General features: G+C 46.1%; 2 protein-coding genes and 1 pseudogene across 2 annotated transcripts; all 3 read left to right on the top strand.

Annotated features, from left to right (window-relative positions):
- Nucleotides 1-13959: 13959 nt before the first annotated feature.
- Nucleotides 13960-15667, top strand: LOC136483389 (uncharacterized). Its single transcript, XM_066480440.1, has 3 exons — nucleotides 13960-14425; nucleotides 15210-15259; nucleotides 15364-15667. Exons 1-3 carry the CDS (start codon nucleotides 14267-14269, stop codon nucleotides 15572-15574), a joined length of 420 nt encoding a protein of 139 aa, XP_066336537.1. The 5' UTR covers nucleotides 13960-14266; the 3' UTR covers nucleotides 15575-15667.
- A 150-nt stretch (nucleotides 15668-15817) lies between these two features.
- On the top strand, nucleotides 15818-20816 carry LOC136483387 (clathrin heavy chain 1-like; annotated as a pseudogene).
- A 247-nt stretch (nucleotides 20817-21063) lies between these two features.
- On the top strand, nucleotides 21064-23544 carry LOC136483174 (uncharacterized). Its single transcript, XM_066480253.1, has 3 exons — nucleotides 21064-21160; nucleotides 22633-22778; nucleotides 23173-23544. The coding sequence occupies exons 1-3, from the start codon at nucleotides 21110-21112 to the stop codon at nucleotides 23474-23476; spliced, it is 501 nt and encodes a 166-aa protein (XP_066336350.1). The 5' UTR covers nucleotides 21064-21109; the 3' UTR covers nucleotides 23477-23544.
- Nucleotides 23545-51454: the final 27910 nt, after the last annotated feature.

Below are 51454 nucleotides of genomic sequence, written 5' to 3'. Positions count from 1 at the left end.
CGGTCCGCAGACGACTCCGCGCCACGTCGGACCCTAGCACTGTCCTATTTGATAGATACTTGTACTTGCCTTAGTTTGGATATAGATAATCCAGTGTCCAATCAGATCATTTCCTTGTGGATTTCATCGGACTGGACTTACTCGATCGCGGGTTTGCATGTGCTTAGTGTGCAAACTAAGTTTGGATATTGGATTACGATTGCGGGTTTGCATGCGCAGCTCAAGCACATGCGATTACGTGACTTCGACCGCCAGGTCACGATCTACTCCTGACTCCGGCAGTCCGGCGGTAGTCACGTAATCGCATGTGCTTGAGCTGCGCATGCAGCGTTGGTTTTCGGGAAAAGTCCAACTTACCTCTCTCTATTACAGATGTTGTCCGATTTTGTTCCTGAACTACAAAACCAGTTATTTACCCTCTCAATGTTAAAAACTACTGTTTTAGCACCTTGGGTAGTTTGGATGGTGATTTTGCCAATGTGCCATCATGGTAAATCGGACTAACTTGAAAATTTAGCGAGATAAATTGATCTGCAAAAATATTTTTTTAAAAAAATATCTGAAAAATTCTAAAATACATTTTCAAAAATCTGTCCAAATTTTTTTATATGGAAAAAATTATTTAATTAAAAATCCTAAAACATGTTATCATCATAAAAAAAAATAAGATTCAGATGGTGGTTTAAAATCCTAAAATTCACAAAAATTTTACGTCCTCTTGTCCTCTTGAAACACGCCGAAACAATGGAAGTCCAAAGGAGTAAGCTCAAGCAAGAGGAGGAGGTGACACCTGAGGCATCCTCAAGCCCTTGAGAGGCTTTGCTGGTTATACTACTCCTTCAAGACTTTTTGGTTTGGATAAAGATCGTGAACTGCTGGTGTTGTGGGGAAATGAATTTGTGCGGTTTGCTTGTTAGCCACAACATTTTACACTTCCCCAGGATGTTGATTCCTTCAGTGGTGCCAGTTGATGGAATGTGTGATCACTGTTTGACAAATGGAGAAGGTCTTTAGGATTGGACGCCCCTGTCAATGAACAAGATATATACCAGAAAACAGAGAGAAATGTATAGAGTTTGTAGTATGTGTGTGTGTGTGTGTTTTTAAGGTTAGACATGTAAAGAAGCAGAAGTGTCCGTGGTGTGCAGGTGGCTGTCATCTAGTCTAGCAGTCAAAAGAAGAGCAGCGAACCAGACTGGTAGGAGGAAAGCAGAGTTGGGTTAGTTGCAGATAACATTCAATTCAGAGCTGAGACTGAATTTTAAATGTACTGGTTCGTTGGTTGGTTGTTGATGAAGTATCTTAACTATTGCTGGATACTCTGCTGGTTGATGATGGATCGTAAACGTAAGGCTGTCATCTTGTTTTTGAAACGAAGAATTTCTGTCATCCTGGATCATAATGTAATTCATTTTAGACTTCACCGCTTACCGCTAAACGCAAGCCACCAGACGTGACCTCGTCGAAATCCGTTGAAGGTACGGGGAGCTCGGCCGGACATGCTCGCGACCGGGCTTCTCCCCCGTTCTGGTACCGAATTTTTTACTATTTGGCTTTTTTTTCGAAAGTTTCTCTCAAATAGATCCCTGATAGAAAGAATTCCAGAAATGGACCCTTGTCTCGGTGCCAGAGTGAGTGGCGTCGAGCTCGGCGCCACGGTCACTGGCGCCGAGGTCCCGGGCACGGGGAAATGGCCTGCCAGGGGCTCGGCGCCAGAGTGACTGGCGCCGAGCCGCCTAAATATCTACCGGCCAGTCTCCTTCCCCATCTCGCCCTAGCCGTCCCTGCCCGCGCCGTCGCCGCTCCACCGCTGCGCCCGCGCCCACGCCCGCCCGCGCCCGCACGCGCCCGCCCGCGCCGAGCCCGCGTCGCGTCGCGCCGCGCCTGCCGCCCCGCCCGTGCCGCTGCTGCTCCGCCTTGCCCCCTCCACCGCCCGTTGGTTGGCTACAGCGCCGAGCCGCCACGCCCTCCACCGCCGTCCTCGCCTTTGTCTCCACCGGCGGCCTCGGCCTCGCCCCGCCTTGCCCCCTCCACCGCCGGCCTTGCCCCGCCTTGCCGACGTCCACCGCCGCCCTCGCCTCGCCCCGCTTCCCGCGCTCGTCGAGCCGGTCTCGCCGCGCGGAGCGCCGGGCACTCCGCGACCGCCGCGCGCCACCTCTGTCGTTGGCCGCGCCACCGCAGGCCCGGATCTTCGCCTTGACCTAGGCCCATCGTCCGTCGACCCAAAAAGGTAAAAAATATGAATATACAATGTACCTATTTAGTTGGTGTTTGTTATTTACTAGTTATACTGTGATGACTTAGTTAGTTGATTTAGTGAGATATATATGTAGATAGGTAGAAACATAGATACATTAGTAAATAGATATAGTTAGATAGCTACTTAGATATGTAGTTATATTTGTAGTTAACTACATATGATTTTGCTATTTAGTGAGTACACTATAAATATATACGTAGTTATTATCATGATTACTTAGTTTGTAGTTAGAAAGTACTTGTTAGGTACTATCTATCGTCTAATTTGGACTAAAGGACATGTGTTTCGTTACGTTTTTGAAATAGATGGACAACCTAATGACCATATATTATGGAGACACGGTTGAAAGCGATCGTTATGGATATGTTGAGTTTCTTGACATGCAAAGCGTGCCTGTGCTATTCAATGATAGGCCTTCATTTAGTGATATGGTTGCAAGGACTCGGGAGGAGCTGCATTGCTTTGGAGATGATGATATTGCAGTTGATGGTGTACTGCACCTAGGTTGTCCTCCGAACATCTTCAGGCGAATGATCTCAATTGGTTGTGCGGATCAGTGGGACAACTATGTGAGATCGGCTATGAAGAGCCAGCTGCAATGTTTGGACGTGGTTGTTCGTCAGGTGTTAGTTGATCCAATCCCTCATGGGTTTACCCCAGCAATGGATCATCCGGCACACATCGACCCTTCCGTTCTGGAACCTTACCTGCATGTGCAGATTGCGCCTATGGTTCCTGATGCTCAATCTGCCCCCAATGCGTTATTTGGAGATGGTTGTCATACTCATATTTTCGTGGCAGATCCTCCTTAAGAGATCCCTTTGACACAGAATCATCCGAGTAAGTGTCTTAACCGTATGGTTTTTGGGAGCTTATCCCGTTCCTTACATCTATTTCTTTCATTCTTTCCTTATTTCTGTAATGACGTTGCAAGAGACATTCCTGAGAATATGGATGTGCCCCATGTTGCTGCGCAAGTGCACTTTTCAGATGGATTTCGTGGCTCCAATAATGTTGAAATTATGAATGATTCGGAGCCATATGAGATGGCTAGGGCTCTTGATTCTGATGATGATTGTCCTATTGGAGAGCTGACGGAGAGTGATGTTGAGATGATGAGGCATATCTTTCCTGACCGCCGTGATCCTAGAGTTCATGAGTTTAGTGATCTTGCTCATTCTGATCTGGCGTTTGTAGAAGGACGTGATGATGAGCTCCTAGAAGCTCCTAAGGCCGGTCCTAACATGGCAATTGATGAGGGGAGGGTGTTTAGTGACCTCCCTGCTTTGAAGAGGTGGTTGCAGGCTTTTGCAGTGATACGAAAGAGGCCTTACAGGGTATTGCATTCATATGTGGAGCGCCGTTACACAGTTGTGTGTGGCAAGGAACGCTGCCCATGGAGGGTTTGTGCAAGAAAGCAACAGGTGACTGAAAAATGGAAGATCACAAAAGTTGTTGGGCCACACAATTATGCTGACCATGAGCTGACACTGAGGCATCGACAGTTGACATCTACCCTCATTGCCAAGCGGTTGATAGGAATTTTGTAGGGAGAACCCAACATGAAGGTGAGAACAATTATCAGGACCGTTGAGGCGTTGTATGGAGGATATATGATAACTTATGGTAAAGCATGGAAGGCTAAGCAGTGAGAGTGGAAGATGATATATGGGGACTGGGAGGATGGGTATGAGCAGCTGCCAGTTCTTTTCAATGCAATCAAAGCGGTGAATCCAGGCATGCATTATGAGTACATCCCAAAACCTAATGCATGGAAGGATGGGAGGTAGATATTTTTCCGTGCCTTCTGGTGCTTTCCTCAGTGTGTCGAGGCCTTTAGGCACTGTCGTCCTGTCTTCTCCATTGATGGTACGTTCTTGATTGGCAAATACCAGGGCACACTTCTTATAGCCATATCCTGTGACGCGAACAACAAGTTGGTTCCTTTGGCATTTACTTTGGTTGATAAGGAGAACAATGACAGTTGGGGATGGTTCTTGAGGCTAGTCCGGATACACGTGGTTGGCCCTGGCAGGGAGGTTGGCGTCATATCTAATAGGCATCAGGGCATACTTAATGCCGTGTGAGAGCAGTTAGAGGGGTATGCACCTTTGCACCATCATTGGTGTACTCGACACCTTGCGGAGAATCTACTATGGAAGGACGGTGTCAAGAAAAACTTTGATCTATTCTAGGAGGCTGCTCGACAGCTTGAGGACAAGTACTTTAGGAAAAGTTGGAGCAGGTCAGAACCGCATCAAATACAGAAGGTAGACAATGGCTCATAGGTTTGATGAGGGATTTGGAGAAATGGACAAGAGCTCATGACGACGGTGGCTGGAGGTACGAGTTTCAGTGCAGCAACATGGCAGAGTCATTCAATAAGTTGTATTGGGGATACGTGGTATGCCCGTGAATGCAATTGTTCAATTCACCTTCTATAAGCTTGTTGCCTGGTTCAACGATAGACACGCCCATACATTGCAGTTGAGGAGTGATGGAGAGATATGGGCTCCGAAACCAAAGGCACACCTAGAGAAGGCAAGAGAAAGGGCTAGCACACATGAGGTTGCATGCTTTGACCACGCCACAGGGACTTATCAGGTCGAGCATAGGGGCGGTACAACGTCCGACGGCGAGGTCCGAGAGTCGAGGATACATGTGGTTGTCCTTCAAGATTTCAAGTGCACTTGTGGTAAACCAAGGCAATACCACTTTGTATGTTCGCATTTGGTGGCAGCAGCTAGGCATCGCAACTATAATATTGAGAGGATGATACCTCACGAGTTCAGTGTCAACATGCTTGTGAACACATGGAGCCCTCGCTTCGTGCCTTTCTGGGACCCTGGAGAGTGGCCTCCATATGATGGGCCAAAGTACATTGCGGATCTAGCTTACCATTGGAACAAGCATAGATCAAGGCAGAGGATGAGTCATAGGATGGTTATGGATCAGATGCCCGGAAGAACTAGGCGTGGGAGAGGAACTCCATTTGTTACTGATCCCGAGCAGTACGAGTGCGGCAAGTGCGGTAGACTTGGCCACAACTCACAAAGTTGCCATTGGCAGATTAGTAAGGTAGGACTATTGGTTTATAGTATTATTTTATATTTGTCGTATCATATATTTAATTATGCATGTCTCAATTTATGCTTGTATTTGTGTCAATTACCTATACATTTATAAGTTCATGTTTCATTGTACATTGCAATTCTAATTCATTCACTTTTTTTGTAGGATGGAGCAATTCCACCTGCTCGACCCGACGTACGAGAAGACCCACCGAGGACGTCTCGTTGCGCTGGGGCAGGTAATAATCTATAAGTTTTATTCGTATATGTGTTCGTGAAGTAACATGTGACTATGTTATATTCGATGCAGGACCTTCCGAACCTTCGTTCTAGGACCCATAGTGGGTTCTTGGACATTCGGTACGACGATAGGTACACTCCTTTCCTGCAAAGAGCTAGCCTGGATATCATCTCCTTTCAGGTTCGTCGTGGGTTGCCCAAGTTCAACTCAGCGGCGATAACTACGTTGGTAGACAGGTATTAAAGTGAATCATTGCCTCCATTCATGGCCATTTGTTCATGCGATTGACTTTTTGACAAGTAATCTTGCTTGGTCTTAAATATAGGTGGCGGCCGGAGACTCACAGCTTCCACCTACCTTTCGGGGAGATGATAGTCTCGCTTCAGGACTGTCAGAAGATGCTAGGCCTAAGGATTCATGGGAACCCAGTCACCGGGCAGTGCAGGTCAGAGGGCTGGAGAGCACGAGTGGAGGCCTTCCTTGGGCGTGAGCTTGGCGAGCAAGGGGCTCGCACTTCTAGAGTTCCCATCTCATGGCTACGTACAGAGTTCGCATAGTGCCCCGAGGAGGCAGATGAGGAGACGGTTGGGTACTACTGCCGGGCATGGATCCTACACCTTTTTGCTTGCGTTCTCTTTCCCGACACGACGGGTGACAATGCGTCCTGGATGTGGATCCATTGCCTCAGTGACTAGGACCAGGCGGGTCAGTACAGCTGGGGCTCTGCAGTCTTGTGTTTTCTATACCGGCAGCTGTGCGAGGGGTGTTGTCGGTCTACGGCGAACCCATCACTTGGTGGATGCGTGTACCTGTTACAGCTGTGGATGTGGGCTCGTTTTCCAGTTGGTCGTCCAGAGGTACTGGCTCATCGTGAGTGGTTCCAAGGTCAGCCTCCAAGTCGCCAGCCGACGTGGGCGTACCTTTGGGACCAGGTCAGGGTTTTGCACACGAGGATAGACCGGGCATACATTCAGTACACGAACGAGCTAGATTCGCTGACGGCGTCTAGTGTAAGTAAATTTTATTTTCCATGCTGCTTTTAAAAGGATTAGTATACCATCTAACAACATCTTATTTGGACATGATGCAGGTGGAGTGGGAGCCGTATGGTGGAGAGGACGCACTTCCTTTTCAGCTGAGCAACGTATGTGGGGCCGGCGACTACTTCTATAGGATGAGGTGCCCTCTAATCTGCTTCTATGCTGTCGAGTACCACCTGCCAGATAGGGTTGCACGCCAATTTGGAGTGAGACAGCTTTGGCCTATGCCTCTGTTCTCGACTAGCGTTGACTTACACAAGTAAGTGTTTTGATATTTCAAATGTCTCATGATGATGGTTCATTTCTTATAATATGGTGCCACGTACGTGGATTAATGTAACGATGACATACGTGCAGGTTGGATCGTCAGAGGAACAAGAAGATTTTTGACTGGGAGAGGCACCACCAGTCCTACATTGAGGAATGGGAGGAGATGCATGACAACCTGGACGACAACGAGCCGCACATGAACCGTGAGTTCAGGCGGTACCAAGCTTGGTACCAGCATTCGACAAGGTGCAGGCTCAGGCTATAGTGGACCGAAACTGACTACGCCGACATCGAGTCCTCCGACGATGAAGACACGACGTACGACCGGTCCACTTGTGCAGGAAGGCAGGTGGAGGCAGGACCGATCTTGGACAGAGTGGTAAGCCAATCGACTTATTTTGTTACGTTTAGTTACATAACAATACATTAGGCGTTCTTGGACCGACATTAGGAGTTATCTATTGTAGTTATTGCAACCTTCGAGCCGTATAACCCTTATAATAAGTTACATTCTTGTATAAAAGAAAACAAAACTAAATGATATCTGTTCAGAAGTCTTATTATTGAAAACATTGTTGCAGGGCAATACACTGAGAAGCTCAGTTGAAGAGATCGAGCGTGTTCGGCCTAGAGTCAATGATGACTACATACTTGGCTTCCTAGATGTAAGATTAAAAATATTCTTTCAAACAAATCATTAATACATTATATTCTTTTAGTTAACATAGTTTTGTACAACAGAGGCTGTCACGTCATCTACGCCGTACGGCTGGTCGTTGTGGTTGCAGGACAAACACGACGCATGACGTGTACGATCCTTCCGTAGGAAGAGGAGCCTTGGGTTCCTCTAGTCAAGCAGCTATAGGGGACGAGGAGGAGGACGAGGAGGTCGCCAACGACGATGACATGGACAAGAGGCACGATGAGCTTGGGCCCTCTCAGCTCCATGACGCTCCATCGACTCATCCTACACCGCCTCTAGGCACTAGGCGACGCCGTCCACGTGACCCTTACACTCCAGGCACCAGCGCTCTAGGTCACAAGGGTAGGGGCAAGAGTAGGAGACAGTGAGGGACGTGGTAGGTATTACTATGAACTATTGTGAATTTTGTATTTACTTTTCTTTAACTATTCGGGACTGTATGAACATTGTGGACTATTTGGACTTTGCATGACATATTATGTTGGTTGTGATATTCGTTGTGGTTGCATTATGCTTGTTGGATGATTAAATGTTTAGAATATATATTGATGTCTCTGTTTGTAACTATGGATGCTTCTAATACAAGACCGTATCTTGCGATTTTTTGCGTGAACCTTTAATCATACTACACTTGTACAAAGGCACAAATGTAGTATACAGATTAACTATAAATTTATTATGTTTATAATCCAGGAATATTTGTACATACGTTGTGTAGAAGAATCTAGGATTACCAAGCAACAGTGAACGAATCTATGCTTTTCAGATAATAAACATAGACTTTTCAGATACACGGACAACATTGAATTATCACATCACTGATATAGACCTTTCAGATGCACGGACAACATGCAAGGAAGCACAACTAAACTCTATCTCCACCATCCATCTTATGACTATTTGATCCAAGGGCTGAGGTGAAGAGGCACACGGATCGCTGACATGGCACATTGAAAGGCCTCCATTCCTCCTCTCAACCTATAAATAACCACTCACTCCCTCTCATTCACACAAACAATAAGGAAGAAGAACACTCCTCAGCATTTGCTTTCGTTGTAGTACCAATGTCTGGAGGGTTGTCCAGAGGGAGAGGAAAGGGGAAGAAAACTACCTGGGGGTGGGAGGGTCCTCTTGGTCCCGATTTCTTTGAGGAAGCTCTTTATGAGAGGTTCCCAGTTGAGAGCAAAAGTGATTTCACCAAAGAGGCACCACTGACAGGATACGATGAAAGGAAAGAAGAGTGGCCAAAATGCATGCATGGTGAGGACTGCCTAGTGCAGATGTTCACCGAGGGAATAGATGGAGGTCGTCGTTTCTTCAAATGCCCGCGAGCATGGGTAATTGCTATTACTATTTGTTTCTTCGACACTCCATCGTGGTGAATCACCCAAAGCCGCTCACAACTTGAGTTGGGTCACCCACAAGCTCCGTCGGGTGATCACCAAGCTTCCAATCACCACCAAGCCGTCTAGGTGATGGCGATCACCAAGAGTAACAAGCATGAACTCTCACTTGACCACGTGAAGCCTAATGAGAAGATGGATGCACACTTTGCTACTCTTGATTCACTAATGAGGCTACTCTCTTAGATTCTCAAATCTCAATCACCTCACTAGGACCTTGCTCTTCTTGACACTCACAAACGTGTTTCTCAGCTACTGGAATGAGCAAAAGTGACTCCACACACGAGTGGAGCTTCTATTTATAAGGCAGCCTGAAAAACAAGCCGTTATGAGCTTCTGTGGGGTGATTGGACGCTCCGGTCATGTTGACCGGACGCTCCGGTCAGTTCAACCCGCATTCCAGTGTTTAAGTGTTGACCGAACGCTGTCAGGGTCCGGTCACCACTGACCGGACGCGTCCGGTCGCATTAAACCCTCACTGGATGCTTACTGTACTTGACCGGACGCTGAACCCCCAGGGTTCGGTCAGTACTGACCGGACGTGTCCGGTCACAAATATCCTTCTCTAGAACCTTACTGGAGTCGACCGGACGCTGAACATCAGCATCCGGTCACTTGACCACTCCAGCGCTCGGTCGCACCGAATGCAAACTGCTTGATCAAATGAACTGACCGGACCCTGCGGCCAACGTCCGGTCGTATCGGAGCCAGCGTCCGGTCAGCATTTGACCCTCCATTCACTTCCAACTCTCGATCATATGTGAATAAAGTTTGCTCCAAAGGATCTTAGGCATATTGAGGAGCTACCTAGTGCTAGTTTTAACAAGTGTGCACCACACCTAACTCACTAGACTCACCTAGGTCAAGCTACCTATCCATACCCCCCTTAATAGTACGGCCAAAGGAAAAACAAAGTCCTAAACTACTCTAAGTGTCTCTCCAACTCCAATCGACACTTAGAACTAGTCATCCTTAACCTTGTCGTCCATCCTTTGAAAACCGAAACGATTTCCATCGTAGGGGTATGACCACCTCGATTGCCCAATCGATCTCCATTACCATGACCTAACTTAATTGCCTCTGCAAAACACACGTTAGTCATAGTAATCTTGTATTGACATTAATCACCGAAATCCAACTAGGGGCCTAGATGCTTTCAACGTGGTCCATTATCTCTATACTATTTATGCGCTAATATATCTTGCAAAAATTCCCGGCCAGATATTATTTTGCAATGATTTGCTATCTAGTAGCAGCGCTACTCCTACCAAATATTGGTGGATTGAAGTTAAGAATATCTTTTGATATCTTAATAGCACAAGTGATCTTGTTGTGTTTGTTTGGAAGAACCCACGATCCGATTGGATATAATGATTCTGGTTGTCTATTAGATCCCCAAATTCTAGATCATTGAAAGGCTTAGTGTACATGTGGAAAGACTATTTTGTGGAAGTCTTTAAAAGGATACTAATGGCCACTTCCACCAATCATTCTGATATTGTATTTTACCAGGCTTCACATGAATGTGTATAGCTTGACAGAATGATATATCACATGCTGAAGTTATGTGGTGTTCATTCTATCAATCAATGGTCATTATCTATAAAGGTAATGCAACTTATGTTGTGTAGATGGAGACAAGTTATACTTAATGTAATATTTTGCACTAAGATGGTTATATTCCATAGATAATATGGGCATATGAACATTTGCAAACTAAGTCTCATGATAATCTTGCAGAGATATTCACAGAATCTACCATACTCCATATTTCGTATGTGTTGAGTGCATTGGTATGAATTTACTTCGAGGTTTGCTAGTATCAGGGTGAGGGTCTCTTTGATTAATAACTTGTTACAAACATCATATTGCACTCTTTTCTTTGTATGAGTTTTTCCCTTGGGGTTTCTCATATAAAGTTTTTAATGAGGCAATATCAACACAAGGTTATGTCATATCATCTATTTTTTCCCTATAGGTGTTTTTGGTGGACGATATTGCGACATAAGATGCATTGTACTCTTTTCTTTATGAGAGTTTTCCATTTATGGTTTCTCATATAAAGTTTTTAATGATGCAATGTCAACACAAAGGTATATGCTATATCATCTATTTTCCCCAACGGGGTTTTTGGAACATGATATTTGAAGCATATTGACCCTATGGTCAAGGTGTTTTTAGACTAAGGTTTTAGGTTTATCTCGAAGGGTCTAATAACATTGGTGATTATATATCATGGTGTTTCTCCTTATTTTTTCCACCGGGTTTTAAGGAGTTTTGTCTGGTATACTGGTATTACTTTGATTTTTCTCATAGGGTTTTCCAAAGATTCATAAATATGCATAATAGATGAATAGTGAAGATTACAAGAAGCAAATTGATCGAGGGGGAGTGTTAAGAATTATTATTTAGTGATCAATTAGAGATTAATCCAAGGGGTGTCTTTTCACCCTCTCTCTCTCTTTCACACTTGCAACCGCCCACATGGGCCCTGTATATATATACACACACTGTTCATTGGGAATACAATAGAGAATCATTTGTATTACTCGATCTCTCTCGCTCTCTACTTTCTAACAGAGAGAAAGCCAAGAAGCTAGGAGCCCACAGGTGAAAGGGCTTCGAAATAAAATTTCAAGATGTCTAGCCAATTCCACCAAAAAGCAAAGCCAATAGCAAGTGAAAGTAGCATCAGACGTCAATAAAACCTTTATAAATTCTATTAAATAACTTATTCAAATTATTACTGAATTTTCTTCTGAGCGGAAGAAGCATCAGACGCCAATAAAACCTTTATAATTTTTTAACGAATAACTCATTCAAATTATTATTAAATTTTCGTATGACATGATAGGTCATAGTTTAATTTCTAAGTTTATTAAACCTCGCCAGATGTCTACTGTTGCATAACTTTTATGCGAAGTGATGGCGAAAGTATAAGTGAGATAGTAATAGTGTGTGGTTCACTAAGCTATCTACCATGGCCATTGCGCGCGGTTGGTGCACAGTTCTTTTCCATGAGCACCGTCGCACCATCAGCCTAACAAACCAATCATCTTCATCCATTTTTTTTTGTAGCACCCGAACTTCTGAGTCGACTCTCGCTTTGTAATCAGTCACGGCGTGCGCCCAAAATAACGATCTCAAAATAAAAAAAACTTAAAACTATAAAGTTGTAGATCTCATCCAGAGCTACCACTTTTATGTATGTAAAAAGTATCTTCAATTGGTACCGTACAAAAAAAGATAAGATTTTTCCAAGGCGACAAGAGCTCGTACGCGATTAATACGGTAGTGAAACTATATATTATTTTTTGTGCATCTTAATGATCTCAAATGCAAAAACTCAAAACCATAAATTTGTAGGTCCCATTGAAAGCTACAACTTTCATATAGAAAGTATCTCCATTTGACACCATATAAGAAAGATATGATTTTTTCAAGGCGACAAGCGCTTATATGCGATTAATATACCGCTGAACATTTTTTTGAGCATCTTAACGACCTTAAATGAAAAAACTCAAAACTAGAAAATTGTAGATCTCGTCGAAAGCTACAATTTTTATATTAAGATCATCTTCATCCAAGATAGTATAAAAAAGATATAATTTTTCTAAGTTTACGCCTTGCCACGTTGGCTAGGTGCAACGGGAGAAAATAAGCTATCGAATATTCATAGAAATGAGAGTAGAAACACTGAGAAAATAAGCTACCGAATATTCATTCATGTAAAATGAGAACAAGAATGACATATAGCTATTTATATTTTATCCTTCTATAAAATTTGAAACTACAATTTATTTTATAAAAATTTAATATTGACAATATTTGAGGATCCGTTAAAATCTATAATTTTAATTTTTATTTAAATCATCAAGAAGTTAGTTGTTGATACGTTAAGTATTGGGCTGTCTGATGGTGATTATGACAGGACACATCTCTCTATTGTCCACATGGCAACACTCATCATGGATTGCATTGGGCATGTAAAGTTGTATTTATTTAAATTGGACCGAACAACAGATTGCCTAATACTTTAGTTTACAGTTTAATTATTCGGACCAACGATTGAACCACGTTCTAATAAGAAAACTTGTGTTCTTAATTGAAATAGTGTCAATAATTTGGTGGTGAGAATCTTTATTTTATAAAAATTGGGTCAAGAGTTCAAAGGTCTTTAATTATTGCTTTTATGATTTTTTTCCAGCATTTATGGGAAACAAACAAAAAAGAGAAATAAGAAGTCCATTTGCGGATGCATGGGAAGGAAAAGAAAAAGGGGGAAAATGTCCCATACGGACTGACGGTAGAAGGAAAAAAAGCCGCGGGAGAAAAGTCGACGTGAAGCCGGGCGGGAGTCGAGGCGTCGCACCATGTCCGCCCCGCGCCGCCGCTTCCCTGGCTCGGCACCGTCGGGCCACGCCGCATCCGCCTCCGTTGTTTCGCCGTGGAGCTTCCTATGCTCGAACCGGTGGACCGCCTCCACGCACACGGTGCAGGTGCAGGTGCAGGCGATGGGAGCACAGGTGCCTGCACGCCATGCCAACATAACTACATGTACTCATAACAAATTCTGAATGAATTCTGTAAAAAAAGACCTAAGTTTGACCAGATTTCCGTAAAAATTATATTATTAACAAATACTCCCTATGTTCTAAATTATAACCTCGCTTTAACTTTTTTTTTATACATATCAAAATCGATGTATCAAAAAAGTCAAAGCGACTTATAATTTTGTAACGGAGGGAGTATGCATTAATAGACTCATCATGCAAGATTTTCCACGTGAAGATCGTTGCCCGCCGTGGCAGATCGTGCCGCGCCGACGGCGTGTTTTGGCCACGCTAGAGACCTAGACGCGGCTAAATGGGTTAGATTTGAAGATAAAAAAGCAACAGGGTTAGGTTTAGAATTTGTTTTTAAAAAGAGTTAAAAATAATAAATAAAAAATCACCGAAGAAGACCAGAAACCTCTTCTTCTAATGCAAGGGAGCGGAGCCGGGGAGCCGCCGCCCGTTTCCGTTTCCGTTTCCGTGGGGAGTTCCGCCCCCGAGCCGTGGTCCGCCCGAAGATTACCGAGAAGGAAAACCTAATCCTTTTCCGTCCCCGCCGCCCCTTGCGTGCCGTCATATATAGCAGCCGAATAGAGAGGGGAGGAGAGATCAGGAGAACCCAAATCACACCAACCTAGGAAGCCTTTTTTCGATTCGATTCGACTCTTCTCTTCTCGCCAAGAAGGAAGACGAACAAGATCCGATCCGTTTGTGGTAAATCCATCATGGCAGCGGCAGGAGCAGCGCTCCTTCGATCGGTGGCAACCAAGATGGCCCGCGCACCGCCTCGCCTTCCGTCTGCCCTGGAGCGCCATGGCCGACTCCCAGCAAGTTCTAGATTCTCTACATCTACTGGTTCTACGCCGCAGCCAGCCAACCTTAGGGTACGCTGCTCCTCTTTGATTTGATCTGGTTTGGTTTGGTAGTCTTTAAATTTGGTCGACACATAGGACAGTAATTAGTAGACTAGGCATCTTTCCTTCATATAATTTTTATTAGAAAAAGTAGGACTACGCATCTATCTTTCATATAATTTTTCTTTATTATTAGAAAAAGTATAATCTTTATATTAGAAAACGTTGGTGAGGGGAAAAAACATTTTTTTTCTTTCGTCGATCTGAATCTGAAGTAATAACGATTTGTGAATCTCGTACAACCTTTTATGTAGCAACTTCTATCCAACTTAATTTTGTTTATTATTGTTATTACTTGCTTTTAAGCAATAGTTATTATTATTATATTGTCGTTTGACATGCTACAATCTTCCCTTGAGTGTAAAAAGGATAGCATAGAAGATTGATTTTTAAGGTTACAAAGCCCAGTCATTTAGGGCCTAAGCTGCTGATCAGAGCTGGTTCCCTCTCTACCATGAAGCTCATCCCCCATCGGCTCACACTCACCCAACTGACCCCCTGTTGTCATATCTATCATTAGGCTATATAAAACCTACATTACTATTGAATTTTCAATGTTGACATGCTTGTTGTCACATTCATGATACTAGGTATTACACTACAGGATCACATTCACATTTGATCCTATACTTGAGATTAGTAATATCCATGGTTGATTTGTGTCATGCCAGCTCTATGCGACCACGTGCATGATCGTCATAACCTTCATATTACTGGTATTGATGATGCTGTTTGTTCTATTATGTTTCTTTAGGGGCCTCAAACTGATCTCAAGAAAGTTCGCAGTGGCAGTGAGTGGGACCGGTATGACTTCTTGTTCCAATTTTGGGATCTATAAAGAAACTAATGACCAATTGTACCTTAGTATGAATTATTTATCACTCTTACACTCATCATTTTCATTTCAGGGTAAAGACCGCAGCCATAGAAGCTACAACCACATGTGCCTTCTTAACAGTTGTTGGTGGCGTCATTGTTATATGCGGCTGGGTTAATCCAGCACTGGATCGTATCACTGCCAACTTGGAAGCTAGTAATCGACTTGACATGGAAATAATGGATGAGATAAAACGCGGTCATCAAAGGATTCGTGAGCAATGTGGTTCAAGCAAAAGTTAGATTGAAGCTTGAGATTTGGTGGGTGAGTTTTTCTGAAGGTCAAAGCATAAAAACATTGAGTGTGTCCATATATATGATGCCTGAAGTTTCAAACTTTTGTTATCTTTGATCAATGATTAACCTAACAAAGTAACAGTAGGGAAGATTCTGTGACAAAAAAAATGTAGCATTTGTTTCTTACATCAAAATTACTAATCTAAGACCATGATTTTGCTTATAGGAATAAATATACGAGGTAACGGCTTAAATTCTGTTTAGGGATTGCACCAAATTAAGCAGTGCCTTACATTCCTGAATGGTTGAGTTGAAGGTGTATCAATGGTTTAAGTTGAAGGTGTGCCTGTATTTTGCCAGTTGTCACTGAGAAATTTCCATTGGTCGCGGCCCGCAGGTGCTTGTTAGCACTTAGCGGAAGTCCGAATGTGATATTTTTACTGTCCTGTACGAGACCTGGTCGTAGCGTCCATTTTGTCTTGACTTCGTTTGGTATTCTGATGGCTTCAGGATTGGACATGGTCATTCACTCATTCTGGTTCTGGATGTAAAATTCATTTTTAACGTACAGTATACAATGATGAATCATAACACATGCTAGAGTCTGGCGCCTACGTTGTGTGAATAGATATCTTAGATGTGGTCACATTGACAGAATAGATGTATAGATGTTCAGTCGTCACATTGACATATTGAGTGTTATTAGATTCATTGATGATGTTTTTATTCGCGATCTATTTATTTTAGCAACCCAGGTTTAGTGGTTTTGGTACAACCGAACCGTACAAGTATGTTGGTGTTTAGACTTCGAGAATAATCCATCCATACATCTTTTGCATTGTGCAAGTGATGATCCTGGGCTTCCTTTTGCCTTTCTGCAAGTATTTGGCCATAGCACATTACATAATTAACTGGGAAATTTTTTTTGGAGACTTTACTGAAAATTGAGCCTTTGTGAACTTATCTGGTTTCGCTGGTTAACCTGAATGAATCAAAAAGAAATTAGAGTACAATCGATGGCTCGTGTAAGCAAAGACATTGAGACGAGTAATACTGCACTACTGCTGCTTACTTTTCACACTGCATAAGATTCAGACAGCAGCGTAAAGAGGCAATAAACCCAGGGACCAACATCCTTGTGCAATCTCATCTCATCACATATATATGAAATCGACACGACTGGTAAAGTTCGAATTTCTAATCTTCATTCGCATGCAGGCATTATTCAAAACTAGGAGCCTGCTCCTACACGTGAATGATGTCGCATGGCTGGAACGAGCAAACAGCACGCGATGGAAAATACATATGCCCAACATTATTTATCACTCTTCACTTGTCATTTTCATTTCCGGGCAAAGGCCGCAGCCGAAGAAACTACCATCGTGGACTTGAAAGTGGAAATTGCCGAGCTCAAGATTGCATTGGATTCAGCTCGTTCTCAAGGAAACGTGTAGATGAGAGGGGTCTTGCATTAGAATCGGTTTGGTTGTTTAAGGAACCGTGTAGTTGTTAGTTGCTGAGGGTGTCAATAATTTACTTACTACTCGCTCAGTTCCAAATTTTAAGTCGCTTTGACTTGTTTCTTCATCTATTTTGCTATGTATCTAGACGTAATATTATATCTAGATGCATAACAAAATGGATGTACCAAAAAAGTCAAACTGACTTATAATTTGAAACGGAGGGAGTAATATATATATATATGGAAATTATTTCCTACTCCTAGGGAGTAGTTACTCCCATGTGTATATCTCTATATTTAGGGCGTATATGGCCTGACAAAGTGTATGTAGATGAAGTATATAATCATACTAGACCATCTAGGGTACTATGTATGTCAAGTATGCAAGTATACTTAGAGTATATGGTTATACTTATTTTATGTACTACTATCATAGTATTAAATAATATATTAAAAAATATGTTTTTTTAAAAAAATTTCACATAGTAAAGATCTGGAGTATCTTAATACGAGTATATCAACGTACTCAAACTGATAAATGAGTATGTATACATACGCAACGTGATTTATTGATCATGGGAGTAACTACTCCCGGCAGTATATAAAATGCATATGTAGGTGATGGTCCATGCGTTGCAACAGGCATGCAAAATTTGCATGATCTTTTTTTACTGGAGATTTGTTTATTTTAGCAACACTGGTTTTGGTATAATCGTACAAGTATGTTGGTGTTGAGACTTTCGATAAGAATAGCTTCCGTCTTTTGGCAATTGTGCAAGTCTTTTGCTATTCAGTCAGTGTTCCTTTTTTTTATGGAATTATACGGCCAGCGTTCTCATCTCGAAGACATAAGCACAAGACATTATTTATTTATTAGGAGTAATAACCGGAAAATATGAGACTTTATTGAATTGAGCCTTTGTGGAGTTATATGTGGTTTAGCTAGTTTCCTATGTTATTATAATATTATTAGTTGGCCCTAATGGCACACAAGCATGAGTACATAAGAAATTAGAGTACATGGATGTGATGGCTCATGTAAGCATGACTTTTTACTGTTGTGTTAACATAACATTCAGACGGAGGCATAAGACGGCAGCATGTGCATCAAGAGCCAATAAACCCCATGTGCCAAAATTAATCTCATCCCATATTTATTATATATAGTATATGAAAGGAATTGACACAAATTGGATCTCAAGTTGACAAATAGATTCTATCATCATCATTTTCAATTTACAATTTCGATTTAGTGAAGTACCTCTGATGGTAAGGCAAAAGGCACGGGAACCCAAAGTCGATGGAGAACTCATCTTTGCATATGCTAAGATTGACAGGCTCAGTGACATTGAGGAATTCATTCTTATGCCAAATGTTGGTGACCGTCTGTATGATGAAGAACTATATGAGGCTGCAAAGATAATCTATGCTTTCATCTCGAACTGGGCTAAGCTGGCTGTTACCCTGGTTAAGCTGAAGCAGTTCCAAGGTGCTGTGGATGCTGCTCGCAAGGCAACAGTGCCAAAACATGGAAGGAGGTCTGCTTTGCTTGTGTTGACGCTGAGGAGTTCCGTCTTGCACAAATATGTGGTCTCAAATTATTGTTCAGGTATACAAGTAGGAGTGCATACTGATATTTTTTTTTCTAGTCTCTGCTTTATAACAAAGCTTCTATGATATATTTCTTTCTGACATACCTGCTTTTGTATTTTTGTTTAGGTTGATGACTTGGAAGAATCAGTGAATACTACCAGAATAGAGGATGCTTCAGTGAACTTATTGCTCTCGTGGAGAGTGGTCTTGGACTTGAACGTGCACACATGGGCACCTTCACAGAATTGGGAGTTCTATATGCTAGATACCGCTCTGAGAAGCTTATGGAGCACATCAAACTTTTCTCCACCCGTCGCAATATTCCTAAGCTTATCCGGGCTTGTGATGAACAGCAGCACTGGAAAGAACTCACCTACCTGTACATACAGTACGATGAATTTGACAATGCTGCCACCACTATTATGAACCACTCTCCAGATGCATATGATCATATGCAGTTCAAGGATGTCTGCATTAAAGTTGCAAATGTTGAGCTATATTACAAGGCAGTTCACTTCTATTTGCAAGAGCATCCGGATCTCATCAATGATATGCTAAATGTGCTTGCAGTTCGGTTAGATCATACCAGAGTTGTAGACATAATGCGCAAGGTTAGCTCTGTTTCAATTCCATCCCAAATTTCTGATTGTCTTGTTGCTCTTTGGACAGGCTGGCCAGTTGCATCTTGTGAAACCATATATGGTTGTAGTTCAGAGTAACAATGTCTCTGCTATGAACGAAGCCTTGAATGAGCTTTATGTTGAAGAGGAAGACTACGAGAGACTCCGTGAATCAGTTGACATGCATGACAACTTTGACCAGATAGGTCTTGCCCAGAAGGTAAAAAATAGCCAGATAATCGTGCAATGCCTATTGTTACTGCTTTGAATTTAATAACCTGTGTTCATTTCTTGAGCAGCTTGAGAAGCATGAATTGCTGGAGATGAGGAGGATTGCTGCCTACATTTACAAGAAGGCTGGCAGGTGGAAGCAATCAATTGCTCTATCCAAGAAAGACAACATGTACAAGGATTGCATGGAGACATGCTCACAATCAATCTGGTGACCGTGAACTGTCAGAGGACTTGCTTGTCTATTTCATTGAGCAGGTTTGGTTCAAACCCATTCTATTGATTGATGATATGATACTAGTGATAAGCTAAGTCAATACTATATACATCAAAAGGCTTAGTCTGTCTGCTTGGCATTGCATTCTGATTAGTAAACACATACAATCATGTAACGCAGGGCAAGAAAGAATGCTTTGCTTCCTGCCTCTTCATTTGCTACGACTTGATCCGGCCGGATGTCGCTCTTGAGCTTGCATGGATGAACAACATGTTGAACTTTGCCTTCCCATACCTGTTGCAGGTAACTTATTTCGGTCCATTTCTTTGCTGATGTTTATTTACATACAGTTTACTATAGTAACTAACATCCGTGCTGCGTGTGTAGTTCATCCGTGAATACACTAGCAAGGTGGATGATTTCGTGAAGGGCAAAATTGAGTCGCAGAAGGAAGAAAGAGCCAAAGAGAAGGAGGAGAAAGATCTTGTGGCTCAGCAGGTAACCTAAAACTGCTCTCACATGTTTTCTTTGTGCAATCATCAGTCATCTCATGCTGAGGCATTGACATGACAAGTTGCATTCCGTTGTGCTGTGCAGAACATGTACGCGCAACTGCTTCCTCTTGCATTGCCCGCTCCGCCAATGCCTAGCATGGGTGGTCCTCCACCTCCGATGGGTGGAATGGGCATGCCTCCAATGGGTGGAATGGGTATGCCGCCAATGGGCCCTGGTCCGATGCCAGCATTCGGGATGCCGCCAATGGGAAGCTACTGAGTCATTTTTGCACAGATCTTAGATGATGATATGAATTGTTCCAAGTGTATGCAAAAGTGGGACTTCTTTGGAATTGTAGATGATTACAGTTTGAAATCAATGTTCTTTATGGTATCGAGAAATTTTTGGCGGAGTGAAATCTTAGCCAGAGTTTGAGATTTGCAACCTGTTATACCGTACGATGGGATAGGATGAGGATGGTTGAGCATGAGCTGTTGAAAGCTGGCACCATTTGTATAGTGTGATAATCTCTGTATACACATCTTGGTTGTATTAATTAATACTTGTCAGAACAGTGAAGGACAAACAAATGTATTTCAATTGTTAGTATGTGTATTTTATGAAGTTGTGGGGTGGTACCAAAAGCTGTTGATTTCGATGGATTTGTATTCGAAACTACTTCCCTGTCAACCTGAGGACGAAGCCCAAGTCAGAAAAGTGAAGCAAACAATTGGTCAGAATTCAAGTTGCAAAACGCTCAAGCGGTCCTGACCCATCAGTCAGGCCCATTAGGCCCATGCCCTCCCCTCCCCCTTAAACCCCTGCCGTGCCTACCTCCAATTCGAGGCGAGTTCGGGCTCTGTAACAAACTCATCGGCGAGGCGAACTCCTCCCCCGAGCCGATCGCGTGCGGTGCGAGGGTGATGGCGTCGGCGGCTCGGGCTCTGGCGTCGGGGGCGAGGGAACCATCGAAGGTAATCTTGCCTTTCCTTTCCTCTGCACGGATTCCGCATCCGTGTGATCCGCCCATTGCTTTTCCGGTTTTCTAGCGGTAAATTGGTGGTAACTTAGATAAACCCTAGATTGGGGGCTGATTGAGATAAACCCTATCCTTTCCTCCTCAGGAGTTCGGGACCTTCCCTTTCCGCTCTAATTTTCTAGTGTGATTAGGGCTATCGATGCGATTAGATCCATGCTCTTCTAGCGAATAGTAATGTACCAAGGGCCGACACCGTACGGAAAGTTGTTCAGAGATAGCGCTGATTGCCTAAAAAAACCGGATGGGTAGGTGTACCGTGCAATAGATGTTCTGTTTGAGTCTCTCCTTCATCAGTTAGTGTCTGTAGGTGTGTGTTCTGTGCGTGATCATCACCTGCAGGATGCAATCTAGGCAATTTAATATTAAACATTTCATAGAAAGACCGCCAAAACATGGTAGCAAAAGTACATGTAATTAAAGCATGATAAACAGTTTCATCTGAGCACCGCAATCAGGACATGTACCTTGATTTTCTATATGCCTTTCCATGAGATTTGCTTTAACCGGCACAAAATCGTGCATCACCCGCCACCAAAAAACTTTCACTTTGGGGGGAATTGCTAGTTTCCATATCCTTTTTCCAAAATGGATTATCCTCACTTACTGAAGAATTTGCAGTATTTGTTTTGTTCTGTTCCAACATACGCATTGAGAGGGATATTAATCGATACGCAGATTTGACAGAGTATATGCCATTTTTTTCTGCACTCCATGCCCACATATCCTCCTGCAATCTTCCAAGTGGAATTTTCCGGATTTCCTTTGCATCAGCTTCTAGGAAATTTTCTTATAAAACCTGTTCGTCCCAAGCAGAGCCTTCTGAAGTAAGGAGTTCATGAACTTTCTCAACTGTAGCTTCTGGTTTCTTGTACAAAGGTTTAAACCCTGGTATTCCTGGAATCCATTGGTCTGTCCATACTTGTGTAGAAGTGCCATCACCAATTAATTTGATTAAGCCCTTCTCCAATACTTGTCTACCCTTAAGGATTGCTTGCCATGTATGAGAACTGTTACGTTTCCTTTTAGCAGACAAGAAAGATGAATTGTGGTGATATTTGCCCTTAAGAGTAGGAGCACAAAGAGAATCAGAATAGATGTTCTGTTTGTGTTGCTGTGGGTGCAGAGTCTCTGCTGTGCCTCTGGCACCGTAGGCTCCTTCATCAGTTAGTGTCTGTAGGTGTGTGTTCTGTGCGTGATCATCACCTGCAGATGCAATTGAATTTGGCACCGTGATATGTGCAGCCACGGCGTCGTGTGCCTGCCAATGAGTCCAATTTTTCCTAGCAAATCTCTTGTCATTTCTTCTTGCTTTCCATAAATACCACAAAGTTGTTAGAATTTTTTTGCAGTAAGGAATTTGAAACCGAATCAGATATTATTGCTTTAAGATATTTCTATAATATACAGGTTATCTCGAGGCTGTTCAGCACTTACAGCCCGTACTTGAAGACCAAATCCGGCCTCATCGTACCTGCTTCCCTGGTCCCGAAGGAGAGTAGGTCTGAGAAGGTGATCGCTTTCATCAAGAAACTTTGGAAAGGGATGGACGAAAGGTAACACTATCTTTATGATAAACAGCGTGGTTCATTATTTATGATAGCATCCTTGTCGCACTGCAATGTTAGAAAGTAATTTAGGAATGCTGCTATAACTTAGGTATGTAAATTTTGCCATTTCTTTAAACCAATTGAGTAAGTTTGGTGAGATGGCCAGCTCCATCCTTTCTTAGATTGTCCAAATCTTTTTGGTTAGGTGGTCTTGAATGTTCAAATTTGCTGCAATTATTAAACAAGCTAATTAAATCTGTGCATCATCAAAAAGGGGTTGCATAAACACATTCCAATGCTTACCAGGATGTTTTGGTCATGGGATCACTAGACTAAGGAATATATTCTTCTTATAAACCTGTCAAGTGTCATTTTAAATGGTGATAAACTGTGTCTGCAGATCCAAGAACAATATGTTCGACCTGTTAGGGAACGGTCTCACGATTGCAGTTAGTGGTGGTGGTACCGTAATGCTGTCAACGACTCTTCTGCAAAGAATGGATAAGCTCGAAGCAAAGGTGGATGAATCTCTCAAAGAACTCAAGACATCGGTGGCCGACCTCAAGGTACAAGTGGCCAAGTCCGATGAGGAAATTGATGCCAAATACCACAGGCTTCAGACCGAGGTGAATGGGCTGTCTGACGCCCTCGAGAAAGTCAACGCAGGGGCAACAGGTCCCGTTGTCAGCACTGGTGAGACCTAAAGACCATTTTTTCACACAGTACATTGCTTAACTGGAATGAGACCCACGCTTGCTGAGACTGCTTATATCGTACTTACTCCGTCCTGCGGCTGCCTGTTATGAAAGGCGTAACATGTCTGTCCGGCTATGAAAGGCATAGCCCTACGTTTGCTGAGAATTGCTTGTATATATCGTACTCACTCGATCTGTCCTGCGGCTGCCTGTTATGAAAGGCGTAACAAATTAAGGTTCTGTCTGTCCTGTTATGGCATAGCCCGTTTTTTGTGTTTGTTGTTGTTACTATATAGTATAACACAGGTCAGGCGGTTGTGAGCTGGATTGACTCATCTGCTCCACGTACCATCCGTGCTTTGTATTGCTGCTACACCTAGCTTGTTTCCTTGAAGTGGGGTGGCAGTGACGCATAGATCCACGACTTCTCCACATGACACTCGACTTGTCGCTTCACTGCTGGACTTTGACCTTTGGGTATTCAATTACTGGCTCGACGATCACCCCTTCCGCATAGGAACCGGCCCTGTTTGTTGTTTGCCTACGTACTTGTATTAGAGAAAAAAAAGGATTTTTTTTTGCCTACATACTCTAGTATCTTGTATTCCCTCCGTTTCAAATTACAAGTCGCTTTGACTTTTTCGGTACATCCATTTTGCCAGGCATCTAGATATAGATATAATAATATGTCTAGATGCGAGAAGCACGGCGAGTCCCGCTGTAGGTCGTAGTCGTCGTTGCCGAAGGACGTTGTCGCAAACAACATTGATCTTGAGATCCCATCTGGTTCGCCGTGGATCAGCACACACAACCCCTAAAGGGGGCCCCTACCTGGCGCGCCACTGTCGACGAAATATGGTCAGCAGTCCACCGAGGGGGGTGCCTGTGGTGGTAGATTATCGGTAGGATGCGTGTAATCAGGAACCAGATGGTGACATAAGGCGCAGAGACAGCGATTTAGACAGGTTCGGGCCGTCTGGTCGACGTAATACCCTACGTCCTGTGTCTTTGGTGTATTATATTGGGATGTATACAGATTAACCTATCCTCTAGGGGACCCTTGTCTCTCCTTATATACTCCGAAGAGACAAGGTTACAAGTAAAGTATCCAATTTGGTACTATTATAATATCTAGTACAACTTGTAATCTTGATGTGCACGCCTTGATCTTACGGGCCGGGCCACCTCGGATGGTGCGGCCCATGTACCATCTTGTGGTACCGGGGGTATATCCCCCACAGCTAGTCCCCGAGCGCCATGTATTCTGATGCGACACGCTATTTTAACCTTCTCCAAACAGTGAGGCTTGAGTTCTTGACATCTCCGACCACCATTGTCGCCGGAGAAATAGGTTGTCCGAAGATGTATGGTGCTCTTAAAAAGAAAGAAAAAGATTTCTGTTCTGGGAAGTGTGCCCACTTGTATTTCTGAAAAGAAATGTAAGTGCGTCTTGAAGCGTAGCGTCTTTGATCATCAGATCGAGCACATTCACCGCAAGGTGAAGTGTGCCCACTTAGTCCCCGAGCCTGGTAGTAGGTGACGTAGTCACGTGGTGCCAGGGTCTAAAAAGAATTCCCAGTTAAATTGAGAATCCAATCGTCGTACAGGCGATACGAGATGCACCGGCAGGTGCATCGTACCGATATAGTCCCCGAGCTTGCTGGAAGGCGAGGTATGAGCCTTGTAGCAAGGTCTAAATGCGAAAAAATATCCCCAACTGTATGCGAGTTGCTAGTCGCATGTAGCCGAGACGCAAAGTCCCCGAGCCATGGTCGGAGAGTGGTCGAGGCAGTCCCCAAGCACAGGTCGAGGAGCGAGCGACGAAGTCCCAGAGCTGTGGTCGGAGAGTGGTCGAGGCAGTCCCCGAGCATAGGTCAAGGAGCGAGCGACGAAGTCCCCAAGCCGTGGTCGGAGAGTGATCGAGGCAGTCCCCGAGCGTAGGTCGAGGAGCGAGCGACGAAGTCCCCGAGCCGTGGTCGGAGAGTGATCGAGGTAGTCCCTGAGCACAGGTTGAGGAGCGAGCGACGAAGTCCCCGAGCCATGGTCGGAGAGTGATCGAGGCAGTCCCCGAGCATAGGTCGAGGAGCGAGCGACGAAGTCCTCGAGCCATGGTCGGAGAGTGATTGGTAGTCCCCGAGCACAGGTTGAGGAGCGAGCGACGAAGTCCCCGAGCCGTGGTCGTAGAGTGATCGAGGCAGTCCCCGAGCTCACGGACATTGATTCATCAAGTGGATCATCCGATGATGATAGTGACAATGAGAAGGTGGCCGCCATTGCTATTGATCTCTCATCTTCACCGCCACCATCACTATCATCCTCTACACACCTATGCCTTATGGCCAAGGGTGAACGTAAGGTATCAAATGATGGTGATAGTAGTGATGATGAACATGCTAGTGATGATGATAGCGATAGCGATGATGATGATTCACCTTCATATGATGATCTTGTCAAAATACTAAGAAAATACACTAAGATCATTAGAAAAAGTAGAGCTAAAAATGAAAAGCTTGATGCTAAAAATGATTCACTTTTAGCAAAATGTGATACATTGGAAAAGACTAATGATGAGCTTAGAGAAACAAATGATGCTATATCATCCAAACTCAAGGAGCTCAAATCTTCTAAGAAAGAGCTTAAAGATAAACATGATAAACTTGAGTGGGTGCACAATGAGCTCATCACTAGTCATAACAAACTAAAAGATGAGTATACAACTCTTAAGATCAATCTTGATACTCTTGTCATTGCTCAAGAATTCCTACCAAATGAGCCACATGATGCTACTAACCATGTTGTTAAGATTGATATAGCTACATCATGTGATGATTTGATTGATGAGAGCATTGAGCAAGGATCTAGTGACAAAGGTAAGCAAGTGGTTGAGTGCAATGACTATGATGAATATGTCAAGCTCAAGAACAAAAATGAGAAGCTCATGAAAGATCTTGAAGAAATGAAAAGCCACAACACCATTATGCTAGAAACTCTTGATCATGACAAAGAGTTGATTCTTGAGAATGAGAAGCTCAAAGAAGAAAACAAGAAGCTCAAAGAAGAGAAGAAAGATGACGCTCTAAAGGAAGAAAATAAGAAGCTCAAGTTGGAGAAAGAGCATCTCAAGATTGGATTGAGCAAGTTTGCTAGAGGTAAACACCTCCAAAGTGAGCTACTCATGAACACCGTCATGAAGATGGATAGAAGTGGCATTGGATATGTGGCAAGTATAGAGAAGAAGAAGGCTCAAGTTCAACAACAACAATCAAAGCCAAAGCCAAAGCCAAAGAGATGTTTTGAGTGTGGACAAGAAGGCCACTTTGCTCATGAGTGTCAAACTCCACCGCCACAACCCTTGCCCAAGCATGCTAGACCCTTTGCCTTCAATGCTCACTACATGCTTAGAAAGGACTCTAGTGGAAAGATGAAAGTCATGTTCTTAGGTCCCCCTAACAAGAATAGGCCTAAGAAGATTTGGGTGGCTAAGTCACTTGTTGAGAAGGTGAAGGGCCCTCAACAAGTTTGGATTCCTAAAGCTTGAATCTCTTGTGTGTAGGTGAACTACAAGACCGGTGGAAGTCATTGGGTTATTGATAGTGGTTGCACTCAACATATGACCGGTGATCCTCGTATGTTCACCTCACTAGATGAAGAGGTAGATGGACAAGAGAAAATAACATTTGGAGATAACTCAAAGGGCAAGGTTAAAGGATTGGGCAAAGTGGCAATATCAAATGATCATTCCATCTCCAATGTGCTCTATGTTGCTTCATTGAGCTTCAACTTGCTATCCGTTGGATAATTGTGTGATCTTGGTTTCCAATGTTTGTTCACCAAGAAGGAGGTTGTTGTATCTAAGGTAGATGACAATCAAGTGATATTTAATGGATTTAGATACAACAACTTATATCTAGTGGACTTCACCTCCGAAGATGCAAATTTGAAGACTTGCCTATTCACCAAAACAACACTTGGGTGGCTATGGCATAGAAGACTTGCTCATGTTGGGATGAGCTCACTCAAGAAGCTTATGAAGAATGATTTGGTGAGAGGGTTGAAGGATGTGAAGTTTGAGAAGGATAAGCTTTGTAGTGCATGTCAAGCCGGCAAGCAAGTTGCAAATACTCATCCAACCAAAGCTTTCATGTCAACCACAAGAGTGCTAGAACTCCTACACATGGATTTATTTGGACCAACAACATACAAGAGTTTGGGAGGGAATCTCTATTATCTTGTGATTGTTGATGACTATTCAAGGTATACATGGGTATTCTTCCTTCATGACAAATCCGAAGTTGCATCTTGCTTCAAGAAGTTTGCCAAGAGAGCTCAAAATGAATTTAAAGTGAAACTCAAGAAGATAAGAAGTGACAATGGCAAAGAATTTGACAATACAAACATTGAAGCCTATTGTGATGAAGTTGGGATCAAGCATGAAGTCTCCGCAACTTATACTCCTCAACAAAATGGTGTAGTTGAGAGGAAGAACCAGACCTTGATCACTCTTGCAAGGACAATGCTAGATGAGTACAACACCCCCGAAGCTCTATGGGAGGAAGCAATCAACACCGCATGCTATGCATCCAACCGCCTATTCCTTCAAAAGTTCCTTGGCAAGACACCTTATGAGTTTCTCAATGGGAAGAAGCCGGACGTGTAACACCCTCGGTGTTACGCTTTAATCAAAATACTAAACCATGTCATGAGCATCATGTTTATGTATTATTGCATGTGGTAAATGAGAAATTAAATTTTATTGCACTAATTCTTAAATTGAGCTCTAATTTATTCCTTGTCCAAGTTATCCTTCCAGCACGTCATCTCTCTCCACGTGAGAGGTCCATAGCCACAAAGTCAAATGATAAATTATTGTCATTCACTAATTATTAGCATACCACTTGGCAAGATTTATATCTCCATCAATCTCGCGACGCGCCACTGTCATCTATCGTTGTTCTAATTACCCCGCCTGTACTTCGCTTGCTAATCACCTTACAAAATTATCAGTGCACGACGCGCTACCACTGCCATAGTGTGTCGCACACGCTACGCATTTATATCACTCACAAGCTCAGCCCGCTGAGCACTCCGTTTGCTCGCTGCTCAGTTGCTTTGCAAATGAAGGACATACAAATTTTCCACACGGTAGGCTGCAGCAGAAACACTGGTCACGCAGAAATTACTGCCCACCCGTAGAAAGTACTGTTCACTCGTGGAAATCAATGGACACCCCTTCTACACGGATTACTGTAGCAAGACGGGACACTGTTCACGGTAGAAACACGGTTCCTAATGGTTTCAACTTTTCCACATGAGCACTGTAGCGCGAATGCACTGTTCACAGCGCAGCAAACACGTTCACTGAGCCAGACACGTAGAAAACACTGTAGCGCGCAGAAACACTGTTCATCCGAGAAAATACACCAGCCACAGCAGCTGCTTTTGACATGTGGTCTCCTCCATTGATTTTTTTGACCGCTCGTTGCCTCTGCATGCCCCAACGAACGTCGTTTTTTTTATATGCATGTCAGATAATCTTTGATGATCCAAGGAAATGAACTTTATTATAATGAATAGGATAAACATAAATATCTATGAGTATTGTTAGAATATAAATAAATTATTAGAGAGCACAGTATAAAAATAATTCGATGTGGGTTCAATGTTTATCCACGAATGAACTTGTAAGCACTGTCCTTTGGAATTACTATCATGTAGTAATTCGCACACAAGCTGCCGCTGTTTTGCTTCTGAAAGTTGCCAGCCACCGCCAAGCACGTTTAGCCCAAAGCCCACTCCAGTCCTGACATGCTCGTAAGTCCAAGACCACTCAAAGTTCAATCCTTGAATTAATTCTCTCATGACCAAGACCTCACCACCGCACACGGCACGGAGCTAGAGGACAACCCTGCCAACTCGTTTCATGCTTCCTGACTACTCATGACCACCCACGATCAGTGCTATATATGGCTCTACTCCACTCCACGCAGGGCAAGCATTTGCTAAGCTCCCTGGTGTCTCTCCTCTTGCATTGCCTCCGCACATCGATCACCGTAGGTGGCACTTCATTCAATTCTAAGGTAGCTAGCCTGTAAGAATTCCTTCATTCTTCTTCTTATTTTCTTGACTCGCGGTCTCATCTAGTAATTCTAGACCCACAGTCATGTGCAAGTCAGCAAGTTCAATTGCGTGATTAGCCTCCTCCAATAATATCATTTTCTTCATCTCTAGAGCTCATTTGAATTTATTTATTGATTGTGAAATAAATTTTGTTAGATTCCTAAATTCATGACCTATCTGTTAGTGTAATTAGTTCGTATAGTTCAGTGATACCTTTAGGATTACTTTAATATTTTGAAATGCTCGTTATGGTTATTTAGAGAATAAATTTTTATGATGCATGGTAGCTAGTGCACCTTGTTTTATTATATATATAGTAAATTGATATTAACAATAAGGATGCCTTTAGTTGCTAAGATAATACATGAAATGTTTCATACTTGTTTAGTGAGAATAATAGGTAACTTTGCGTATTAGTCATTAGAGTTAGCTTAGTAGCTTGGTAGATGTATTCTTATTTTAAGAGTTGCGGTTGCCTATATATTAATTATTGCATCATCATCACTGCATGCATATAGAGGACGAGCCATTGGAGATCGTGACATTCGGCGAGCAGGAGTACGACGAAGTCATCGAAGAGTACGAGGAGATCCTCGTGCAGGAGGACGTTTCGGAGCCACCCGTCACTGACTTTGCTGACACCGCGCCTGCCCAAGGCAAGCCCCGGTGCATAACCCCTATTTTTAAATGATCACTGAATATATTTATATGATATGCATTTACGTTACAGGCATTTTATGGAAGCTACATGCATAAATATATCCACCATGAGTCCTACTAGTACAGGTCGAGTAGCTGCTATGCTCAGGATGTCGGTAGCGTGAGTAACCTGTCGTTACTCGCAAATAGGTGATTAAACTATGATATCATGATGAAATAATGGAAAGGAAAATGGTGACCGGACAGGGATGTGGATTTGGTACTGGTGGGTGTGAGGGGTTGTGTCCTGCGGCCAACAGGGCATAGCCCGGTTACACTTTTTCCCTGTCTGTGTCGATTAAGGACCGGTCGTTGCATATGACTCTAGGCAAGTCACAGATTATTGTCCCGAGCACATACTTGGGTATGGGCGCAGGGAAGGCTTGCTGCTCTCTTGTCGCGGATCCGGCTCTTTCCGGACCGACTGATGGGAAGAGGAGGTGGTGGAGGTCCTTGCACCGCACTGAGTCCGGGACTCAGGATGTGGGGGCTTGGAGTCCAAGTTTGGACGGGGACCTGGACACCCGGGACAGGAGAGTGGTGGGTTAGTCCTGCTTGTGCCTGGGGTACAAGCGGGACGTGTGTCTTCGGGGCACCCAGCTGGGCACATTGATTCGCGAATCGCCGGGTTATCCGGTACGGCTTGTCTGCGGTTTAGCACCGTAGTAAGAACTGAAAGTTGAAAGGAGAAGAAATGGAACTGATTGCTCAACTCTTGCTTGAAAGTAGAACAGGCTTATATAGATTGACTAGATGAAAACTTAATACGGCTGATGATAATAATGTATCAATAAGGACTCACTATTAGTATTGCTTTTTGCTAAAAGAGAACCAGCAAACTATAAAGCCTAGCATATTCCTTGGAGTCGGGAAAGTATTCCCACTATCGGATAAGTCTTGCGAGTACATTGTGTACTCAGGGTTTATTTACCCCTGTTGCAGGTGACGCTTGAGGAGTTCCTTGTGTGGAGGATCCATCTGGTGGGCTCAGACGGAATCCTCGTTATCTTATCGCTAGATGTTATCTTTTAATATTCCACTGTTTATTATTTCGCACTCTGTATTTGGTATTGTAATAATGTACTTTTCAAGAAACTCTAATGTATGAGATAGACTTGTGTTGTAACTCGTTTTCATTATTGGATCCTTGGGAAAAATGTGGATCTTTCGGGTTCTCCCTTGGGGTGTGCCCGACGGACACCGCTCGTTGTAGTTACTTTCGGGGTGCTTAGTGTCTGATGGAAGACGAGCGCCTTCGTAAGTACATTATTTCGGGTGGTTCTGCCACAGTTGGTATCAGAGCCAATAATGGTCACGAGTTCCTCACTCTTTTACAAAACTAAAAGTGGACCAACAAAAGTTTTGCGAAAAGTAGGATGCGATTAAGTTAAGTATAAGCCCTAGCTATATGGTATATCTAGGATAGCGGCACTGGTTTTATCTAATCAGTTTCTGCAGGTACACTGACTTACATGACGTAAGAAATCGCTTAGTATACGGAAAGTGAGTGTGCGATGTGCCGAAAATTTTACGAACGCCGCTATATTCCGGCTTGAGTGAACGTATAGGTCGAAGCATGCATCATATAATAGCATCTTACTTGAACTAGGAATCCCCCTTCACGTATAATGAAAGTAGTAAATTGGTAGGACTAACTTATTGAATGCCTTAAAAAAATGTGCTGCCATTTCTTTAATCCCTGGATCCTGATCGAGAAGGTGTCCTAATGGATGGTTCGTCTCTCTTATAGATGAATCTGAGGTCCGGACGTGGGAGCACCAGTTCGGGAGCGGCCAACGAGGGCCATGGTGATAGTGCTCAGGCCTTTGAGCGTGGCAACGAGGGAGCTCAGGAGGTTCCACCCTTGGTTCCTCAGCCTTTTCTGCCACCGCCTCCGCCGCTGTCCGCCGCGGAGGTCATGGTGGAGTTGTTGGCTGCTCGCTAGGAGTCAGCCGCTGCTCGTCAGGAGACAGCTCGTGCCATGGAGATTATGGCACAGGCCCTCGCGGGTCTTGCCCGTGGAGGCCCCGGAGGCAATGGTGGGAATGGGGGTGGTGCTCGTCGTCCTGAGGGACAGTCCTCTTACCAGGACTTCCTCAAAACCCACCCACCCACATTTACACCGTCGGATGATCCGTTGGAGGCGGAGCACTGGCTTCGCACGTTGGAGCAGAAGTTTCGGCTGCTCAGAGTGGCCAACGAGCAGAAGATGCACTTTGCGTCCCAACTGCTTTTGGGGTCCGCAGGTGCCTGGTGGGAGACTTTCCAGGCCGCGGAGCTACCGGATCACCCGACGACGTGGCAGGAGTTCTCCACCGCTTTCCGCGAGTTCTTCATACCTGCTGGTGTTATCCACCAGAAGGTGACCGAGTTCATGGAGCTACGTCAGGGGAGCAGGACAGTAATGCAGTATGTGACCCAGTTTAACCACTTGGCTCAGTATGCTGGTAGTCAGGTGGACACGGATGACAAGAAGAGGGATCGCTTCTTTCGCGGTCTCACTCCTGCTCTTCAGGAGAAACTGTACCTGGGGAACTATCAGACCTTTGGGGCTCTGATGAACGCCGCCATTGCTCTTGAGGGTTTCCAGCGGGCATCTCAGGCGGATTGGAAGCGGAAGCGGGTGGCAGCTGGATCCTCCAGCCATCCCCATACTCAGAAGGTGCAGATTGTTAGGCGGGGGCCCTATCAACCATCCGGCGGGCCTCCGTACCGGTCACCCCAGCAGACATCACAGACTTCTGCTACTCAGTACAAGGCACCTCAGCAGCAGGTGCAGTCCCAGCAGACTCAGGGACAGCTGGTTCCACCTCGTCAGGGATTCGGGAACAAGCCTGGTGCTTGTTTCAAGTGTGGCAAGGATGGCCACTATGCTAGGGAGTGTCCTCAGCAGCAGACGGCCCAGCCGTCTCAGCCGTCTGCAAATTCTAGGCTGATTAAGAGGACTTTCATCAAGAGGAAGGTGCCTAGCAGATCTGGTCAGGTGCACTTCACGGATGCTCAGCAAGCTGTGCAGCAGGAGACAGTTATGGCTGGTATGTTTACCATCGAATCCCATCCAGCTTTGGTGTTGTTTGATTCTGGTGCATCGCATTCCTTTATGAGCATGGGGTTTGTAGAGCGGCACAACTTATCACTATTGGCTATACCGTATGCCTATAAGATCCGTACTGCGGGTTCTCAGATGTTCATCAATACCCGCACGGATACAGTAAGTTTGGTATTAGCCACCCACACTTACCGTCTACAGTTCATGATAATGCCTGGGCAAGGCATTGATGCTATTCTTGGAATGAACTGGTTGCGGTTGTATGGGGTAGTATTGGATATGAAGAAAAGAAGTGTAGAGTTACGGCTTCCATTTTCTGAGGATAGGATGTCTCTCATCATACCCTCAGAACCGGTCTTACCTGTTGCTGCCCATGCTGAAGCCATTCCTGATCTTACCTCCATTCCAGTAGTATGTGAGTTTCCAGATGTTTTCCCTGAAGATCTTCCTGGATTGCCACCGGACCGTGAGGTAGAATTCTCCATTGAGCTTGAGCCCGGTACTGCTCCTATCTCCAGGCGTCCATACCGCATGGCTCCGAGAGAACTGGCAGAAATGAAGAAGCAACTAGAGGAGTTGATGGACAAGGGTTTCATCCGCCCAAGTTCTTCACCATGGGGTTGTCCAGCGATTTTCGTGAAGAAGAAGGATGGTACCTTGCGGATGTGTGTGGATTACCGCCCCCTCAATGCGGTAACAGTTAAGAACAAGTATCCCTTGCCCCGCATAGATACTTTGTTTGATCAGTTAGCTGGTGCCAAGGTGTTCTCGAAGATAGATCTCCGATCAGGCTACCATCAGATCAAGATCAGGCCATAGGATATACCAAGGACAGCTTTCTCTACTAGGTATGGGTTGTATGAGTACCTAGTGATGTCTTTCGGTCTCACCAATGCCCCGGCTTTCTTCATGTACCTGATGAACTCAGTCTTCATGCCGGAGTTGGATAAGTTTGTGGTAGTGTTCATTGATGACATTTTGATCTACTCCAAGAATGATGAAGAGCATACCTGTCACCTCCGGATAGTCCTGACTCGACTCAGAGAGCACCAGCTGTATGCTAAATTCAGCAAGTGCGAGTTTTGGCTAGATCGAGTGCAGTTTTTGGGACATGTGTTGACACCTGAGGGCGTTTCTGTAGATCCCAGCAAGGTGCAAGATGTGTTAGATTGGAAGTCTCCTAGGTCTGTGCACCAGATCCGTCAGTTCCTTGGGCTAGCTGGATACTATCGACGTTTCATCCCCGATTTCTCCAAGATAGCCTAGCCCATGACTAAGCTGCTCCAGAAAGAAGCTAAGTTTGTTTGGGGTCCAGCTTGTGAAGAAGCTTTTCAGTCCCTGAAGACTTTTCTGACCATTGCTCCTGTATTGGCTCAACCTAATATTGAGAGGCCCTTTGATGTTTACTGTGATGCCTCGAAGACGGGATTGGGGTGTGTGCTTATGCAAGAAGGGCGTGTGATAGCTTATGCTTCGCGCCAACTGAAGAAGCACGAGGTGAACTACCCTACCCATGATTTAGAGCTAGCTGCTGTAGTTCACTCTCTGAAGATTTGGAGGCATTATTTGTTGGGCAACAAAGTGCATATCTTCACTGACCATAAGAGCCTTAAGTATATTTTTACTCAGTCTGAGTTGAACATGAGGCAAAGGAGATGGTTAGAGTTGATCAAGGATTATAATTTGGAAGTCCACTATCATCCAGGAAAAGCCAATGTGGTAGCTGATGCCTTAAGTCGTAAGTCGCATCAGGTTGAGGATATACCCTTGTCACTTCACCACACAGAGGTGCTAGCTCAGATTGCTTTGACCTCAGAGCTGCTGGAGCAAATTATTCGGGAACAAAAGGAAGACCCCGAAGAGATTCCTCACATCAAGAAGTTGCTAGCTGAAGGACGTGGACCTCATTTTAGCATTGATGAGCTGGGAGTCGTGAGATACAAGGATAGGCTGGTGGTTCCATCCAATGAAGAGCTAAAAAGAAAGATTTTAAAAGAAGCCCATCATTCCAAGCTGTCTATCCACCCTGGTAGCAACAAGATGTACCATGATCTACGCCAACTGTACTGGTGGTCTTACATGAAGCAAGATATCACCCAGTTCGTTGCGGAGTGTGACACTTGTGGTAGAGTCAAGGCAGATCATATGCGTACTCCTGGATATCTGCAGCCCTTGCCCATTCCTGTTTGGAAATGGGAGGATATTTCTCTGGATTTCATTGTGGGTTTACCCCGCACCTCCTCGGGCTTTGATTCTATTTGGGTCATTGTGGACCGTCTGACCAAGTCTGCCCACTTCCTTCCGGTGGACACTAGATACAATGCCAAGAAGTATGCGGAGTTATACTTTGATCGGATTGTGACCCTACATGGAGTTCCTCTCACCATCATCTCTGATAGAGGGTCAGTTTTTGTCTCTCGTTTCTGGGAGAAACTCCAGGAGTGTTTGGGTACTCATCTTCTCAGAAGCTCGGCATACCATCCCCAGACTGACGGTCAAACTGAAAGGGTAAACCAGGTGCTCGAGGATATGCTGCGGGCTTGTACCATCTCTTTTCCTGAGAAGTGGGATCAGTGTTTGAAGCTGGCCGAATTTTCTTATAATAACAGCTATCAGGAGAGTATCCGTATGGCACCATTTGAAGCTTTATATGGACAGAAGTGTAGGACGCCACTAAACTGGGTTGAGGTAGGAGACCGTGGGTACTTCATGCCGGATTTCATAAAGGAGGCTCGAGAGAAAGTAAATATAATTCGTGAACACTTGAAGTCAGCTCAGAGTCGACAGAAGGCTTACGCAGACAAACGAAGAAGACCTTTGGAATTTGCAGCTGGAGATTATGTGTATCTCAAGGTATCTCCTTTGAGAGGGGTACATCGGTTTGGTATCCATGGCAAGTTAGCCCCTCGATATGTGGGTCCATACAAGGTGTTGCAGCAGTGTGGTCCCGTTGCTTATCGTCTCCAACTCCCTGAAATTCTCTCGGCAGTTCACAATGTATTTCACGTCTCGCAACTGAAGAAATGCCTACGAGTTCCTGAAGAATCTATAGAAATAGAAGGACTTCCGCTCCAACCTGATCTGTCTTATGTGGAGCATCCTATAAAAATTTTGGATGAGAAGGAGAGAGTGACCAGGAACAGGGTGATAAAGTTTTACAAGGTACAATGGCAAAATCATTCTGAGGCTGAAGCCACGTGGGAACAAGAGAGTTACCTATTGAAGCATTACCCCCCATCTCCTCTCTGGTTCTGATAGTTAGTTGCTGCATCAAAATGTATTTCCTACCTTCTTCTCACACTAGGCACATGAAATCTCGGGTCGAGATTTTGTTTTAGGGGGGTAGATTTGTAACACCCTCGGTGTTACGCTTTAATCAAAATACTAAACCATGTCATGAGCATCATGTTTATGTATTATTGCATGTGGTAAATGAGAAATTAAATTTTATTGCACTAATTCTTAAATTGAGCTCTAATTTATTCCTTGTCCAAGTTATCCTTCCAGCACGTCATCTCTCTCCACGTGAGAGGTCCATAGCCACAAAGTCAAATGATAAATTATTGTCATTCACTAATTATTAGCATACCACTTGGCAAGATTTATATCTCCATCAATCTCGCGACGCGCCACTGTCATCTATCGTTGTTCTAATTACCCCGCCTGTACTTCGCTTGCTAATCACCTTACAAAATTATCAGTGCACGACGCGCTACCACTGCCATAGTGTGTCGCACACGCTACGCATTTATATCACTCACAAGCTCAGCCCGCTGAGCACTCCGTTTGCTCGCTGCTCAGTTGCTTTGCAAATGAAGGACATACAAATTTTCCACACGGTAGGCTGCAGCAGAAACACTGGTCACGCAGAAATTACTGCCCACCCGTAGAAAGTACTGTTCACTCGTGGAAATCAATGGACATCCCTTCTACACGGATTACTGTAGCAAGACGGAACACTGTTCACGGCAGAAACACGGTTCCTGATGGTTTCAACTTTTCCACACGAGCACTGTAGCGCGAATGCACTGTTCACAGCGCAGCAAACACGTTCACTGAGCCAGACACGTAGAAAACACTGTAGCGCGCAGAAACACTGTTCATCCGAGAAAATACACCAGCCACAGCAGCTGCTTTTGACATGTGGTCTCCTCCATTGATTTTTTTGACCGCTCGTTGCCTCTGCATGCCCCAACGAACGTTGTTTTTTTTTATATGCATGTCAGATAATCTTTGATGATCCAAGGAAATGAACTTTATTATAATGAATAGGATAAACATAAATATCTATGAGTATTGTTAGAATATAAATAAATTATTAGAGAGCACAGTATAAAAATAATTCGATGTGGGTTCAATGTTTATCCACGAATGAACTTGTAAGCACTGTCCTTTGGAATTACTATCATGTAGTAATTCGCACACAAGCTGCCGCTGTTTTGCTTCTGAAAGTTGCCAGCCACCGCCAAGCACGTTTAGCCCAAAGCCCACTCCAGTCCTGACATGCTCGTAAGTCCAAGACCACTCAAAGTTCAATCCTTGAATTAATTCTCTCATGACCAAGACCTCACCACCGCACACGGCACGGAGCTAGAGGACAACCCTGCCAACTCGTTTCATGCTTCCTGACTACTCATGACCACCCACGATCAGTGCTATATATGGCTCTACTCCACTCCACGCAGGGCAAGCATTTGCTAAGCTCCCTGGTGTCTCTCCTCTTGCATTGCCTCCGCACATCGATCACCGTAGGTGGCACTTCATTCAATTCTAAGGTAGCTAGCCTGTAAGAATTCCTTCATTCTTCTTCTTATTTTCTTGACTCGCGGTCTCATCTAGTAATTCTAGACCCACAGTCATGTGCAAGTCAGCAAGTTCAATTGCGTGATTAGCCTCCTCCAATAATATCATTTTCTTCATCTCTAGAGCTCATTTGAATTTATTTATTGATTGTGAAATAAATTTTGTTAGATTCCTAAATTCATGACCTATCTGTTAGTGTAATTAGTTCGTATAGTTCAGTGATACCTTTAGGATTACTTTAATATTTTGAAATGCTCGTTATGGTTATTTAGAGAATAAATTTTTATGATGCATGGTAGCTAGTGCACCTTGTTTTATTATATATATAGTAAATTGATATTAACAATAAGGATGCCTTTAGTTGCTAAGATAATACATGAAATGTTTCATACTTGTTTAGTGAGAATAATAGGTAACTTTGCGTATTAGTCATTAGAGTTAGCTTAGTAGCTTGGTAGATGTATTCTTATTTTAAGAGTTGCGGTTGCCTATATATTAATTATTGCATCATCATCACTGCATGCATATAGAGGACGAGCCATTGGAGATCGTGACATTCGGCGAGCAGGAGTACGACGAAGTCATCGAAGAGTACGAGGAGATCCTCGTGCAGGAGGACGTTTCGGAGCCACCCGTCACTGACTTTGCTGACACCGCGCCTGCCCAAGGCAAGCCCCGGTGCATAACCCCTATTTTTAAATGATCACTGAATATATTTATATGATATGCATTTACGTTACAGGCATTTTATGGAAGCTACATGCATAAATATATCCACCATGAGTCCTACTAGTACAGGTCGAGTAGCTGCTATGCTCAGGATGTCGGTAGCGTGAGTAACCTGTCGTTACTCGCAAATAGGTGATTAAACTATGATATCATGATGAAATAATGGAAAGGAAAATGGTGACCGGACAGGGATGTGGATTTGGTACTGGTGGGTGTGAGGGGTTGTGTCCTGCGGCCAACAGGGCATAGCCCGGTTACACTTTTTTCCTGTCTGTGTCGATTAAGGACCGGTCGTTGCATATGACTCTAGGCAAGTCACAGATTATTGTCCCGAGCACATACTTGGGTATGGGCGCAGGGAAGGCTTGCTGCTCTCTTGTCGCGGATCCGGCTCTTTCCGGACCGACTGATGGGAAGAGGAGGTGGTGGAGGTCCTTGCACCGCACTGAGTCCGGGACTCAGGATGTGGGGGCTTGGAGTCCAAGTTTGGACGGGGACCTGGACACCCGGGACAGGAGAGTGGTGGGTTAGTCCTGCTTGTGCCTGGGGTACAAGCGGGGCGTGTGTCTTCGGGGCACCCAGCTGGGCACATTGATTCGCGAATCGCCGGGTTATCCGGTACGGCTTGTCTGCGGTTTAGCACCGTAGTAAGAACTGAAAGTTGAAAGGAGAAGAAATGGAACTGATTGCTCAACTCTTGCTTGAAAGTAGAACAGGCTTATATAGATTGACTAGATGAAAACTTAATACGGCTGATGATAATAATGTATCAATAAGGACTCACTATTAGTATTGCTTTTTGCTAAAAGAGAACCAGCAAACCATAAAGCCTAGCATATTCCTTGGAGTCGGGAAAGTATTCCCACTATCGGATAAGTCTTGCGAGTACATTGTGTACTCAGGGTTTATTTACCCCTGTTGCAGGTGACGCTTGAGGAGTTCCTTGTGTGGAGGATCCATCTGGTGGGCTCAGACGGAATCCTCGTTATCTTATCGCTAGATGTTATCTTTTAGTATTCCGCTGTTTTTTATTTCGCACTCTGTATTTGGTATTGTAATAATGTACTTTTCAAGAAACTCTAATGTATGAGATAGACTTGTGTTGTAACTCGTTTTCATTATTGGATCCTTGGGAAAAATGTGGATCTTTCGGGTTCTCCCTTGGGGTGTGCCCGACGGACACCGCTCGCTGTAGTTACTTTCGGGGTGCTTAGTGTCTGATGGAAGACGAGCGCCTTCGTAAGTACGCTATTTCGGGTGGTTCTGCCACAGGACGTCTCCTTCTTTAGGGTGTTTGGTTGCAAATGCTACATCTACAAGAAGCGGCAACACCTAGGGAAGTTCCAAAGACGTTGTGATATTGGTTTTCTTGTTGGTTACTCATCAAAGTCTAAAGCATATAGAGTATTTAATCATGCCACCGACTTGGTTGAAGAAACATATGATGTGGAATTTAATGAATCTAACGGCTCCCAAGGAGCACATGAGAATCTTGATGATGTAGGTGATGAACCATTGAGGGAGGCTATGAAGAATATTCCGGTGGGAGACATCAATCCAAAAGATGATGAAGATGATGTACAAGTCATTGATCAACCTTCTTCATCAAGTGTGCCACAAGATGGTGAGAAAGATAGGAGAGTAGAAAATGAAGATACTCATATCTCCCATGAGTAAATGGTGGTACAAGCACAAGATGTTGATGCTCCACAACCTCCTCCTCAAGTGGTCAATAGAAGAAATACACCTCTCCTACAAGATCATCCACAAGATCTCATCATAGGGAGTCCATCAAAGGGTGTAATGACTCGATCTCAAAAACTTGCTTCATTTATTGCTTATCACTCTTTTGTCTCTTGCTATGAGCCTACCAAGGTAGAAGAAGCTCTAAAAGATCAGGATTGGATCAATGCCATGCATGAAGAGTTGAACAACTTCACTCGTAATGAAGTTTGGACTCTTGAAGAGCGACCAAAAGGTGCAAGAGTCATTGGAACAAAGTGGGTGTTTCGCAACAAGCAAGATGATCAAGGTGTTGTTGTGAGGAACAAGGCAAGACTAGTTGCAAAGGGGTTCTCTCAAGTTGAAGGTTTGGATTTTGGAGAGACCTTTGCACCGGTTGCAAGATTAGAAGCCATCCGCATCCTTCTTACATATGCATCACATCATGAAATGAAACTATATCAAATGGATGTGAAAAGTACATTTTTAAATGACTTTATTAATGAACTAGTCTATGTTGATCAACCTCCCGGGTTTGAAGACCCTAGATATTCTAATCATGTTTATAGGTTGTCCAAGGCACTATATGGGCTTAAGCAAGCCCCAAGAGCTTGGTATGAGCGCCTTCAGGACTTCCTCATTGAGAAGGGCTTCACCATTGGGAAGGTCGACACCACACTATTCACCAAGAAGCTTGATGGACATATCTTCATTTGTCAAGTATATGTTGATGATATCATCTTTGGATCATCAAATGAAGACTCATGCAAAGAATTTGGTGATTTGATGTCGAAGGAGTTCGAGATGTCCATGATTGGTGAGCTTACATTATTTCTTGGTTTTCAAGTCAAGCAAATGAAAGAAGGCATCTTCATCTCTCAAGAGAAATATACAAAAGATCTTCTCAAGAGATTCAAGATGGATGAATGTAAGCCAATCAAAACACCAATGCCTACCAATGGACATCTCGACCTAGATGAGGGAGGTAACCCGGTTGATCAAACTCTCTACCGTTCTATGATTGGTAGTGTGGGGGGTATGACCCCGGATACCCATGGCAGGCCACATGGGCTACGCCTCCAGGGGCGGTCCAGCCCACGAGAAGGAGCCTTACGGGGCATGATTCTGCTCGGCGCCTCCTGCAAGGCATGGGGAGGATATCCGGAAGATGTTACGTGATCTGATAGGATATGTACGATCCCGTGTTTCTTGTAATCTGTTATTACTTTCCGGTTATCTCTCAGATCTAATCGACTTGTAACCTTGCCCCCCGGACTATATAAGGCGGGCAGGGACCCCCCCTACAAAATCATGGCAAATCTTACGATAGCTAATACAAACCAATAGACCACAGGAGTAAGGTATTACATCATACTGACGGCCTAAACCTGTATAACTCGTGTGTCTCTGTTGCCTTCTTGTTCTTGATTACACGCTCCTCTACCGATCAATCTACCATCACGGGATACCCCTCGGTGGACTGTCGACGATATTCTGTTGACAGTTGGCGCGCCAGGTAGGGGTGTGCGCTTGATCCATGGCGAGCCAGATGGACCTCAAATCAACAACGTGTTCTCGTCGTCAATCTCATGGAGATCCATCCCGGTCCACGACGATGATTCATCGCTGCTACACTAGCCCCTGTGACAGCAGATCCGATCTCGGAACCACCACCGAGGTTGTCTTCACCAACAACTCACCGCTGCTGCTCTCGTCAGTCCTCGTCGACGACTCACCGCTGCTGCTCTCGTCAGCCCTCATTGACGACTAGCCGCAGCTGCTCTAGTTGGCCCTCGTCGATGACTCGCCGTCGCTGCTCTGGTTGGCCCTTGTCGACGACTCGCCGCCGATGCTCTCATCAGCCTTCGCCGACCACTCACCGCCGCTGCCCTCATCAGCCCTCGTCGATGACTCACCGCCGTTGCCCTCGACGGCCTTCGCCGATAGCCCTCGCCGACATCTTTCGCCGACGTCCCTCGCCGTCGACTCGTCGTCACCGCTTGGCGGCCTTCGCCGACATCTTTCGCCGACGTCCCTCGCCGACATCTTTCGCCGACATCCCTCGCCGTCGACTCATCGTCACTGCTCGGCGGCCTTCGCCGACATCCTTCGTCGACATCTTTCGTCGATGTCCCTCGCCGTTGACTCGTCGTCACCACTCGGCGGCCTTCGCCGACATCCTTCGCCGACGTCCCTCGCCGTCGACTCGTCGTCACCGCTCGGCGGCCTTCATTGACATCCTTCGCCGACATCCCTCGCCATCGACTCGTCGTCACCGCTCGGCGGCCTTCGCCGACATCTTTCGCCGACGTCCCTCGCCGTCGACTCGTCATCACCGCTCGGCGGCCTTCGCTGACGTCCCTCGCCGTGGACTCATCGTCACCGCTCGGCGGCCTTCGCCGACATCCTTCGCCGACGTCCCTCGCCGTCGACTCGTCGTCACCGCTCGACGGCCTTCGCCGACATCATTCACCGACGTCCCTCGCCGTTGTCTCATCGTCATTACTCGATGGCCCTCACCGACATCCCTCGTCGCCGCTGAGCTGCAAGCGAGCTGCCCGCGTCGCCGACCAGATAATGCCATACGCCGCTGACCAGACATTCTATCTAAAGCTAAGTCATGCTTTAATATTCTTCTAAATATTCTCCGATCTTCGTATATCGCCATAATGTTTCTCCGAACTGTTTTCTCCATATTTGCTCTCCAAACGATTTTCCAAACCCTCGAACAGTCATGTTGATGCTCGGACGCCTCTAGAGACGGCTTTGTCTCTGGCTCCTCCCTACACGTGCTACGGGCTCCGCGCTCTGCGTTATGGGTGGTCGACAGCAGCTCCTTGGTCACGCCTGTTCCTCCTACACGTGCACGGGCTCCACGCTCGACGTAATGGACTATGGGCTAGCTAGGGCTGGAGACACAGCTACACACTAGCTGTTCGGGCGGTTTATATTAAACATAAATATATTTTCATGCCAACTTATCGCCGAACTGCATACGCTGTTTTATCACCATTGCTGATTTTTCTCCAGAGTTTATTTATTTTTACATCATGTACTACCCGTTCTACATGTTTGTATTGCAGGATCATCGTCCACCTGGTGCTCGGACTTCTCCACCGATCAACTGGTCGGACCGCTTGGTTCATGGACTCTGTCACCGACCAGTTGATCGAACTGATCGCCAGCTACGCCGGTTACTCCTCGGCGCATGGATACTTTGTGCTCGAGGACTAAGTGGACACACTTCACCGCATGGACGTCGTCAGCTATGTCGGTGCTCGGACCTCGCCGCCTACGCCAGGGACTCCTCGGTGCTCGGACCTCGCCGCCTACGCCGAGGACTCCTCGGTGCTTGGACATCGTCACCTACGCTGGGGACTCCTCGGTGCTCGGTCATCGCCAGCGACGCCGGGGACTCCTCGCTCCTCGGTGCTCGGACATCGCCAGTGACGTCGGGGACTCCACGCTCCTCGGTGCTCGGACATCGCCAACGACGCTTGGGACTCCTCGGTGCTCGGACTTTGCCAGCAACATCGGGGACTCCTCGCTCCTCCATGCTCAGACATCGCCAGCGACGCTGGGAACTCCTCGCTCCTCGGTGCTCAGACTTCGCCAGCGACGCTAGGGACTCCTCGCTCCTCGGTGCTCGGTCATCGCCAGCGACATTGGGGACTCCACGCTCCGCGGTGCTCGAACATCGCCAGCGAACGCTGGGGACTCCTCGCTCCTCGGTGCTCGGTCATCGCCAGCGACACCGGGGACTCCACGCTCCACGGTGCTCGGACATTGCCAGCGAACACCGGGGACTCCTCGCTCCTCGGTGCTCGGTCATCGCCAGCGACACCGAGGACTCCTCGGTGCTCAGACATCTCTAGTGACGCAGGGAACTCCTCGCTCCTCGGTGCTCGGTCATCGCCAGCGACGTCGGGGACTCCTCGCTCCTCGGTGCTCGGACATCGCCAGCGACGCCGGGAACTCCTCGCTCCTCGGTGCTCGGACATCTCCAGCGACACAGGGAACTCCTCGCTCTTTGGTGCTCGGTCATCACCAGCGACGCCGGGGACTCCTCGCTCCTCAGTGCTTGGACATCGCCAGTGACGCCGGGAACTCCTCGCTCCTCAGTGCTCGGTCATCGCCAGCAACGTCGGGGACTCCTCGCTCCTCGGTGCTCGGACATCGCCAGCGATGCCGGGAAGTCCTCGCTCCTCGGTGCTCGGTCATCGCCAATGATGCCGGGGACTCCCTTGCTGCTCGGATCTTGCTATGTCTCGTCGGTGTGCTATCAAGCTGCTCCATGCTGTTCGGATCAGGGTGCTGATCTTGGGCATCACGTCTGGGGTCTTGATACACGCATGTCAGACGACGTCAGCAAGTTTTCAGACTTCTTTGACCCTGCTACAAGATTCATTCTTCATCTTCCAGCAGGCTCAGGGACTAAGTGGGCACACTTCACCTTGCGGTGAATGTGCTTGTTCTGATCTTGAGGCTACGCCCGGGGACTGGCTGCCTGCTCGGCTGGTCTTATATTTTATGACCCTGGCACCACGTGACTGCGTCACCTACTGTCAGGCTCGAGGACTAACTGTGGGGGTATGACCCTCAAGACATGGGCCGCACCATCTGAGGTGGCCCGACCCACAAGATCAAGGCGTGCACGGCGCTGCTCGGCGTGCACCGCAAGACATTGTATAGTACTAAATAGGATACTTTACTTGTAACCCTATCTCTCTAGACTATATAAGGAGAGGCAGGGGTCCCCTAACGGATAGGCTACATCAAGCTACTTGGTCGTCCAGATCAATACAATACACCAAAGACACAGGACGTAGGGTATTACGTCGATCAGACGGCCTGAACCTGTCTAAATCGCTGTCTCTGCGCCTTGTGTCACCATCTGGTTCCTGATTACGCGCATCCCCACCGATAAATCTACCATCGTGGGATACCCCTAGGTGGACTGCCGAGCATCTTTTGTCGACAGTTGGCACGCCAGGTAGGGGTGTGCGTGCTATTTCCTTATCGAACAAGATGGCTTTTTCCGCAGGCTCTTCGTTCCTCCCGCAGCCCGGCCAGATCTTCATGGTCGGATCCATCACATGGGTCATCAACGCCGACGGAGTTGGAGAGCTTCTTGAGCCGGTGCAGATCCGTTCTGCGCCAACCACCCTCGCACCTACGACCGCAGATCCAATCTCAGAACCACTTTTGGAGTCGACTTCATTAGCCACTCGCCGCTCGCTTCCTTGCTATCGGAGGAGGCACGTCAACAATGACGATCTGATCGAGTCTATCGATCAGGTCGGCCTGAAACTCGTCGATTGCCTCTCCATTGCTGAGTCAGCTTTGGACACCCTTGTTCAGCACTGACCACCTTCCGATCCTGATCTGTCGGCGTTTAGTGCTCGGCAAACCTTAGGGCTCGCCGCCCTATCCTTCGGGCTCGTCAACACCGCCGCTACGTATCAGGACGCCCTGAGGGGCAAATTCGCCGACTGACTCGCCGACTAGCTTCCACCAACCGTCAACATGCTGCACGCCAGCCAGGGTCCCGAAACATCCCTCCAAACTATCCTTGAGGAAAATCCAGACTCCGAGTCTCAAGGCTCCACGGAGCCCCTCGCCGAGACCTTCACCAAACAACCTCCTCTCCTGCCTTTCTGGGGTGGCGCAATCTTCAACGTCAGTATGGACAGCCCCCCTCGGAACGGCGAAACAGATGAGGAACGCGCCGCCCGTGAAAATAGGAACGCAAACCGCGCGCAACGCCGTGATAACGAACACGCCATTGCGATGGCCGAGGCCGCTCATGATAACCAGTTCGATTCACAAGGAAGGCCCCTCCATCGCAACCTCAACGAAGAATTCCTCCGCGTTGACGGCCACGATGTTTTCAAAACTCCGAGCGCCAATCTGGCCATGGCCGCCAACGAACTTGCACACCTCCCGCAGACGCCCGAGCTCGCCAAGGTCGCCGCTATGCTTAAAGCGGCACACTGTCAAGTTAATGAGATCCGAGAAGTTCAGAGACCTTCATGCTCCACAAGCATGATCCGCCGATCAGCCAATCCTAGATCTTATCGCTGCCCTAGTCAAAGCCATTTCGCTGACCAGTCACTACCTCCCCAGGGGGGAGTTGGAGGCCACCACGCCGAGCATCATCGCTAGCACGACCAAGAGGTCAAACAGGACGCCCGAGTGCACCTCAGTAACCTTCGGGATGCACGACGGCGTATCGATCAACGACGTTTCGGGCGCCATGAAGATGAAGTACGACATCGCCAGGAGTACGAGCAAGAGTACGGCAACCCGGACTCAGCTCTGGAGCCGATCGTCGCCGGCAATACTGCCAATATCGGCCCCGATAGCCCGGAAGGGCCCCCAGCGTTCACCAGGGCGCTCCGAACGCTCTAGTGGCCCCGTGGTTTCAAAATCACTGGAGTCGAGCCCTATGAAGGGAGGATGAACCCAACTCAGTGGCTGTAGGCTTACGCCACCGCCATCCGCGCCGCCGGAGGAGACACCAACGTCATGCCAAATTATCTCCCCGTCATGCTCACGCCAGCCGCCATGAGCTGGTTCACAAGCCTTGCCCCGGACTCCATCGGATCTTGGGAAGATCTGAAGAGAGTCTTCACCGACAACTACATGGCCACATGCAGGCGGCCGGGCACCAAGCATGATCTCAACCGCATCACCCAAAAGCCGTCCGAACTACTCCGCAGCTACATCAGACGCTTCTCCGAGATGAGGAATTATATTCCCAACATCACGAAAGCCGAAGTCATCACCGCCTTCGTCCAAGGACTTCATCACCGAGAACTCCGTTCTAAGTTCAACAGGAAGCCACCTACCGGCATCGGCGAGATGATCACAACTGCCAACCAGTACGTCGACGCCGAGGAAGCGGAGGTGCGTTTTAATGAAGATACGGGCACTAATCGCCCGCCTCGCCGCCACGACGACCGCAACGACGATCGACAACACAACGATCGCCGCCACAATGACCGCAACGATGACCGACAGCACAACGGTCGCCGCTACGACGACCGCAGTTTCCATCGGGACAGCGGACGAGATCGGCCAGATGGATACAAACCTGGTCAGAATCACCGCCGCCGACCAGATCACTTTGTTGCCAACGTCAATGAGCCACACGCAAAGCGTAACTACGATGAGCAGTACAAGAAGATCCTTGACGGACCGTGCCCCCTACACAAGAATGCCAAACACAAGATGAAGGACTGCCTTGGTTTGGCTAAGGAGTTCCAGGAGAAAAAGTACAACGATGACAATGGCGGGAACGGAGGACGCCGACCTCCTGGGGATAATAATAATGCCTTCTAGGACCACGACAAGGTGGTCGCCACCATCTTCGAGGGTTTCGCCTCCAACGAGAGCAGAAGGGAACGGAAGCTCGCCGCCCGACGAGTGCTCGCCGTCGTTTTAGAAGAAACTACTGCCAACCCTAGCTATCGCTCGTGGTTCGAAGTCTCCATCACCTTCAGCAGGGCCGACCAGTGGGTGGACATACCCTACACAGGGCGTTTTCCCCTCGTCCTTGATGCGATTGTCCAGAAGGTGCTCTTTAGAAAAGTCCTCGTCGACGGTGGGAGCGCTTTGAATCTACTCTTCGCCGGGGCCCTAAGGGAGCTCGGCCTTGGGCCAACAGATCTCACGCCTTCAGACTCCTCCTTCTGGGGCGTGGTACCTAGCAGGGCATCCAGACCGCTTGGGGAAATTACCCTACCAGTACAGTTCGGCACGGCAACCAACTACCGAGTGGAGCATATCAACTTCTACGTCGACAACTTCGACACCGCCTATCATGCCATACTGGGGCGACCGGCTCTGGCCAAGTTCATGGCCGTTCCGCACTACGCGTATTTGGTGTTAAAGATGCATTCGCCCGTAGGGGTCCTGTCTTTGCGGGCCAACCTCTCTGTCGCCTACGCCTGCGAGACAGAAAGTCTCGCCCTCACCGAAGCCACCGACCTCTCCATCCAGATGGCTAGCGTGGTCACCGAAGCCAAGATGCCGTCTGCTGACGACATGGAGATCCCAGAACCTCCTCGTGCCTCCACCAAGTCCAAGGAAGTCAAGGAGATCGGCCTCGGCCTCGACGACCCTTCCAAGACGGTGAAAATTGGGGCTCACCTTGACCCCAAATAGGAAAGCGCGCTCGTCTCCTTCCTACGTGCCAACGCCGATGTGTTTGCTTGGAAACCTGCAGACATGCTGGGGGTACCACGGGAGAAGATCGAGCACTCCTTGAATGTCTCGCCGACCGCTAAACCGATCAAGCAGAAACTTCACCGATTCGCGCCAGACAAAAAGGAGGCTATTAGGGTAGAAATAAAACAGCTCTTAGCTACCGGATTTATAAAAGAAGTGTATCATCCAGATTGGTTAGCTAATCCTATTCTTGTTAAGAAAAAGAATAAAGAATGGAGAATGTGTGTTGATTATACTGATCTTAACAAACACTGCCCTAAAGACCCCTTCGGCCTGCCTCGGATAGACGAGGTTATAGACTCCACCGCTGGCTGCGAATTGCTCTCCTTTCTTGACTGTTACTCCGGCTACCATCAGATCTCCCTCAAGAAGGAAGACTAGGTCAAAACGTCTTTCATTACGTCTTTCGGTGCATACTGCTACACCACTATGTCCTTCGGATTAAAGAACGCTGGAGCGACCTACCAAAGGGCTATCCAGACGTGCCTCGACCAACAGATCGGCCGTAACATCGAGGCCTACATCGACGACGTGGTCGTCAAGACTAAAATCTCCGACAATCTTATTGCCGACCTTGAAGAAACTTTCACAAACTTGAGCAAATACCGATGGAAGCTGAACACTTCAAAGTGCATCTTTGGAGTTCCATCCGGTATCCTGCTAGGCTACATCATCAGCGCTCGGGGCATTGAACCGAACCCTGATAAGGTCTCTGCTACCTTTCTTCAAGCTCCTCAAGGCCTTCGAGCTTTTTTCTTGGTCAGAGGAGGCAGACATAGCTTTCGAGCAGCTCAAGTTGTTTTTAACAAAACCTCCAATCATGACAGCGCCACAACTAGATGGAACTCTGCTGGTTTACATTGCCGCCACTTCTCGAGTTGTCAGTACGGCTATTGTCGTCGAACACGAGGAAACTGGACACGCCTACAAGGTACAACGTCCGGTCTATTTCATCAGCGATGTACTTAATGAGCCCAAAACTCGTTATCCTCAGGTGCAAAAACTGTTATATGCAATTTTGATCACCTCACGCAAGCTCCGACATTACTTCAAATACTACAAAATCGCCGTGGTCACTGAGTTCCCTCTGGGGGATATTCTCCGCAATAAAGAGGCCAATGGCCGTATCATCAAGTGGGCTGTTGAGCTCGGCACCTACTCCATTGACTTCAGAAGCAGGCCGACCATCAAGTCATAGGCGCTTGTTGATTTCATCGCTAAGTGGACCGAAATCCAAGAACCCGTTGCCGCCTCTTGCCTCGAGCACTGGGTGATGTACTTCGACGGCGCCCTCAATATCAATGGTGCTGGTGTGGGCATTCTGTTCATCACACCGACAAAGGATAAACTACGATATGTTCTTCGCATACATTTTCCGGCCTCCAACAACGCCGCGGAATACGAAGCATGTCTCCATGGCCTCCGTATAGCTGTCGAGCTTGGCGTCAAACGCCTCATGGTATACGGGGATTCCGCGCTGGTTATCAATCAGCTTAATAAAGATTAGTCTTGTTCTAGTGAGAAAATGGACACATACTGCGCTGAAATCTGGAAGCTTGAAGGGAAATTGTACAGCATCGAGTACCACCACGTGGTACGGGATCAAAACCAACCAGCCAACCAGCTATCAAAGATAGGATCTTCTCATGCCACGGTTCCGCCGGGGGGTTTTGTTCAAGACCTCCTGACACCATCCATCAAAGAAGATAAGGAAGTTGTAGAAGTACCCCCTGCCGAGCAGTTGGTACTCACGGTACCTTCGCCAGTCGCCGATTGGAGGAAACAGTTCATCAAATACCTCTCCAACGACGAAGTAACCCGACGACAAAATCGAAACCGAACGACTAATTCGCCGAAGTAAGCATTACGTATTGGTAGACGGTAGCCTGATGAGGAAAAGTGCCAAGGAAGGGATACTGTAGAAGTGCATCATCCAAGACGACGGCGTGAAGCTACTTTCCGAAATTCACTCTGGTTCTTGTGGCAATCATGCGGCTTCGAGAACACTGGTCGGCAAAGCTTTCCGAGCAGGTTTTTACTGGCCCACGGCCATCTCCGATGCGGAAGATCTCGTTCGACGATGTGAGGGTTGTCAGTTTTTTGCCAAGCAAATACATGTACCGGCACAGGAACTACAGACCATTCCAGCTTCCTGGCCATTCTCATGCTGGGGACTGAATATGATCGGGCCTTTCAAACCAGCGCCAGGAGGTTTCCGGTATGTGTACGTCGCCATTGATAAGTTCTCCAAGTGGATTGAGTACAAACCACTCATTGCAGCTACTACTAAGAAAGTAGTCGAGCTCTTTGAAGACATTGTACACAGATTCGGTCTCCCAAACAGCATCATCACCGACCTCGAGACAACTTTTACCGGCCATCATTTTTGGGACTTCTGCGAAGACCGGTGCATCTCTGTTAAATACGTTTTCGTTGCTCATCCTAGAGCTAACGGCCAGGTCGAACGGGCTAATGGTATGATCCTCGACGCCCTCAAAAAAAGGCTCTATCAGAAAGAAGAAAAGCATCCAGGCAGATGGCTCAAAGAACTACCAGCTGTGGTCTGGGGACTGCGCACTCAAGCTAGTCGTAGTATTGGCGTATCTCCATATTTTATGGTCTACGGCTCAGAGGCC

The sequence above is a fragment of the Miscanthus floridulus genome, chromosome 9 (assembly GCF_019320115.1).
Source record: "Miscanthus floridulus cultivar M001 chromosome 9, ASM1932011v1, whole genome shotgun sequence".
NCBI classification, from domain to species: Eukaryota; Viridiplantae; Streptophyta; class Magnoliopsida; order Poales; family Poaceae; genus Miscanthus; species Miscanthus floridulus.
The sequence above is the reverse complement of the archived record's forward strand: the minus strand, read 5'-3'. Positions and strand labels throughout refer to the sequence as shown.

Excerpts from the sequence above, each read along its gene's own strand:
- LOC136483389 (XM_066480440.1), top strand. The coding sequence starts at position 14,267 with ATGGCAGCGGCAGGAGCAGCGCTCCTTCGATCGGTGGCAACCAAGATG. Across the intron at positions 14,426-15,209 it reads CGCAGCCAGCCAACCTTAGG|GGGCCTCAAACTGATCTCAA; the intron begins GTACGCTGCTCC and ends ATGTTTCTTTAG. Across the intron at positions 15,260-15,363 it reads AGTGGCAGTGAGTGGGACCG|GGTAAAGACCGCAGCCATAG; the intron begins GTATGACTTCTT and ends TTTTCATTTCAG.
- LOC136483174 (XM_066480253.1), top strand. The coding sequence starts at position 21,110 with ATGGCGTCGGCGGCTCGGGCTCTGGCGTCGGGGGCGAGGGAACCATCG. Across the intron at positions 21,161-22,632 it reads GGGCGAGGGAACCATCGAAG|GTTATCTCGAGGCTGTTCAG; the intron begins GTAATCTTGCCT and ends TATAATATACAG. Across the intron at positions 22,779-23,172 it reads TGGAAAGGGATGGACGAAAG|ATCCAAGAACAATATGTTCG; the intron begins GTAACACTATCT and ends CTGTGTCTGCAG.